Raw genomic sequence first — 72,089 nt, forward strand, 5'->3', positions numbered from 1 at the left:
ATGTGTGGAATGTTGTGTGCAATGATGTGTGGAATGCTGTGTGGAATGTTGTGTGGAATGCTGTGTGGAATGATGTGTGGAATGATGTATGGAATGACGTGCGGACTGATGCTTGGAATGATGTGTGGAATGAGATGTGGAATAATGCGTGGAATGATATGTGGAATGAGGTGTGGAAAGATATTTGGAATGCTGTGTGGAATGATGTGTGCAATGATGTGTGGAATGATGTGTGAAATGCGGTGTGGAATGATCTTTGGAATAATGTGTGCAATGCTGTGTGGAATGCTTGTGGAATGATGTGTGGAATGATTTTTGGAATGATATGTGGAATGATGTATTGAATGATGTGTGGAATGATGTGTGGAATGAGGTGAGGAATGGTGTGTGAAATGCAGTGTGGAATGATGTGTGGAATGATGTGTGGAATGTTATGTGGAATGAGGTGTGGAATGATATTTGGAATGAAGTTTGGAATGATGTGTGGAATGATGTGTGCAATGATGTGTGGAATAATGTGTGGAATGATGTGTGGAATGTTGAGGAATGTTGTGGAATGATGACTGGAATGAAGTGTGGAATGATGGGTGGAATGAGGTCTGGAATGATGTGAGGAATGATGTTTGGCATGATGTGTCGAATGATATGTGGAATGATGCGTGGAATGATATATGGATTGAGGTGTGGATTGAGGCGTGGAATGAGGTGTGGAATGATGTGTGGAATGATGTATGCAATGATGGATGCAATGATGTTTGGAATGATGTGTGGAATGATGCGTGGAATATGGTGTGGAATGATGTGGAATGTAATGTGGAATGATGTTTGGAATGATGTGTGGAATGATTTGTGGAATGAGGTGTGGAATGGGGTGTGGAATGATGTTTGGAATGATGTGTGGAATGATATTTGGAATGCTGTGTGGAATGATGTGTGGAATGAGATGTGGAATGATGCGTGGAATGATATGAGGAATGAGGATTGGATGATATTTGGAATGTTGTGTGGAATGATGTGTGGAATGCTGTGTGGAATGATGTGTGGAATGATGTGTGGAATGATATTTGGAATGCTGTGTGGAATGATGTGTGAAATGATGTGTGGAATGATGCGTGGAATGATATGAGGAATGAGGATTGGATGATATTTGGAATGTTGTGTGGAATGATGTGTGGAATGATGTATTGAATGATGTGTGGAATGATGTGTGGAATGAGGTGTGGAATGATGTGTGCAATGATGTGTGGAATGTTGTGTGGAATGATGTGTGGAATGTTGTGTGAAATGTTGTGGGATGATGTTTGGAATGGTATGTGGAATGATGTGTGCAATGATGTGTGGAATGATGTGTGAAATGCGGTGTGGATGATCTTTGGAATAATGTGTGCAATGCTGTGTGGAATGCTTGTGGAATGATGTGTGGAATGATTTGTGGAATGATATGTGGAATGATGTATTGAATGATGTGTGGAATGATGTGTGGAATGAGGTGAGGAATGGTGTGTGAAATGAAGTGTGGAATGATGTGTGGAATGATGTGTGGAATGTTATGTGGAATGAGGTGTGGAATGATATTTGGAATGAAGTTTGGAATGATGTGTGGAATGATGTGTGCAATGATGTGTGGAATAATGTGTGGAATGATGTGTGGAATGTTGAGGAATGTTGTGGAATGATGACTGGAATGAAGTGTGGAATGATGGGTGGAATGAGGTCTGGAATGATGTGAGGAATGATGTTTGGCATGATGTGTCGAATGATGTGTGGAATGATGCGTGGAATGATATATGGATTGAGGTGTGGATTGAGGCGTGGAATGAGGTGTGGAATGATGTGTGGAATGATGTATGGAATGATGGATGCAATGATGTTTGGAATGATGTGTGGAATGATGCGTGGAATATGGTGTGGAATGATGTGGAATGTAATGTGGAATGATGTTTGGAATGATGTGTGGAATGATTTGTGGAATGAGGTGTGGAATGGGGTGTGGAATGATGTTTGGAATGATGTGTGGAATGATATTTGGAATGCTGTGTGGAATGATGTGTGGAATGAGATGTGGAATGATGCGTGGAATGATATGAGGAATGAGGATTGGATGATATTTGGAATGTTGTGTGGAATGATGTGTGGAATGCTGTGTGGAATGATGTGTGGAATGATGTGTGGAATGATATTTGGAATGCTGTGTGGAATGATGTGTGGAATGATGTGTGGAATGATGCGTGGAATGATATGAGGAATGAGGATTGGATGATATTTGGAATGTTGTGTGGAATGATGTGTGGAATGATGTATTGAATGATGTGTGGAATGATGTGTGGAATGAGGTGTGGAATGATGTGTGCAATGATGTGTGGAATGTTGTGTGGAATGATGTGTGGAATGTTGTGTGAAATGTTGTGGGATGATGTTTGGAATGGTATGTGGAATGATGTATTGAATGATGTGTGGAATGATGTGTGGAATGATGTGTGGAATGTTATGTGGAATGATGTATTGAATGATGTGTGGAATGAGGTGAGGAATGATGTGTGGAATGAAGTGTGGAAAGATGTGTGGAATGATGTGTGGAATTAGATGTGGAATGATGCGTGGAATGCTATGTGGAATGAGGTGTGGAATGATATTTGGAATGCTGTGTGGAATGATGTTTGGAATGATGTGTCAATGATGGGTGGAATGATGTGTGTAATGATGTGTGGAATGTTATGGAATGATGTGTGGAATGAGGTGTGGAATGGTGTGTAAATGAAATGTGGAATGAGGTGTGGAATGATGTGTGGAATGTTGTGTGCAATGATGTGTGGAATGCTGTGTGGAATGATATGTGGAATGCTGTGTGGAATGATGTGTGGAATGAAGTATGGAATGACGTGCGGAATGATGTGTGGAATGATGTGTGGAATTAGATGTGGAATGATGCGTGGAATGCTATGTGGAATGAGGTGTGGAATGATATTTGGAATGCTGTGTGGAATGATGTGTGCAATGATGTGTGGAATGTGGCGTGGAATGTTATGTGGAATGATGTATTGAATGATGTGTGGAATGATGTGTGGAATGAGGTGAGGAATGATGTGTGAAATGAAGTGTGGAATGATGTGTGGAAAGATGTGTGGAATGTTATATGGAATGAAGTGTGGAATGATGTTTGGAATGACGTGTGGAATGATGTGTGGAATGATGTGTGGAATGAGGTGTGGATTGATGTGTGGAATGATGTGTGGAATGATGTGTGGAATGATGTGTAGAATGTTGAGGAATGTTGTGGAATGATGTATGGAATGATGTGTGGAATGATGGGTGGAATGAGGTGTGGAATGAGGTGTGGAATGATGTTTGGAATGATGTGTGGATTGATGTGTGGAATGATGCGTGGAATGATATGTGGATTGAGGTGTGGAATGAGGTGTGAAATGAGTTGTGGAATTATGTGTGGAATGATGTGTGGAATGATGGATGTAATGATGTTTGGAATAATGTGTGGAATGATGCGTGGAATGTTGTGGAATGTTGTGGAATGATGTGTGGAATGATGTGTGGAACGATGGGTGGAATGAGTTGTGGAATGAGGTGTGGAATGAGGTGTGGAATGAGGTGAGGAATGAGATGTGGAATGATATTTGGAATGCTGTGTGGAATGATGTATGGAATGATGTGTGGAATGACGTGTGGAATGAGGTGTGGAATGATGCGTGGAATGATGTGTGGAATGAGATGTGGAATGGTGCGTGGAATGATATGAGGAATGAGGATTGGATGATATTTGGAATGTTGTGTGGAATGATGTGTGGAATGCTGTGTGGAATGATGTGTGGAATGAGGTGTGGAATGAGGTGTGGAATGATGTGTGCAATGATGTGTGGAATGCTGTGTGGAATTATGTGTGGAATGATGTGTGGAATGATGTGTGGAATGATATGTGGAATGTTGTATTGAATGATGTGTGGAATGATGTGTGGAATGAGGTGTGGAATGATGTGTGGAATGATGTGTGGAATGATGTGTGGATTGATGTGTGGAATGAGGCGTGGAATGAGGTGTGGAATGATGTGTGGAATGATGTGTGGAATGATGGATGTAATGATGTTTGGAATGATGTGTGGAATGATGCGTGGAATATGGTGTGGAATGATGTGGAATGTAATGTGGAATGATGTTTGGAATGATGTGTGGAATGAGGTGTGGAATGATGTGTGGAATGATGTGTGGAATGATGCGTGGAATGAGGTGTGGAATGATATGTGGAATGAGGTGTGGAATGATGTGTGGACTGATGTGTGAAATGCTGTGTGGAATGAGATTTGGAATGATGCGTGGAATGATATGTGGAATGAGGAGTGGATGATATTTGGAATGTTGTGTGGAATGATGTGTTGAATGATGTGTGGAATGAGGTGTGGAATGATGTGTGCAATGATGTGTGGAATGTTGTGTGGAATGATGTGTGGAATGATGTGTGGAATGGTATGTGGAATGATGTATTGAATGATGTGTGGAATGAGGTGAGGAATGATGTGTGGAATGAAGTGTGGAAAGATGTGTGGAATGATATGTCGAATGACATTTGGAATGATATATGGAATGATGTGTGGAATGATGTTTGGAATGATGTGTGGAATGATGCGTGGAATGTTATGTGGAATGTGATGTAGAATGAAAATTGGAATGATATGTGGAATGATGTGTGGAATGATGTGTGAAATGATGTGTGGAATGAGGTGTGGAATGAGGTTTGGAATGATGTGTGGAATGATGTGTGGAATGATGTGTGGAATGAGTTGTTCAATGACGTGTGGAATGAGGGAAGGACTGATGTGTGGAATGAAGTGTGGCATGATGTGTGGCATGATGTGTGGAATGAGTTGTTCAATGATGTGTGGAATGAGGGATGGAATGATGTGTGGATTGATGTGTGGAATGAGGTGTGGAATTATGTGTGGAAAGAGATGTGGAATGATGTGTGGAATGAGGTGTGGAATGATGTGTGGAATGTTGTGTGCAATGATGTGTGGAATGCTGTGTGGAATGTTGTGTGGAATGCTGTGTGGAATGATGTGTGGAATGATGTATGGAATGACGTGCGGACTGATGCTTGGAATGATGTGTGGAATGAGATGTGGAATGATGCGTGGAATGATATGTGGAATGAGGTGTGGAAAGATATTTGGAATGCTGTGTGGAATGATGTGTGCAATGATGTGTGGAATGATGTGTGAAATGCAGTGTGGAATGATCTTTGGAATAATGTGTGCAATGCTGTGTGGAATGCTTGTGGAATGATGTGTGGAATGATTTGTGGAATGATATGTGGAATGATGTATTGAATGATGTGTGGAATGATGTGTGGAATGAGGTGAGGAATGGTGTGTGAAATGAAGTGTGGAATGATGTGTGGAATGATGTGTGGAATGTTATGTGGAATGAGGTGTGGAATGATATTTGGAATGAAGTTTGGAATGATGTGTGGAATGATGTGTGCAATGATGTGTGGAATAATGTGTGGAATGATGTGTGGAATGTTGAGGAATGTTGTGGAATGATGACTGGAATGAAGTGTGGAATGATGGGTGGAATGAGGTCTGGAATGATGTGAGGAATGATGTTTGGCATGATGTGTCGAATGATGTGTGGAATGATGCGTGGAATGATATATGGATTGAGGTGTGGATTGAGGCGTGGAATGAGGTGTGGAATGATGTGTGGAATGATGTATGGAATGATGGATGCAATGATGTTTGGAATGATGTGTGGAATGATGCGTGGAATATGGTGTGGAATGATGTGGAATGTAATGTGGAATGATGTTTGGAATGATGTGTGGAATGATTTGTGGAATGAGGTGTGGAATGGGGTGTGGAATGATGTTTGGAATGATGTGTGGAATGATATTTGGAATGCTGTGTGGAATGATGTGTGGAATGAGATGTGGAATGATGCGTGGAATGATATGAGGAATGAGGATTGGATGATATTTGGAATGTTGTGTGGAATGATGTGTGGAATGCTGTGTGGAATGATGTGTGGAATGATGTGTGGAATGATATTTGGAATGCTGTGTGGAATGATGTGTGGAATGATGTGTGGAATGATGCGTGGAATGATATGAGGAATGAGGATTGGATGATATTTGGAATGTTGTGTGGAATGATGTGTGGAATGATGTATTGAATGATGTGTGGAATGATGTGTGGAATGAGGTGTGGAATTATGTGTGGAATGATGTGTGGAATGATATGTGGATTGATGTGTGGAATGTTGTGTGAAATGTTGTGGGATGATTTGTGTAATGAGGTGCGAACTGATGTGTGGAATGATGTGCGGAATGATGTGTGGAATGATGTCTCAATGATGTGTGGAATGATGTGTGGAATGATATGTGGACTGATGTGTGGAATGATGTGTGAAATGTTGTGGGATGATTTGTGTAATGAGGTGTGAAATGATGTGTGGAATGATGTGCGGAATGATGTGTGGAATGATGTCTCAATGATGTGTGGAATAATGTGTGGAATGTTGAGTGGAATGTTATGGAATGATGTGTGGAATGAGGTATGCAATGATGTGTCAATGATGTGTGGAATGATGTGTTGAATGATGTATGGAATGATATGTGGAATAATGTGTGGAATGATGTGTGGTATGATGTGTGGAATGATGTTTGGAATGAGGTATGGAATGATGTGTCAATGATGTGTGGAATGATGTGTTGAATGATATGTGGAATGAGGTGTGGAATGATGTGTGCAATGATGTGTGGAATGTTGTGTGGAATGATGTGTGGAATGATGTTTGGAATGGTATGTGGAATGATGTAGTGAATGATGTGTGGAATGATGTGTGGAATGATGTGTGGAATGTTATGTGGAATGATGTATTGAATGATGTGTGGAATGAGGTGAGGAATGATGTGTGGAATGAAGTGTGGAAAGATGTGTGGAATGATGTGTCGAATGCCATTTGGAATGATATATGGAATGATGTCTGGAATGATGTTTGGAATGATGTGTCAATGATGTGTGGAATGATGTGTGTAATGATGTGTGGAATGTTATGGAATGATGTGTGGAATGAGGTGTGGAATGATGTGTAAATGAAATGTGGAATGAGGTGTGGAATGATGTGTGGAATGTTGTGTGCAATGATGTGTGGAATGCTGTGTGGAATGATATGTGGAATGCTGTGTGGAATGATGTGTGGAATGAAGTATGGAATGACGTGTGGAATGATGTGTGGAATGATGTGTGGAATTAGATGTGGAATGATGCGTTGAATGCTATGTGGAATGAGGTGTGGAATGATATTTGGAATGCTGTGTGGAATGATGTGTGCAATGATGTGTGGAATGTGGCGTGGAATGTTATGTGGAATGATGTATTGAATGATGTGTGGAATGATGTGTGGAATGAGGTGAGGAATAATGTGTGAAATGAAGTGTGGAATGATGTGTGGAAAGATGTGTGGAATGTTATGTGGAATGAAGTGTGGAATGATGTTTGGAATGACGTGTGGAATGATGTGTGGAATGATGTGTGGAATGAGGTGTGGATTGATGTGTGGAATGATGTGTGGAATGATGTGTGGAATGATGTGTAGAATGTTGAGGAATGTTGTGGAATGATGTATGGAATGATGTGTGGAATGATGGGTGGAATGAGGTGTGGAATGAGGTGTGGAATGATGTTTGGAATGATGTGTGGATTGATGTGTGGAATGATGCGTGGAATGATATGTGGATTGAGGTGTGGAATGAGGTGTGAAATGAGTTGTGGAATTATGTGTGGAATGATGTGTGCAATGATGGATGTAATGATGTTTGGAATAATGTGTGGAATGATGCGTGGAATGTTGTGGAATGTTGTGGAATGATGTGTGGAATGATGTGTGGAACGATGGGTGGAATGAGTTGTGGAATGAGGTGTGGAATGAGGTGTGGAATGAGGTGAGGAATGAGATGTGGAATGATATTTGGAATGCTGTGTGGAATGATGTATGGAATGATGTGTGGAATGACGTGTGGAATGAGGTGTGGAATGATGCATGGAATGATGTGTGGAATGAGATGTGGAATGGTGCGTGGAATGATATGAGGAATGAGGATTGGATGATATTTGGAATGTTGTGTGGAATGATGTGTGGAATGCTGTGTGGAATGATGTGTGGAATGAGGTGTGGAATGAGGTGTGGAATGATGTGTGCAATGATGTGTGGAATGCTGTGTGGAATTATGTGTGGAATGATGTGTGGAATGATGTGTGGAATGATATGTGGAATGTTGTATTGAATGATGTGTGGAATGATGTGTGGAATGAGGTGTGGAATGATGTGTGGAATGATGAATGATGTGTGGATTGATGTTTGGAATGATGTGTGGAATGATGCGTGAAATGTTATGTGGAATGTGATGTGGAATGATGATTGGAATGATGTGTGGACTGATGTGTGGAATGATGTGTGGAATGATGTGTGGAATGATGTGTTGAATGATGTGTGGAATGATGCGTGGAATGAGTTGTGGAATGAGGAGTGGCATGATGCGTGGAATGATGAGCGGAATGAGGTGTTTAAATGACGTGTGGAATGATTTGTGGAATGATGTGTGGAGTGATGTTTGGAATGAAGTGTGCAATGATGTGTGGAATGATGTGTGGAATGAGGTGAAGAATGAGGTGTGTAATGTGGTGTGAATTGATGTGAAGAATGATGTCTGTAATGCTGTGTGGAATGACGCGTGGAATTACGTGCGGAATGATGTGTGGAATGACGTGTGGAATGAGGTGTGGAATGAGGTGTGGAATGCTGTGCGGAATGATGTGTGGAATGATGTGTGGAATGATGTATGGAATAACGTGTGGAATGACAAGTGGAATGAGGTGTGTAATGAGGTGTGGAATGATGTGTGAAATGATGTGTGGAATGAGATGTTGAATGATGCGTGGAATGATATGAGGATTGGATGATATTTGGAATGTTGTGTGGAATGATATGTGGAATGCTGTGTGGAATGATGTGTGGAATGAGGTGTGGAATAAGGTGTGGAATGATGTTTGCAATGATGTGTGCAATGACGTGTGGAAAGCTGTGTGGAATTATGTGTGGAATGATGTGTGGAATGATAAGTGGAATGAGGTGAGGAATGATGTTTGGAATGAAGTTTGGAATGATGTGTGCAATGATGTGTCGAATAATTTCTGGAATGATGTGTGGAAGGATGTGTGACCTGATGTTTAGAATGATGTGTGGAATGATGTGTGGAATGATGTGTGGAATGATGCGTGGTATGATGTGTGGAATGTTGTGTGAACTAATGTGTGGAATGACGTGTGGATTGATGTGTGGAATGATGTGTGGAATGATGTGTGGAATGTTGTGGAATGATGTGTGGAATGAGGTGTGGAATGATGAGTGGAATGATGTGTGGAATGATGTGTCAATGATGTGTGGAATGATGTGTGGAATGATGAGTGGAATGTTATGGAATGATGAGTGGAATGAGGTATGGAATTATGTGTCAATGATGTGTGGAATGATGTGTGGAATGATGAGGGGAAAGTTATGGAATGATGTGTGAATGAGGTATGGAATGATGTGTCAATGATGTGTGGAATGATGTGTGGAATGATGTGGAATGTGATGTGGACTGATGTTTGGAATGATGTGTGGAATGATGTGTGGAATGAGATATGGACTGATGTGTCGAATGATGTGTGGAATGATGTGTGGAATGTTGTGGAATGTTGTGGAATGATGTTTGGAATGATGTGTGGAAAGATGGGTGGAATGATGTGTGGAATGATGTTTCGAATGATGCGTGGAATGATATGTGGATTGAGGTGTGGAATGAGGTGTGGAATGAGGTGTGGAATGATGTGTCGAATGATGTGTGAAATGCTGTGTGGAATGATGTGTGAAATGATGGATGTAATGTTGTTTGGAATGATGTGTGGAATAATGTGTGGAATGATGTGTGGAATAATGTTTGGAATGATGTGTGGAATGATGTGTGGAATGATGTGTGGAATGAAGTGTGGAATGTTACGTGCAATAATGTGTGGAATGCTGTGTGGAATGATGTGTGCAATGAGTTGTGGAATAATGTGTGGAATGATGTGTGGAATGATGTCTGGAATAATGCATGCAATGATGTTTGGAATTATGTGTGGAATGAGGTGTGGAATGTGGTGTGGAATGATGTGTGGAATGATGTATGGAATGATGTGTGGAATGATCTGTGGAATGACGTGTGGAATGAGTTGTGATATGAGGTGTGGAATGATGTGTGGAATGATGTACGGAATGAGGTGTGGAATGGTGTGTGGAATGAGTTGTGGAATGATGTGTGGAATGAGGTTTGGAATGACTTGTGGAATGATGTATGAAATGATGTGTGGAATGATATGTGGAATGATGTGTGGAATGATGTGTTGAATGATATGTGGAATGATGTGTGAAATGAAGTGGGGAATGATGCTTGGAATGATGTGTGGAATGATGTGTGGAATGAGTTGTGGAATGATGTGTGAAATGAGGTTTGTAATGATGTGTGGAATGATGTGTGGAATGAGGTGTGGAATGAGATTTAGAATGATGTGTGGAATGAGTTGTGGAATGATGTGTGGAATGATGTTTGGAATGATGTGTGGAATGATGTATGCAATGATGTTTGGAATTATGTGTGGAATGAGTTGTGGAATGTGGTGTGGAATGATATGTGGAATGATGCGTGGAATGATCTGTGGAATGATTTGTGGAATGCGTAGTGGAATGAGGTGTGGAATGATGTGTGGAATGGTGCATGGAATGAGGTGTGGAATGATGTGTGGAATGGTATGTGGAATGATGTGTGGAATGATGTGTTGAATAATATGTTCAATAATGTGTGAAATGATGTGTGGAATGATGCGTGGAATGATATGTGGAATCAGGTGTGGAATGATATGTGGAATGAGTTGTGGAATGATGTGTGGAATGATGTGTCAAATGCTTTTTTAGAATGTTGTGTGGAATGATGTGTGGAGTGATGTGTTGAATGATGTATGGAATGAGATGTGGAATGATGCGTGGAATGGTACGTGGAATGAGGAGTGGATGATATTTGGAATGTTATCTGGAATGATGTGTGGAATGATGTGTGTATTGATGTGTGGAATGACGTTTGGAATAATGTGTGAAATGATGTGTGGAATGAGGTGCGGAATGATGTGTGGAATGATGTGTGGAATGACGTGTGCAATGATGTGTGGAATGATGTTTGGAATGATGTGTGGAATGATGTGTGGAATGAGATGTAGAATGAGGTGTGGAATTATATTTGGAATGCTGTGTGGAATGATGTGTGGAATGATTTCTGGAATGAGGTGTGCTTTGATGTGTGGCATGATGTGTGCAATGATGTGTGGCATGCTGTGTTGAATGAGGTGTGGAATGATGTGTGGAATGATGTTTGGAATGATATGTGGAATGATGTATTAAATAATGTGTTGAATGAGGTGAGGAATGATGTGTGGAATGATGTGTGCAATGATGTGTCGAATGATATCTGGAATGATGTGTGGAATAATGTGTGGAATAACGTGTGGAATGACGTGTGGAATGCTGTGTCGAATGATATGTGGAATGAGGTGTGGAATGAGGTGTGAAATGAGGAGTGGAAAGATGTGAGGAATGATGTGTGGAATGATGTGTGGAATGATGTGTTGAATGATATGTGGAATGATGTGTGAAATGAAGTGGGGAATGATGCGTGGAATGATGTGTGGAATGATGTGTGGAATGAGTTGTGGAATGATGTGTGAAATGAGGTTTGTAATGATGTGTGGAATGATGTGTGGAATGAGGTGTGGAATGAGATTTAGAATGATGTGTGGAATGAGTTGTGGAATGATGTGTGGAATGATGTTTGGAATGATGTGTGGAATGATGTATGCAATGATGTTTGGAATTATGTGTGGAATGAGTTGTGGAATGTGGTGTGGAATGATATGTGGAATGATGCGTGGAATGATCTGTGGAATGATTTGTGGAATGCGTAGTGGAATGAGGTGTGGAATGATGTGTGGAATGGTGCATGGAATGAAGTGTGGAATGATGTGTGGAATGGTATGTGGAATGATGTGTGGAATGATGTGTTGAATAATATGTTCAATAATGTGTGAAATGATGTGTGGAATGATGCGTGGAATGATATGTGGAATCAGGTGTGGAATGATATGTGGAATGAGTTGTGGAATGATGTGTGGAATGATGTGTCAAATGCTTTTTTAGAATGTTGTGTGGAATGATGTGTGGAGTGATGTGTTGAATGATGTATGGAATGAGATGTGGAATGATGCGTGGAATGGTACGTGGAATGAGGAGTGGATGATATTTGGAATGTTATCTGGAATGATGTGTGGAATGATGTGTGTATTGATGTGTGGAATGACGTTTGGAATAATGTGTGAAATGATGTGTGGAATGAGGTGCGGAATGATGTGTGGAATGATGTGTGGAATGATGTTTGGAATGATGTGTGGAATGATGTGTGGAATGATGTGTGGAATGAGATGTAGAATGAGGTGTGGAATTATATTTGGAATGCTGTGTGGAATGATGTGTGGAATGATTTCTGGAATGAGGTGTGCTTTGATGTGTGGCATGATGTGTGCAATGATGTGTGGCATGCTGTGTTGAATGAGGTGTGGAATGATGTGTGGAATGATGTTTGGAATGATATGTGGAATGATGTATTAAATAATGTGTTGAATGAGGTGAGGAATGATGTGTGGAATGATGTTTGGAATGATATGTGGAATGATGTATTAAATAATGTGTTGAATGAGGTGAGGAATGATGTGTGGAATGATGTGTGCAATGATGTGTCGAATGATATCTGGAATGATGTGTGGAATAATGTGTGGAATAACGTGTGGAATGACGTGTGGAATGCTGTGTGGAATGATATGTGGAATGAGGTGTGGAATGAGGTGTGAAATGAGGAGTGGAAAGATGTGAGGAATGATGTGTGGAATGAAGTGTGGGATGATGTGTGGAATGAGGTGTGGAATCAGGTATGGACTGATGTGTGGAATGATGTGTGGATTGATGTGTGGAATGATGTGTGGAATGTTGTGGAATGATGTGTGGAATGAGGTGTGGAATGATGTGTGGAATGCTGTGTAGAATGATATGTGGAATCAGGTGTGAAATGATATGTGGAATGAGTTGTGGAATGATGTGTGGAATGATGTGTGGAATGTTGTGTGCAATGATGTGTGGAATGCTGTGTGGAATGATGTGTGAAATGCTGTGTGGAATGATGTGTGGAATGATGTGTGGAATGATGAGTGGAATGTTGTATGGAATGACGTGCGGAATCAGATGTGAAATGATGCGTGGAATGATATGTCGAATGAGGTGTGGAATGATATTTGGAATGCTGTGTGGATTGATGTGTGCAATGATGTGTGGAATGATGTGTGGAATGCGGTTTGGAATGAAGTGTGGAATGATGTGTGGAATGCTTATGGAATGATGTGTGGAATGTTATGTGGAATGTTATGTGGAATGAGGTGTGGAATGAGGTATGGACTGATGTGTGGAATGATGTGTGGAATGATGTGTGGAATGTTGAGGAATGTTGTGGAATGATGTGTGGAATGATATGTGGAATAATGGATGTAATGATGTTTGGAATGAGGTGTGAAATGATGCGTGGAATTATGTGTGGAATGATGTGTGGAATGATGTGTGGAATGATGTGGAATGTGATGTGGAATGATGTTTGGAATGATGTGTGGAATGATGTGTGGAATGAGATATGGACTGATGTTTCGAATGATGTGTGGAATGATGTGTGGAATGTTGTGGAATGTTGTGGAATGATGTTTGGAATGATGTGTGGAATGATGTATGCAATGATGTTTGGAATTATGTGTGGAATGAGTTGTGGAATGTGGTGTGGAATGATATGTGGAATGATGCGTGGAATGATCTGTGGAATGATTTGTGGAATGCGTAGTGGAATGAGGTGTGGAATGATGTGTGGAATGGTGCATGGAATGAGGTGTGGAATGATGTGTGGAATGGTATGTGGAATGATGTGTGGAATGATGTGTTGAATAATATGTTCAATAATGTGTGAAATGATGTGTGGAATGATGCGTGGAATGATATGTGGAATCAGGTGTGGAATGATATGTGGAATGAGTTGTGGAATGATGTGTGGAATGATGTGACAAATGCTTTTTTAGAATGTTGTGTGGAATGATGTGTGGAGTGATGTGTTGAATGATGTATGGAATGAGATGTGGAATGATGCGTGGAATGGTACGTGGAAGGAGGAGTGGATGATATTTGGAATGTTATCTGGAATGATGTGTGGAATGATGTGTGTATTGATGTGTGGAATGACGTTTGGAATAATGTGTGAAATGATGTGTGGAATGAGGTGCGGAATGATGTGTGGAATGATGTGTGGAATGACGTGTGCAATGATGTGTGGAATGATGTTTGGAATGATGTGTGGAATGATGTGTGGAATGATGTGTGGAATGAGATGTAGAATGAGGTGTGGAATTATATTTGGAATGCTGTGTGGAATGATGTGTGGAATGATTTCTGGAATGAGGTGTGCTTTGATGTGTGGCATGATGTGTGCAATGATGTGTGGCATGCTGTGTTGAATGAGGTGTGGAATGATGTGTGGAATGATGTTTGGAATGATATGTGGAATGATGTATTAAATAATGTGTTGAATGAGGTGAGGAATGATGTGTGGAATGATGTGTGCAATGATGTGTCGAATGATATCTGGAATGATGTGTGGAATAATGTGTGGAATAACGTGTGGAATGACGTGTGGAATGCTGTGTGGAATGATATGTGGAATGAGGTGTGGAATGAGGTGTGAAATGAGGAGTGGAAAGATGTGAGGAATGATGTGTGGAATGAAGTGTGGGATGATGTGTGGAATGAGGTGTGGAATCAGGTATGGACTGATGTGTGGAATGATGTGTGGATTGATGTGTGGAATGATGTGTGGAATGTTGTGGAATGATGTGTGGAATGAGGTGTGGAATGATGTGTGGAATGCTGTGTAGAATGATATGTGGAATCAGGTGTGGAATGATATGTGGAATGAGTTGTGGAATGATGTGTGGAATGATGTGTGGAATGTTGTGTGCAATGATGTGTGGAATGCTGTGTGGAATGATGTGTGGAATGCTGTGTGGAATGATGTGTGGAATGATGTGTGGAATGATGAGTGGAATGTTGTATGGAATGACGTGCGGAATCAGATGTGGAATGATGCGTGGAATGATATGTCGAATGAGGTGTGGAATGATATTTGGAATGCTGTGTGGATTGATGTGTGCAATGATGTGTGGAATGATGTGTGGAATGCGGTTTGGAATGATGTGTGGAATGATGTGTGGAATGCTTGTGGATTGATGTGTGGAATTTTATGTGGCATGTTATGTGGAATGTGGTGTGGAATGAGGTATGGACTGATGTGTGGAATGATGTGTGGAATGATGTGTGGAATGTTGAGGAATGTTGTGGAATGATGTGTGGAATGATATGTGGAATAATGGATGTAATGATGTTTGGAATGAGGTGTGAAATGATGCGTGGAATTATGATTGGAATGATGTGTGGAATGATGTGTGGAATGATGTGGAATGTGATGTGGAATGATGTTTGGAATGATGTGTGGAATGATGTGTGGAATGAGATATGGACTGATGTGTCGAATGATGTGTGGAATGATGTGTGGAATGTTGTGGAATGTTGTGGAATGATGTTTGAAATGATGTGTGGAAAGATGGGTGGAATGATGTGTGGAATGATGTTTCGAATGATGCGTGGAATGATATGTGGATTGAGGTGTGGAATGAGGTGTGGAATGAGGTGTGGAATGATGTGTCGAATGATGTGTGAAATGCTGTGTGGAATGATGTGTGAAATGATGGATGTAATGTTGTTTGGAATGATGTGTGGAATAATGTATGGAATGATGTGTGGAATAATGTTTGGAATGATGTGTGGAATGATGTGTGGAATGATGTGTCGAATGAAGTGTGGAATGTTGCGTGCAATGATGTGTGGAATGCTGTGTGGAATGATGTGTGCAATGTGGAATAATGTGTGGAATGATGTGTGGAATGATGTCTGGAATAATGCATGCAATGATGTTTGGAATTATGTGTGGAATGAGGTGTGGAATGTGGTGTGGAATGATATGTGGAATGATGAATGGAATGATGTGTGGAATGATCTGTGGAATGACGTGTGGAATGAGTTGTGATATGAGGTGTGGAATGATGTGTGGAATGATGTATGGAATGAGGTGTGGAATGATGTGTGGAATGAGTTGTGGAATGATGTGTGGAATGAGTTTTGGAATGACTTGTGGAATGATGTCTGGAATGATGTTTGGAATGATGTGTGGAATGATGTGTGGAATGAAATGTGGAATGATGTGTGGAATGAGGTGTGGAATGACATGTGGAATGAAGTGTAGAATGATGTGTGGAATGATGTATTGAATGATGTGTGGAATGATGTGTGGGATGAGTTGTGGAATGAGGTTTGGAATGATGTGTGGAATGAGTTGTGGAATGATGTGTGGAATGATGTTTCGAATGATGTGTGGAATGATGTATGCAATGATGTTTGGAATTATGTGTGGAATGAGGTGTGGAATGATGTGTGGAATGATGTACGGAATGAGGTGTGGAATGGTGTGTGGAATGAGTTGTGGAATGATGTGTGGAATGAGGTTTGGAAAGACTTGTGGAATGATGCATGAAATGATGTGTGGAATGATATGTGGAATGATGTGTGGAATGATGTGTTGAATGATATGTGGAATGATGTGTGAAATGAAGTGGGGAATGATGCGTGGAATGATGTGTGGAATGATGTGTGGAATGAGTTGTGGAATGATGTGTGAAATGAGGTTTGTAATGATGTGTGGAATGATGTGTAGAATGAGGTGTGGAATGAGATTTAGAATGATGTGTGGAATGAGTTGTGGAATGATGTGTGGAATGATGTTTGGAATGATGTGTGGAATGATGTATGCAATGATGTTTGGAATTATGTGTGGAATGAGTTGTGGAATGTGGTGTGGAATGATATGTGGAATGATCGTGGAATGATCTGTGGAATGATTTGTGGAATGCGTAGTGGAATGAGGTGTGGAATGATGTGTGGAATGGTGCATGGAATGAGGTGTGGAATGATGTGTGGAATGGTATGTGGAATGATGTGTGGAATGATGTGTTGAATAATATGTTGAATAATGTGTGAAATGATGTGTGGAATGATGCGTGGAATGATATGTGGAATCAGGTGTGGAATGATATGTGGAATGAGTTGTGGAATGATGTGTGGAATGATGTGTCAAATGCTTTTTTAGAATGTTGTGTGGAATGATGTGTGGAGTGATGTGTTGAATGATGTATGGAATGAGATGTGGAATGATGCGTGGAATGGTACCTGGAATGAGGAGTGGAAGATATTTGGAATGTTATCTGGAATGATGTGTGGAATGATGTGTGTATTGATGTGTGGAATGACGTTTGGAATAATGTGTGAAATGATGTGTGGAATGAGGTGCGGAATGATGTGTGGAATGATGTGTGGAATGACGTGTGCAATGATGTGTGGAATGATGTTTGGAATGATGTGTGGAATGATGTGTGGAATGATGTGTGGAATGAGATGTAGAATGAGGTGTGGAATTATATTTGGAATGCTGTGTGGAATGATGTGTGGAATGATTTCTGGAATGAGGTGTGGATTGAGGAGTGGAAAGATGTGAGGAATGATGTGTGGAATGAGGTGTGGAATGATATTTGGAATGCTGTGTGGAATGATGTGTGGATTGACGTGTGGAATGATGCATGAAATGTTGTGGAATGATATGTGGAATGATGTGTGGAATGATGTCTCTATGATGTGTGGAATAATGTGTGGAATGTTGAGTGGAATGTGATGGAATGATGTGTGGAATGAGGAATGCAATGATGTGTCAATGATGTGTGGAATGATGTGTTGAATGATGTATGGAATGATGTGTGGAATGATGTTTGGAATGAGGTATGGAATGATGTGTCAATGATGTGTGGAATGATGTGTGTAATGATGTGTGGAATGTTATGGAATGATGTCTGGAATGAGGTGTGGAATTATGTGTAAATGAAATGTGGAATGAGGTGTGGAATGATGTGTGGAATGTTGTGTGCAATGATGTGTGGAATGCTGTGTGGAATGATGTGTGGAATGCTGCGTGGAATGATGTGTGGAATGATGTATGGAATGACATGCGGAATGATGTGTGGAATGATGTGTGGAATTAGATGTGGATGATGCGTGGAATGATATGTGGAATGAGGTGTGGAATGAGGTATGCAATGATGTGTCAATGATGTGTGGAATGATGTGTTGAATGATGTATGGAATGAGGTGTGGAATAATGTGTGGAATGATGTGTGGAATGATGTGTGGAATGATGTTTGGAATGAGGTATGGAATGATGTGTCAATGATGTGTGGAATGATGTGTGTAATGATGTGTGGAATGTTATGGAATGTTGTGTGGAATGAGGTGTGGAATGATGTGTAAATGATATGTGGAATGATGTTTGGAATGATGTGTGGAATGATGTGTGGAATGAGGTGAATAATGAGGTATGGACTGATGTGTGGAATGAAGTGTGGAATGTTGTGGAATGATGTGTGGAATGATGTGTGGAATGAGGTGTGGAATGATGTGTGGAATGTGGTGTGGAATGTGGTGTGGAATGATGTGGAATGATGTGTGGAATGATGTGTGGAATGAGGTGTGGAATGAGGTGTGGAATGAGGTGTGGAATGAGGTGTGGAATGATGTGTGGAATGATGTGTGGAATGATGCGTGGAATGAGGTGTGGAATGATATGTGGAATATGGTGTGGAATTATGTGTGGACTGATGTGTGAAATGCTGTGTGGAATGAGATTTGGAATGATGCGTGGAATGATATGTGGAATGAGGAGTGGATGATATTTGGAATGTTGTATGGAATGATGTGTTGAATGATGTGTGGAATGATGTGTGAAATGATGTGGAATGTTGTGTGGAATGATGTGTGGAATGATGTGTGGAAAGGTATGTGGAATGTTGTATTGAATGATGTGTGGAATGAGGTGAGGAATGATGTGTGGGATGAAGTGTGGAAAGATGTGTGGAATGATGTGTCGAATGACATTTGGAATGATATATGGAATGATGTGTGGAATGATGTGTGGAATGTTGCGTGTAATGTTATGTGGAATGTGATGTAGAATGAAAATTGGAATGATGTGTGGAATGATGTGTGGAATGATGTGTGGAATGAGTTGTTCAATGACGTGTGGAATGAGGGATGGAATGATGTGTGGATTGATGTGTGGAATGATGTGTTGAATGTTGTGGAATGATTTGTAGAATGAGGTGTGGAATGGGGCGTGGAATCATGTGTGTGGAATGATGTGTTTAATGAGGTTTTGAAGGAGGTGTGGAATGAGGGATAGAATGAAGTTTGGATTGATGTGTGGAATTATGTGTTGAATGTTGTGGAGTGATACGTGGAATGATGTGTGGAATGGCGTGTGGAATGATGTGTGGAATGATATGTGCAATGATGTATGCAATGATGTGTGGAATGAGGTGTGGAATGAGGTCTGGATTGAGGTGTGGAATGATGTGTGGAATGATGTGTGGAATGATGTGTGGAATGATGTGTTGAATGAGTTGTGGAATGAGGTGTGGAACGATGCGTGGAATGATGAGTGGAATGAGGTGTGGAATGATGTTTGGAATAATGTGTGGAATGATGTGTGGAATGATGTGTGGAATGATGTGTGGAATGATGTGTTGAATGAGTTGTGGAATGAGGTGTGGAACGATGCGTGGAATGATGAGTGGAATGAGGTGTGGAATGATGTTTGGAATAATGTGTGGAATGATGTGTGGAATGATGTGTGGAATGATGTGTGGAATGATGTGTTGAATGAGTTGTGGAATGAGGTGTGGAATGATGCATGGAACGATGAGTGGAATGAGGTGTTTAAATGACGTGTGGAATGATTTGTGGAATGATGTATGGAATGATGTTTGGAATGATGTGTGCAATGAAGTGTGGAATGATGTGTGGAATGAGGTGTGGAATGAGGTGTGGAATGATATTTGGAATGCTGTGTGGAATGAGATGTGGAATGATGCGTGGAATGATATGAGGAATGATGATTGGATGATATTTGGAATGTTGTGTGGAATGATGTGTGGAATGATGTGTGGAATAAGGTGTGGAATGAGGTGTGGAATGATGTGTGCAATGATGTGTGGAATGCTGTGTGGAATGCTGTGTGGAATGATGTATGGAATGATGTTTGGAATGATATGTGGAATGATGTATTGAATGATGTGTGGAATGATGTGTGGAATGAGGTGTGGAATGATGTGTGGAATGATGTGTGGAATGATGTGTGGATTGATGTGTGGAATGATGTGTGAAATGTTGTGGAATGATTTGTGCAATGAGGTGTGAAATGATGTGTGGAATGATGTGTGGAATGATATGTGGAATGATGTCTCAATGATGTGTGGAATAACGTGTGGAATGTTGAGTGGAATGTTAAGGAATGTTGCGTGGAATGAGGTATGCAATGATGTGTCAATGATGTGTGGAATGATGTGTTGAATGATGTATGGAATGACGTGTGGAATGATGTGTGGAATGATGTGTGGAATGATGTGTGGAATGCTGTGTGTAATGATGTGTGGAATGTTATGGAATGATGTGTGGAATGAGGTGTGGAATGATGTGTAAATGAAATGTGGAATGAGGTGTGGAATGATGTGTGGAATGTTGTGTGCTATGATGTGTGGAATGCTGTGTGGAATGATGTGTGGAATGCTGTGTGGAATGATGTGTGGAATGATGTTTGGAATGACGTGTGGAATGAAGTGTGGAATGATGTGTGGAATTAGATGTGGAATGATGCGTGGAATGATATGTGGAATGAGGTATGGAATGAGGTATGCAATGATGTGTCAATGATGTGTGGAATTATGTGTTGAATGATGTATGAAATGAGGTGTGGAATAATGTGTGGAATGATGTGTGGAATGATGTGTGGAATGATGTTTGGAATGAGGTATGGAATGATGTGTCAATGATGTGTGGAATGACGTGTGTAATGATGTGTGGAATGTTATGGAATGATGTGTGGAATGAGGTGTGGAATGATGTGTAAATGATATGTGGAGGATGTTGGAATGATGTGTGGAATGATGTGTGGAATGAGGTGAAGAATGAGGTATGGACTGACGTGTGGAATGAAGTGTGGAATGTGGTGTGGAATGAGGTGTGGAATGAGCTGTGGAATGATGTGTGGAATGATGTGTGGAATGATGCGTGGAATGAGGTGTGGAATGATATGTGGAATGAGGTGTGGAATGATGTGTGGATTGATGTGTGAAATGCTGTGTGGAATGAGATTTGGAATGATGCGTGGAATGATATGTGGAATGAGGAGTGGATGATATTTGGATGTTGTGTGGAATGATGTGTTGAATGATGTGTGGAATGAGGTGTGGAATGATGTGTGCAATGATGTGTGGAATGTTGTGTGGAATTATGTGTGGAATGATGTGTGGAATGGTATGTGGAATGATGTATTGAATGATGTGTGGAATGAGGTGAGGAATGATGTGTGGAATGAAGTGTGGAAAGATGTGTGGAATGATCTGTCGACTGACATTTGGAATGATATATGGAATGATGTGTGGAATGATGTTTGGAATGATGTGTGGAATGATGCGTGGAATGTTATGTCGAATGTGATGTAGAATGAAAATTGGAATGATGTGTGGAATGATGTGTGGAATGAGGTTTGGAATGAGGTAGGACTGATGTGTGGAATGATGTGTGGAATGATCTGTGGAATGATGTGTGGAATGATGTGTGGAATGATGTGTGGAATGAGTTGTTCAATGACGTGTGGAATAAGGGACGGACTGATGTGTGGAATGATGTGTGGCATGAGGTGTGGCATGATGTGTGGAATGAGTTGTTCAATGACGTGTGGAATGAGGGATGGAATGAAGTGTGGATTGATGTGTGGAATGATGTGTTGAATGTTGTGGAATGATTTGTGGAATGAGGTGTGGAATGATGTGTGGAATGATGTGTGGAATGATGTGTGTAATGAGGTTTTCAAGGAGGTGTGGAATGAGGGATGGAATGAAGTTTGGATTGATGTGTGGAATTATGTGTTGAATGTTGTGGAATGATACGTGGAATGAGGTGTGGAATGGCGTGTGGAATGATGTGTGGAATGATATGTGCAATGATGTATGCAATGATGTGTGGAATGAGTGTGGAATGAGGTCTGGAATGAGCTGTGGAATGAGGGATGGACTGATGTGTGGAATGATATGTGGAATGATATGTGGAATGATGTGTGGAATGATGTGTGGAATGATGTGTGGAATGATGCCTGGAATGATGTGTGGAATGAGTTGTTCAATGACGTGTGGAATGAGGGATGGAATGATGTGTGGATTGATGTGTGGAATGATGTGTTGAATGTTATGGAATGATTTGTGGAATGAGGTGTGGAATGCGGTGTGGAATGATGTGTGTGGAATGATGTGTGTAATGAGGTTTTCAAGGAAGTGTGGAAAGAGGGATGGAATGAAGTTTGGATTATGTGTGGAATTATGTGTTGAATGTTGTGGAATGATACGTGGAATGATGTGTGGAATGGCGTGTGGAATGATGTGTGGAATGATATGTGCAATGATGTATGCAATGATGTGTGGAATGTGGTGTGGAATGACGTCTGGAATGAGGTGTGGAATGATGTGTGGAATGATGTGTGGAATGATGTGTGGAATGATGTGTTGAATGAGTTGTGGAATGAGGTGTGGAATGATGCGTGGAATGATGAGTGGAATGAGGTGTGGAATGTTGTTTGGAATAATGTGTGGAATGATGTGTGGAATGATGTGTGGAATGATGTCTGGAATGATGTGTTGAATGAGTTGTGGAATGAGGTGTGGAATGATGCGTGGAATGATGAGTGGAATGAGGTTTTTAAATGACGTGTGGAATGATTTGTGGAATGATGTATGGAATGCTGTTTGGAATGATGTGTGCAATGATGTGTGGAATGATGTGTGGAATGAGGTGTGGAATGAGGTGTGGAATGAGGTGTGAATTGATGTGAAGAATGATGTGTGTAATGCTGTGTGGAATGACGCGTGGAATTACTTGTGGAATGATGTGTGGAATGAGGTGTGGAATGAGGTGTGGAATGATATTTGGAATGCTGTGTGGAATGATGTGTGGAATGATGTGTGGAATGACGTGTGGAATGAGGTGTGGAATGATGTGTTGAATGATGTCTGGAATGAGATGTGGAATGATGCGTGGAATGATATGAGGAATGATGATTGGATGCTATTTTGAATGTTGTGTGGAATGATGTGTGGAATGCTGTGTGGAATGATGTGTGGAATGAGGTGTGGAATGAGGTGTGGAATGATGTGTGCAATGATGTGTTGAATGCTGTGTGGAATGCTGTGTGGAATGATGTGTGGAATGATGTGTGGAATGAGATGTGGAATGATGCGTGGAATGATATGAGGAATGAGGATTGGATGATATTTTGAATGTTGTGTGGAATGATGTGTGGAATGCTGTGTGGAATGATGTGTGGAATGAGGTGTGGAATGAGGTGTGGAATGATGTGTGCAATGATGTGTGGAATGCTGTGTGGAATTATGTGTGGATTGATGTGTGGAATTATGTGTGGAATGATATGTGGAATGATGTATTGAATGATGTGTGGAATGATGTGTGGAATGAGGTGTGGAATGATGTGTGGAAAGATGTGTGGAATGATGTGTGGATTGATGTGTGGAATGATGTATGAAATGTTGTGGAATGATGTGTGGAATGATGTGTGGAATGATGTCTCTATGATGTGTGGAATAATGTGTGGAATGTTGAGTGGAATGTGATGGAATGATGTGTGGAATGAGGTCAGCAATGATGTGTCAATGATGTGTGGAATGATGTGTTGAATGATGTGTGGAATGATGTGTGGAATGATGTTTGGAATGAGGTATGGAATGATGTGTCAATGATGTGTGGAATGAAGTGTGTAATGATGTGTGGAATGTTATGGAATGATGTGTGGAATGATGTGTGGAATGTTGTGTGCAATGATGTGTGGAATGCTGTGTGGAATGATGTGTGGAATGCTCTGTGGAATGATGTGTGTAATTAGATGTGGAATGATGCGTGCAATGATAAGTGGAATGAGGTGTGGAATGAGGTATGCAATGATGTGTCAATGATGTGTGGAATGATGTGTTGAATGATGTATGGAATGAGGTGTGGAATAATGTGTGGAATGATGTGTGGAATGAAGTGTGGAATGACGTGAAGAATGAGGTATGGACTGATGTGTGGAATGAAATGTGGAATGTTGTGGAATGATGTGTGGAATGATGTGTGGAATGAGGTGTGGAATGAGGTGTGGAATGAGGTGCGGAATGAGGTGTGGAATGAGGTGTGGAATGTTGTGTGGAATGATGTGTGGAATGATGTGTGGAATGGTATGTGGAATGATGTATTGAATGATGTGTGGAATGAGGTGAGGAATGATGTGTGGAATGAAGTGTGGAAAGATGTGTGGAATAATGTGTCGAATGACATTTGGAATGATATATGGAATGATGTCTGGAATGTTGCGTGGAATGTTACGTGGAATGTGATGTAGAATGAAAATTGGAATGGTGTGTGGAATGATGTGTGGAATGATGTGTGGATTGATGTGTGGAATGATGTGTTGAATGTTGTGGAATGATTTGTGGAATGAGGTGTGGAATGGGGTGTGGAATGATGTGTGTGGAATGATGTGTGTAATGAGGTTTTCAAGGAATGAGGGATGGAATGAAGTTTGGATTGATGTGTGGAATTATGTGTTGAATGTTGTGGAATGATAGGTGGAATGATGTGTGGAATGGCGTGTGGAATGATGTGTGGAATGATATGTGCAATGATGTATGCAATGATGTGTGGAATGTGGTGTGGACTGAGGTCTGGAATGAGGTGTAGAATGAAGTGTGGAATGATGTGTGGAATGATGTGTGGAATGATGTGTTGAATGAGTTGTGGAATGAGGTGTGGAATGATGCGTGGAATGATGAGTGGACTGATGTGTGGAATGATGTTTGGAATAATGCGTGGTATGATGTGTGGAATGATGTGTGGAATGATTTGTGGAATGATGTGTTGAATGAGTTGTGGAATGAGGTGTGGAATGATGCGTGGAATGATGAGTGGAATGAGGTGTTTAAATGACGTGTGGAATGATTTGTGGAATGATGTATGGAATGATGTTTGGAATGATGTGTGCAATGATGTGTGGAATGATGTGTGGAATGAGGTGTGGAATGAGGTGTGGAATGAGGTGTGAATTGATGTAAAGAATGATGTGTGTAATGCTGTGTGGAATGACGCGTGGAATTACGTGTGAAATGATGTGTGGAATGAGGTGTGGAATGAGGTGTGGAATGATATTTGGAATGCTGTGTGGAATGATGTGTGGAATGCTGTGTGGAATGACGTGTGGAATGAGGTGTGGAATGATGTGTGGAATGATGTCTGGAATGAGATGAGGAATGATGCGTGGAATGATATGAGGAATGATGATTGGATGATATTTGGAATGTTGTGTGGAATGATGTGTGGAATACTGTGTGGAATGATGTGTGGAATGAGGTGTGGAATGAGGTGTGGAATGTTGTGTGCAATGATGTGTTGAATGCTGTGTGGAATGCTGTGTGGAATGAGGTGTGGAATGATGTGTGGAATGATGTGTGGAATGATGTGTGGATTGATGTGTGGAATGATGTGTGAAATGCTGTGGAATGATGTGTGCAATGAGGTGTGAAATAATGTGTGGAATGATGTGTGGAATGATGTGTGGAATGATGTCTCAATGATGTGTGGAATAATGTTTGGAATGTTGAGTGGAATGTTAAGGAATGATGTGTGGAATGAGGTATGCAATGATGTGTCAATGATGTGTGGAATGATGTGTTGAATGATGTATGGAATGACGTGTGGAATGATGTGTGGAATGATGTGTGGAATGATGTGTGGAATGCTGTGTGTAATGATGTGTGGAATGTTATGGAATGATGTGTGGAATGAGGTGTGGAATGATGTGTAAATGAAATGTGGAATGAGGTGTGGAATGATGTGTGGAATGTTGTGTGCTATGATGTGTGGAATGCTGTGTGGAATGATGTGTGGAATGCTGTGTGGAATGATGTGTGGAATGATGTTTGGAATGACGTGTGGAATGAAGTGTGGAATGATGTGTGGAATTAGATGTGGAATGATGCGTGGAATGATATGTGGAATGAGGTATGGAATGAGGTATGCAATGATGTGTCAATGATGTGTGGAATTATGTGTTGAATGATGTATGAAATGAGGTGTGGAATAATGTATGGAATGATGTGTGGAATGATGTGTGGAATGATGTTTGGAATGAGGTATGGAATGATGTGTCAATGATGTGTGGAATGTTATGGAATGATGTGTGGAATGAGGTGTGGAATGATGTGTAAATGTTATGTGGAAGATGTTGGAATGATGTGTGGAATGATGTGTGGAATGAGGTGAAGAATGAGGTATGGACTGACGTGTGGAATGAAGTGTGGAATGTGGTGTGGAATGAGGTGTGGAATGAGGTGTGGAATGATGTGTGGAATGATGTGTGGAATGATGCGTGGAATGAGGTGTGGAATGATATGTGGAATGAGGTGTGGAATGATGTGTGGATTGATGTGTGAAATGCTGTGTGGAATGAGATTTGGAATGATGCGTGGAATGATATGTGGAATGAGGAGTGGATGATATTTGGATGTTGTGTGGAATGATGTGTTGAATGATGTGTGGAATGAGGTGTGGAATGATGTGTGCAATGATGTGTGGAATGTTGTGTGGAATTATGTGTGGAATGATGTGTGGAATGGTATGTGGAATGATGTATTGAATGATGTGTGGAATGAGGTGAGGAATGATGTGTGGAATGAAGTGTGGAAAGATGTGTGGAATGATCTGTCGACTGACATTTGGAATGATATATGGAATGATGTGTGGAATGATGTTTGGAATGATGTGTGGAATGATGTGTGGAATGTTATGTCGAATGTGATGTAGAATGAAAATTGGAATGATGTGTGGAATGATGTGTGGAATGAGGTTTGGAATGAGGTAGGACTGATGTGTGGAATGATGTGTGGAATGATCTGTGGAATGATGTGTGGAATGATGTGTGGAATGATGTGTGGAATGAGTTGTTCAATGACGTGAGGAATAAGGGATGGACTGATGTGTGGAATGATGTGTGGCATGATGTGTGGCATGATGTGTGGAATGAGTTGTTCAATGACGTGTGGAATGAGGGATGGAATGAAGTGTGGATTGATGTGTGGAATGATGTGTTGAATGTTGTGGAATGATTTGTGGAATGAGGTGTGGAATGATGTGTGGAATGATGTGTGGAATGATGTGTGTAATGAGGTTTTCAAGGAGGTGTGGAATGAGGGATGGAATGAAGTTTGGATTGATGTGTGGAATTATGTGTTGAATGTTGTGGAATGATACGTGGAATGAGGTGTGGAATGGCGTGTGGAATGATGTGTGGAATGATATGTGCAATGATGTATGCAATGATGTGTGGAATGAGTGTGGAATGAGGTCTGGAATGAGCTGTGCAATGAGGGATGGACTGATGTGTGGAATGATATGTGGAATGATATGTGGAATGATGTGTGGAATGATGTGTGGAATGGTGCGGAATGATGCGTGGAATGATGTGTGGAATGAGTTGTTCAATGACGTGTGGAATGAGGGATGGAATGATGTGTGGATTGATGTGTGGAATGATGTGTTGAATGTTATGGAATGATTTGTGGAATGAGGTGTGGAATGCGGTGTGGAATGATGTGTGTGGAATGATGTGTGTAATGAGGTTTTCAAGGAAGTGTGGAAAGAGGGATGGAATGAAGTTTGGATTATGTGTGGAATTATGTGTTGAATGTTGTGGAATGATACGTGGAATGATGTGTGGAATGGCGTGTGGAATGATGTGTGGAATGATATGTGCAATGATGTATGCAATGATGTGTGGAATGTGGTGTGGAATGAGGTCTGGAATGAGGTGTGGAATGATGTGTGGAATGATGTGTGGAATGATGTGTGGAATGATGTGTTGAATGAGTTGTGGAATGAGGTGTGGAATGATGCGTGGAATAATGAGTGGAATGAGGTGTGGAATGTTGTTTGGAATAATGTGTGGAATGATGTGTGGAATGATGTGTGGAATGATGTCTGGAATGATGTGTTGAATGAGTTGTGGAATGAGGTGTGGAATGATGCGTGGAATGATGAGTGGAATGAGGTTTTTAAATGACGTGTGGAATGATTTGTGGAATGATGTATGGAATGCTGTTTGGAATGATGTGTGCAATGATGTGTGGAATGATGTGTGGAATGAGGTGTGGAATGAGGTGTGGAATGAGGTGTGAATTGATGTGAAGAATGATGTGTGTAATGCTGTGTGGAATGACGCGTGGAATTACTTGTGGAATGATGTGTGGAATGAGGTGTGGAATGAGGTGTGGAATGATATTTGGAATGCTGTGTGGAATGATGTGTGGAATGATGTGTGGAATGACGTGTGGAATGAGGTGTGGAATGATGTGTTGAATGATGTCTGGAATGAGATGTGGAATGATGCGTGGAATGATATGAGGAATGATGATTGGATGCTATTTTGAATGTTGTGTGGAATGATGTGTGGAATGCTGTGTGGAATGATGTGTGGAATGAGGTGTGGAATGATGTGTGGAATGATGTGTGCAATGATGTGTTGAATGCTGTGTGGAATGCTGTGTGGAATGATGTGTGGAATGATGTGTGGAATGAGATGTGGAATGATGCATGGAATGATATGAGGAATGAGGATTGGATGATATTTTGAATGTTGTGTGGAATGATGTGTGGAATGCTGTGTGGAATGATGTGTGGAATGAGGTGTGGAATGAGGTGTGGAATGATGTGTGCAATGATGTGTGGAATGCTGTGTGGAATTATGTGTGGATTGATGTGTGGAATTATGTGTGGAATGATATGTGGAATGATGTATTGAATGATGTGTGGAATGATGTGTGGAATGAGGTGTGGAATGATGTGTGGAAAGATGTGTGGAATGATGTGTGGATTGATGTGTGGAATGATGTATGAAATGTTGTGGAATGATGTGTGGATTGATGTGTGGAATGATGTCTCTATGATGTGTGGAATAATGTGTGGAATGTTGAGTGGAATGTGATGGAATGATGTGTGGAATGAGGTCAGCAATGATGTGTCAATGATGTGTGGAATGTTGTGTTGAATGATGTGTGGAATGATGTGTGGAATGATGTTTGGAATGAGGTATGGAATGATGTGTCAATGATGTGTGGAATGAAGTGTGTAATGATGTGTGGAATGTTATGGAATGATGTGTGGAATGATGTGTGGAATGTTGTGTGCAATGATGTGTGGAATGCTGTGTGGAATGATGTGTGGAATGCTCTGTGGAATGATATGTGGAATTAGATGTGGAATGATGCGTGCAATGATAAGTGGAATGAGGTGTGGAATGAGGTATGCAATGATGTGTCAATGATGTGTGGAATGATGTGTTGAATGATGTATGGAATGAGGTGTGGAATAATGTGTGGAATGATGTGTGGAATGATGTGTGGAATGACGTGAAGAATGAGGTATGGACTGATGTGTGGAATGAAGTGTGGAATGTTGTGGAATGATGTGTGGAATGATGTGTGGAATGAGGTGTGGAATGAGGTGTGGAATGAGGTGCGGAATGAGGTGTGGAATGAGGTGTGGAATGATGTGTGGAATGATGTGTGGAATGATGCGTATAATGATGTGTGGAATGATATGTGGAATGAGGTGTGGAATGTTGTGTGGAATGATGTGTGGAATGATGTGTGGAATGGTATGTGGAATGATGTATTGAATGATGTGTGGAATGAGGTGAGGAATGATGTGTGGAATGAAGTGTGGAAAGATGTGTGGAATAATGTGTCGAATGACATTTGGAATGATATATGGAATGATGTCTGGAATGTTGCGTGGAATGTTACGTGGAATGTGATGTAGAATGAAAATTGGAATGGTGTGTGGAATGATGTGTGGAATGATGTGTGGATTGATGTGTGGAATGATGTGTTGAATGTTGTGGAATGATTTGTGGAATGAGGTGTGGAATGGGGTGTGGAATGATGTGTGTGGAATGATGTGTGTAATGAGGTTTTCAAGGAATGAGGGATGGAATGAAGTTTGGATTGATGTGTGGAATTATGTGTTGAATGTTGTGGAATGATAGGTGGAATGATGTGTGGAATGGCGTGTGGAATGATGTGTGGAATGATATGTGCAATGATGTATGCAATGATGTGTGGAATGTGGTGTGGACTGAGGTCTGGAATGAGGTGTAGAATGAAGTGTGGAATGATGTGTGGAATGATGTGTGGAATGATGTGTTGAATGAGTTGTGGAATGAGGTGTGGAATGATGCGTGGAATGATGAGTGGACTGATGTGTGGAATGATGTTTGGAATAATGCGTGGTATGATGTGTGGAATGATGTGTGGAATGATTTGTGGAATGATGTGTTGAATGAGTTGTGGAATGAGGTGTGGAATGATGCGTGGAATGATGAGTGGAATGAGGTGTTTAAATGACGTGTGGAATGATTTGTGGAATGATGTATGGAATGATGTTTGGAATGATGTGTGCAATGATGTGTGGAATGATGTGTGGAATGAGGTGTGGAATGAGGTGTGGAATGAGGTGTGAATTGATGTAAAGAATGATGTGTGTAATGCTGTGTGGAATGACGCGTGGAATTACGTGTGGAATGATGTGTGGAATGAGGTGTGGAATGAGGTGTGGAATGATATTTGGAATGCTGTGTGGAATGATGTGTGGAATGCTGTGTGGAATGACGTGTGGAATGAGGTGTGGAATGATGTGTGGAATGATGTCTGGAATGAGATGTGGAATGATGCGTGGAATGATATGAGGAATGATGATTGGATGATATTTGGAATGTTGTGTGGAATGATGTGTGGAATACTGTGTGGAATGATGTGTGGAATGAGGTGTGGAATGAGGTGTGGAATGTTGTGTGCAATGATGTGTTGAATGCTGTGTGGAATGCTGTGTGGAATGAGGTGTGGAATGATGTGTGGAATGATGTGTGGAATGATGTGTGGATTGATGTGTGGAATGATGTGTGGAATTTTGTGGAATGATGTGTGCAATGAGGTGTGAAATAATGTGTGGAATGATGTGTGGAATGATGTGTGGAATGATGTCTCAATGATGTGTGGAATAATGTTTGGAATGTTGAGTGGAATGTTAAGGAATGATGTGTGGAATGAGGTATGCAATGATGTGTCAATGATGTGTGGAATGATGTGTTGAATGATGTATGGAATGACGTGTGGAATAATGTGTGGAATGATGTGTGGAATGATGTGTGGAATGATGTTTGGAATGAGGTATGGAATGATGTGTCAATGATGTGTGGAATGCTGTGTGTAATGATGTGTGGAATGTTATGGAATGATGTGTGGAATGAGGTGTGGAATGATGTGTAAATGAAATGTGGAATGAGGTGTGGAATGATGTGTGGAATGTTGTGTGCAATGATGTGTGGAATGCTGTGTGGAATGATGTGTGGAATGCTGTGTGGAATGATGTGTGGAATGTTGTTTGGAATGACGTGCGGAATGAAGTGTGGAATGATGTGTGGAATTAGATGTGGAATGATGCGTGGAATGATATGTGGAATGATGTATGGAATGAGGTATGCAATGATGTGTCAATGATGTGTGGAATTATGTGTTGAATGATGTATGAAATGAGGTGTGGAATAATGTGTGGAATGATGTGTGGAATGATGTGTGGAATGATGTTTGGAATGAGGTATGGAATGATGTGTCAATGATGTGTGGAATGATGTGTGTAATGATGTGTGGAATGTTATGGAATGATGTGTGGAATGAGGTGTGGAATGATGTGTAAATGATATGTGGATGATGTTGGAATGATGTGTGGAATGATGTGTGGAATGAGGTGAAGAATGAGGTATGGACTGATGTGTGGAATGAAGTGTGGAATGTTGTGGAATGATGTGTAGAATGATGTGTGGAATGAGGTGTGGAATGAGGTGTGGAATGAGGTGTGGAATGAGGTGTGGAATGAGGTGTGGAATGATGTGTGGAATGATGTGTGGAATGATACGTGTTATGAGGTGTGGAATGATATGTGGAATGAGGTGTGGAATGATGTGTGGATTGATGTGTGAAATGCTGTGTGGAATGAGATTTGGAATGATGCGTGGAATGATATGTGGAATGAGGAGTGGATGATATTTCGAATGTTGTGTGGAATGATGTGTGGAATGCTGTGTGGAATGATGTGTGGAATGATGTGTGGAATGAGGTGTGGAATGATGTGTGCAATGATGTGTGGAATGCTGTGTGGAATGAGGTGTGGAATGAGGTGTGGAATGAGGTGTGAATTGATGTAAAGAATGATGTGTGTAATGCTGTGTGGAATGACGCGTGGAATTACGTGTGGAATGATGTGTGGAATGAGGTGTGGAATGAGGTGTGGAATGATATTTGGAATGCTGTGTGGAATGATGTGTGGAATGATGTGTGGAATGACGTGTGGAATGAGGTGTGGAATGATGTGTGGAATGATGTCTGGAATGAGATGTGGAATGATGCGTGGAATGATATGAGGAATGAGGATTGGATGATATTTGGAATGTCAAAAGCCCAGCGGGAGATCGAGAGCCAGCGGCAGTTGGTGAGAGGGGAGCGACCTGTCAAAAGCCCAGCGGGAGATCGAGAGCCAGCGGCAGTTGGTGAGAGGGGAGCGACCTGTCAAAAGCCCAGCGGGAGATCGAGAGCCAGCGGCAGTTGGTGAGAGGGGAGCGACCTGTCAAAAGCCCAGCGGGAGATCGAGAGCCAGCGGCAGTTGGTGAGAGGGGAGCGACCTGTCAAAAGCCCAGCGGGAGACAGAGAGCCAGCGGCAGTTGGTGAGAGGGGAGCGACCTGTCAAAAGCATACTGGTGCAGCTACAGCGGGAGAGAAAGCAAAATAGAAGTAGAAAGTAATCAAAAAGTGACGTCACAGCCAATGGGGTAAGTGATTGGCTGGTGATTGGTGAGTAGCTTTTCTTTTATTTTTTATATCAGTAAGTGAACTATAACATTGTTATTACCAATTTAAGGGTATCTAAGGTTAAGACATGCCAGGAGAGCTCGGTCATGTGATATGCTCCTCCTGTACCATGTGGGAACTCGGGGACACTTCCGGTGTCCCTGACGACTACGTGTGTGGGAAGTGTATCCGCCTCGAGCTCTTGACGGTCCGCGTTGCGGAATTGGAGCTGAAGGTGGATTCACTCTGGAGCATCCACGATGCTGAGAATGACGTGAGTATCACGTGTAGTGAGTTGGTCTTACCGCAGGAGAAGGGTCCACAGCCAGATAGGGAATGGAAGACCAACAGGAAGAGCAGTGCAAGAAAGATAGTGCAGGAGTCCCCTGTGGTCATCCCCCTGCAAAACAGATACACTGCTTTGAGTACTGTTGGGGAGGATGACTCATCAGGGGAGGGCAGCAGCAGCCAAGTTCATGGCACCGTAGGTGGCTCTGCTGCAAAGGAGGGCAGGAAAAAGAGTGGGAGCGCGATAGTGATAGGGGATTCGATGGTGAGGGGAATAGATAGGCGTTTCTGCGGACGCAACCGAGACTCCAGGATGGTATGTTGCCTCCCTGGTGCAAGGGTCAAGGATGTCTCGGAGCGGGTGCAGGACATTCTGAAATGGGAGGGAGAACAGCCAGTTGTCGTGGTGCACATTGGTACCAACGACATAGGTAAAAAAAGGGATGAGGTCCTACGAAAAGAATTTAAGGAGCTAGGAGCTAAATTAAAAAGTAGGACCTCAAAAGTAGTAATCTCGGGATTGCTACCAGTGCCACGTGCTAGTCAGAGTAGGAATCGCAGGATAGCGCAGATGAATACATGGCTTGAGCAGTGGTGCAGCAGGGAGGGATTCAAATTCTTGGGGCATTGGAACCGGTTCTGGGGGAGGTGGGACCAGTACAAACCGGACGGTCTGCACCTGGGCAGGTCCGGAACCAATGTCCTAGGGGGAGTGTTTGCTAGTGCTGTTGGGGAGGAGTTAAACTAATATTGCAGGGGGATGGGAACCTATACAGGGAGACAGAGGGAGACAAAAAGGAGGCAAAAGCAAAAGACAGAAAGGAGATGAGGAAAAGTGGAGGGCAGAGAAACCCAAGGCAAAGAACAAAAAGGGCCACTGTACAGCAAAATTCTAAAAGGACAAAGGGTGTTAAAAAAGCAAGCCTGAAGTCTTTGTGTCTTAATGCAAGGAGTATCCGCAATAAGGTGGATGAATTAATTGTGCAAATAGATGTTAACAAATATGATGTGATTGGGATTACGGAGACGTGGCTCCAGGATGATCAGGGCTGGGAACTCAACATCCAGGGGTATTCAACATTCAGGAAGGATAGAATAAAAGGAAAAGGAGGTGGGGTAGCATTGCTGGTTAAAGAGGAGATTAATGCAATAGTTAGGAAAGACATTAGCTTGGATGATGTGGAATCTATATGGGTAGAGCTGCAGAACACTAAAGGGCAAAAATCGTTAGTGGGAGTTGTGTACAGACCTCCAAACAGTAGTAGTGATGTTGGGGAGGGCATCAAACAGGAAATTAGGAGTGCATGCAATAAAGGTGCAGCAGTTATAATGGGTGACTTTAATATGCACATAGATTGGGCTAGCCAAACTGGAAGCAATACGGTGGAGGAGGATTTCCTGGAATGCATAAGGGATGGTTTTCTAGACCAATATGTCGAGGAACCAACTAGGGGGGAGGCCATCTTAGACTGGGTGTTGTGTAATGAGAGAGGATTAATTAGCAATCTCATTGTGCGAGGCCCCTTGGGGAAGAGTGACCATAATATGGTGGAATTCTGCATTAGGATGGAGAATGAAACAGTTAATTCAGAGACCATGGTCCAGAACTTAAAGAAGGGTAACTTTGAAGGTATGAGGCATGAATTGGCTAAGATAGATTGGCTAATGATACTTAAGGGGTTGACTGTGGATGGGCAATGGCAGACATTTAGAGAACGCATGGATGAATTACAACAATTGTACATTCCTGTCTGGCGTAAAAATAAAAAAGGGAAGGTGGCTCAACCGTGGCTATCTAGGGAAATCAGGGATAGTATTAAAGCCAAGGAAGTGGCATACAAATTGGCCAGAAATAGCAGCGAACCTGGGGACTGGGAGAAATTTAGAACTCAGCAGAGGAGGACAAAGGGTTTGATTAGGGTAGGGAAAATGGAGTACGAGAAGAAGCTTGCAGGGAACATTAAGGCGGATTGCAAAAGTTTATATAGGTATGTAAAGAGAAAGAGGTTAGTAAAGACAAACGTAGGTCCCCTGCAGTCAGAATCAGGGGAAGTCATAACGGGGAACAAAGAAATGGCAGACCAATTGAACAAGTACTTTGGTTCAGTATTCACTAAGGAGGACACAAACAACCTTCCGGATATAAAAGTGGTCAGAGGGTCTATTAAGGAGGAGGAACTGAGGGAAATCTTTATTAGTCGGGAAATTGTGTTGGGGAAATTGATGGGATTGAAGACCGATAAATCCCCAGGGCCTGATGGACTGCATCCCAGAGTACTTAAGGAGGTGGCCTTGGAAATAGCGGATGCATTGACAGTCATTTTCCAACATTCCGTTGACTCTGGATCAGTTCCTATCGAGTGGAGGGTAGCCAATGTAACCCCACTTTTTAAAAAAGGAGGGAGAGAGAAAGCAGGGAATTATAGACCGGTCAGCCTGACCTCAGTAGTGGGTAAAATGATGGAATCAATTATTAAGGATGTCATAGCAGCGCATTTGGAAAATGGTGACATGATAGGTCCAAGTCAGCATGGATTTGTAAAAGGGAGACCATGCTTGACAAATCATTGGAATTTTTTGAGGATGTTTCCAATAAAGTGGACAAAGGAGTACCAGTTGATGTGGTATATTTGGACTTTCAGAAGGCTTTCGACAAGGTCCCACACAGGAGATTAATGTGCAAAGTTAAAGCACATGGGATTGGGGGTAGTGTGCTGACGTGGATTGAGAACTGGTTGTCAGACAGGAAGCAAAGAGTAGGAGTAAATGGGTACTTTTCGGAATGGCAGGCAGTGACTAGTGGGGTACCGCAGAGTTCTGTGCTTGGGCCCCAGCTGTTTACATTGTACATTAATGATTTAGACGAGGGGATTAAATGTAGTATCTCCAAATTTGCGGATGACACTAAGTTGGGTGGCAGTGTGAGCTGCGAGGAGGATGCTATGAGGCTACAGAGTGACTTGGATAGGTTAGGTGAGTGGGCAAATGCGTGGCAGATGAAGTATAATGTGGATAAATGTGAGGTTATCCACTTTGGTGGTAAAAACAGAGAGACAGACTATTATCTGAATGGTGACAGATTAGGAAAAGGGAAGGTGCAACGAGACCTGGGTGTCATGGTACATCAGTCATTGAAGGTTGGCATGCAGGTACAGCAGGCGGTTAAGAAAGCAAATGGCATGTTGGCCTTCATAGCGAGGGGATTTGAGTACAGGGGCAGGGAGGTGTTGCTACAGTTGTACAGGGCCTTGGTGAGGCCACACCTGGAGTATTGTATACAGTTTTGGTCTCCTAACTTGAGGAAGGACATACTTGCTGTTGAGGGAGTGCAGCGAAGATTCACCAGACTGATTCCCGGGATGGTGGGACTGACCTATCAAGAAAGACTGAATCAACTGGGCTTGTATTCACTGGAGTTCAGAAGAGTGAGTGGGGACCTCATAGAAACGTTTAAAATTCTGACGGGTTTGGACAGGTTGGATGCAGGAAGAATGTTCCCAATGTTGGGGAAGTCCAGAACCAGGGGTCACAGTCTAAGGATAAGGGGTAAGCCATTTAGGACCGAGATAATGAGAAACTTCTTCACCCAGAGAGTGGTGAACCTGTGGAATTCTCTAACACAGGAAGTAGTTGAGGCCAATTCACTAAATATATTCAAAAGGGAGTTAGATGAAGTCCTTACTACTCGGGGGATCAAGGGGTATGGCGTGAAAGCAGGAAGTGGGTACTGAAGTTTCATGTTCAGCCATGAACTCGTTGAATGGCGGTGCAGGCTAGAAGGGCTGAATGGCCTGCTCCTGCACCTATTTTCTATGTTTCTATGTTTCTATGTTGTGTGGAATGATGTGTGGAATGCTGTGTGGAATGATGTGTGGAATATGAGGTGTGGAATGAGGTGTGGAATGTTGTGTGCAATGATGTGTTGAATGCTGTGTGGAATGCTGTGTGGAATGAAGTGTGGAATGATATGTGGAATGATGCATTGAATGATGTGTGGAATGATGTGTGGAATGAGGTGTGCAATGAGGTGTGAAATGATTTGTGGAATGATGTGTGGAATGATGTGTGGAATGATGTCTCAATGATGTGTGGAATAATGTGTGGAATGTTGAGTGGAATGTTAAGGAATGACGTGTGGAATAATGTGTGGAATGATGTGTGGAATGATGTGTGGAATGATGTTTGGAATGAGGTATGGAATGATGTGTCAATGATGTGTGGAATGCTGTGTGTAATGATGTGTGGAATGTTATGGAATGATGTGTGGAATGAAGTGTGGAATGATGTGTAAATGAAATGTGGAATGAGGTGTGGAATGATGTGTGGAATGTTGTGTGCAATGATGTGTGGAATGCTGTGTGGAATGATGTGTGGAATGCTGTGTGGAATGATGTGTGGAATGATGTTTGGAATGACGTGCGGAATGAAGTGTGGAATGATGTGTGGAATTAGATGTGGAATGATGCGTGGAATGATATATGGAATGAGGTATGGAATGAGGTATGCAATGATGTGTCAATGATGTGTGGAATTATGTGTTGAATGATGTATGAAATGAGGTGTGGAATAATGTGTGGAATGATGTGTGAAATGATGTGTGGAATGATGTTTGGAATGATGTGTGGAATGTTATGGAATGATGTGTGGAATGATGTGTGTAATGATATGTGGAATGTTATGGAATGATGTGTGGAATGAGGTGTGGAATGATGTGTAAATGATATGTGGATGATGTTGGAATGATGTGTGGAATGATGTGTGGAATGAGGTGAAGAATGAGGTATGGATTGATGTGTGGAATGAAGTGTGGAATGTTGTGGAATGATGTGTAGAATGATGTGTGGAATGAGGTGTGGAATGAGGTGTGGAATGAGGTGTGGAATGATGTGTGCAATGATGTCTGGAATGCTGTGTGGAATTATGTGTGGAATGATGTGTGGAATGATGTGTGGAATGATATGTGGCATGATGTATTGAATGATGTGTGGAATGATGTGTGGAATGAAGTTTGGATTGATGTGTGGAATTATGTGTTGAATGAGTTGTGGAATGAGGTGTGGAATGATGTTTGGAATAATGTGTGGAATGATGTGTGGAATGATGTGTGGAATGATGTGTGGAATGATGTGTTGAATGAGTTGTGGAATGAGGTGTGGAATGATGCGTGGAATGATGAGTGGAATGAGGTGTTTAAATGACATGTGGCATGATTTGTGGCATGATGTATGGAATGATGTTTGGAATGATGTGTGCAATGATGTGAGGAATGATGTGTGGAATGAGGTTTGGAATGACGTGTGGAATGAGGTGTGAATTGATGTGTCGACTGACATTTGGAATGATATATGGAATGATGTGTGGAATGATGTTAGGAATGATGTGTGGAATGATGCGTGGAATATTATGTGGAATGTGACGTAGAATGAAAATTGGAATGATGTTTGGAATGATGTGTGGAATGATGTGTGGAATGAGGTGTGGAATGAGGTGTGGAATGAGGTGTGGAATGAGGTGTGGAATGAGGTGTGGAATGATGTGTGGAATGATGTGTGGAATGATGCGTGGAATGAGGTGTGGAATGATATGTGGAATGAGGTGTGGAATGAGGTGTGGAATGAGGTGTGGAATGATGTGTGGAATGATGTTAGGAATGATGTGTGGAATGATGCGTGGAATATTATGTGGAATGTGATGTAGAATGAAAATTGGAATGATGTGTGGAATGATGTGTGGAATGATGTGTGGAATGATGTGTGGAATGAGGTGTGGAATGAGGTGTGGAATGAGGTGTGGAATGAGGTGTGGAATGAGGTGTGGAATGATGTGTGGAATGATGTGTGGAATGATGCGTGGAATGAGGTGTGGAATGATATGTGGAATGAGGTGTGGAATGAGGTGTGGAATGAGGTGTGGAATGAGGTGTGGAATGATGTGTGGAATGATGTGTGGAATGATGCGTGGAATGAGGTGTGGAATGATATGTGGAATGAGGTGTGGAATTATGTGTGGACTGATGTGTGAAATGCTGTGTGGAACGAGATTTGGAATGATGCATGGAATGATATGTGGAATGAGGAGTGGATGATATTTGGAATGTTGTATGGAATGATGTGTTGAATGATGTGCGTAATGAGGTGTGGAATGAGGTGTGGAATGAGGTGTGGAATGAGGTGTGGAATGAGGTGTGGAATGATGTGTGGAATGATGTGTGGAATGATGCGTGGAATGAGGTGTGGAATGATATGTGGAATGAGGTGTGGAATGAGGTGTGGAATGATGTGTGGAATGAGGTGTGGAATGAGGTGTGGAATGATATTTGGAATGCTGTGTGGAATGAGGTGTGGAATGAGGTGTGGAATGAGGTGTGGAATGATGTGTGGAATGATGTGTGGAATAGTATGTGGAATGATGTATTGAATGATGTGCGGAATGAGGTGAGGAATGATGTGTGGAATGAAGTGTGGAAAGATGTGTGGAATGATGTGTCGAATGACATTTGGAATGATATATGGAATGATGTGTGGAATGATGTGTGGAATGTTGCGTGGAATGAGTTGTTCAATGACGTGTGGAATGAGGGATGGAATGATGTGTGGATTGAGGTGTGGAATTATGTGTTGAATGTTGTGGAATGATTTGTGGAATGAGGTGTGGAATGGGGAATGGAATGATGTGTGTGGAATGATGTGTTTAATGAGGTTTTCAAGGAGTTGTGGTATGAGGGATGGAATGAAGTTTGGATTGATGTGTGGAATTAAGTGTTGAATGAGTTTTGGAATGAGGTGTGGAATGATGCGTGGAATGATGAGTGGAATGAGGTGTGGAATGAGGTCTGGAATGAGGTGAGGAATGATGTGTGGAATGATGTGTGGAATGATGTGTGGAATGATGTGTTGAATGAGTTGTGGAATGAGGTGTGGAATGATGCGTGGAATGATGAGTGGAATGAGGTGTGGAATGATGTTTGGAATAATGTGTGGAATGATGTGTGGAATGATGTGTGGAATGATGTGTGGAATGATGTGTTGAATGAGTTGTGGAATGAGGTGTGGAATGATGCTTGGAATGATGAGTGGCATGAGGTGTTTAAATGACGTGTGGCATGATTTGTGGCATGATGTATGGAATGATGTTTGGAATGATGTGTGCAATGATGTGAGGAATGATGTGTGGAATGAGGTGTGGAATGAGGTGTGGAATGAGGTGTGAATTGATGTGAAGAATGATGTGTGTAATGCTGTGTGGAATGACACGTGGAATTACGTGTGGAATGATGTGTGGAATGAGGTGTGGAATGAGGTGTGGAATGATATTTGGAATGCTGTGTGGAATGATATGTGGAATGATGTGTGGAATGACGTGTGGAATGAGGTGTGGAATGATGTGTGGAATGATGTCTGGAATGAGATGTGGAATGATGCGTGGAATGATATGAGGAATGATGATTGGATGATATTTGGAATGTTGTGTGGAATGAGGTGTGGAATGCTGTGTGGAATGATGTGTGGAATGAGGTGTGGAATGAGGTGTGGAATGATGTGTGGAATGGTATGTGGAATGATATATTGAATGATGTGTGGAATGAGGTGAGGAATGATGTGTGGAATGAAGTGTGGAAAGATGTGTGGAATGATGTGTCGACTGACATTTGGAATGATATATGGAATGATGTGTGGAATGATGTTTGGAATGATGTTTGGAATGATGCGTGGAATATTATGTGGAATGTGATGTAGAATGAAAATTGGAATGGTGTGTGGAATGATGTGTGGAATGATGTGTGGAATGATGTGTGGAATGAGGTGTGGAATGAGGTGTGGAATGAGGTTTGGAATGAGGTATGGACTGATGTGTGGAATGATGTGTGGAATGATGTGTGGAATGATGTGTGGAATGATGTGTGGAATGAGTTGTTCAATGACGTGTGGAATAAGGGATGGACTGATGTGTGGAATGATGTGTGGCATGATGTGTGGCATGATGTGTGGAATGAATTGTTCAATGACGTGTGGAATGAGGGATGGAATGACGTGTGGATTGATGTGTGGAATGATGTGTTGAATGTTGTGGAATGATACGTGGAATGAGGTATGGAATGGCGTGTGGAATGATGTGTGGAATGATATGTGCAATGTTGTATGCAATGATGTGTGTTATGAGGTGTGGAATGAGGTCTGGAATGAGCTGTGGAATGAGGGATGGACTGATGTGTGGAATGATATGTGGAATGATATTTGGAATGATGTGTGGAATAATGTGTGGAATGATGTGTGGAATGATGCGTGGAATGATATGTGGAATGAGGTGTGGAATGATGTTTGGAATAATGTGTGGAATGATGTATGGAATGATGTGTGGAATGATGCGTGGAATGATGTGTTGAATGAGCTGTGGAATGAGGTGTGGAACGATGCGTAGAATGATGAGTGGAATGAGGTGTTTAAATGACGTGTGGAATGATTTGTGGAATGATGTATGGAATGATGTTTGGAATGATGTGTGCAATGATGTGTGGAATGATGTGTGGAATGAGGTGTGGAATGAGGTGTGGAATGAGGTGTGAATTGATGTGAAGTATGATGTGTGTAATGCTGTGTGGAATGACGCGTGGAATTACGTGTGGAATGATGTGTGGAATGATGTGTGGAATGAGGTGTGGAATGAGGTGTGGAATGATATTTGGAATGCTGTGTGGAATGATGTGTGGAATGATGTGTGGAATGACGTGTGGAATGACGTTAGGAATAATGTGTGGAATGATGTGTGGAATGAGATGTGGAATTATGCGTGGAATGATATGAGGAATGAGGATTGGATGATATTTCGAATGTTGTGTTGAATGATGTATGGAATGCTGTGTGGAATGATGTGTGGAATGATGTGTGGAATGATGTGTGGAATGATGTTTGGAATGAGGTATGGAATGATGTGTCAATGATGTGTGGAATGATGTGTGTAATGATGTGTGGAATGTTATGGAATGATGTGTGGAATGAGGTGTGGAATGATGTTTAAATGAAATGTGGAATGAGGTGTGGAATGTTATCTGGAATGTTGTGTGGAATGATTTGTGGAATGCTGTGTGGAATGATGTGTGGAATGATGTATGGAATGACGTGCGGAATGATGTGTGGAATGATGTGTGGAATTAGATGTGGAATGATGCGTGGAATGATATGTGGAATGAGGTGTGGAATGAGGTATGCAATGATGTGTCAATGATGTGTGGAATGATGTGTTGAATGATGTATGGAATGAGGTGTGGAATAATGTGTGGAATGATGTGCGGAATGATGTGTGGAATGATGTTTGGAATGAGCTATGGAATGATGTGTCAATGGTGTGTGGAATGATGTGTGTAATGATGTGTGGAATGTTATGGAATGATGTGTGGAATGAGGTGTGGAATGATGTGTAAATGATGTGTGGAATGATGTTTGGAATGATGTGTGGAATGATGTGTGGAATGAGGTGAAGAATGAGGTATGGACTGATGTGTGGAATGAATTGTGGAATGCTGCGAAATGATGTGTGGAATGATGTGTGGAATGAGGTGTGGAATGAGGTGTGGAATGAGGTGTGGAATGAGGTGTGGAATGAGGTGTGGAATGATGTGTGGAATGATGTGTGGAATGATGCGTGGAATGAGGTGTGGAATGATATGTGGAATGAGGTGTGGAATTATGTGTGGACTGATGTGTGAAATGCTGTGTGGAATGAGATTTGGAATGATGCGTGGAATGATATGTGGAATGTGGAGTGGATGATATTTGGAATGTTGGGTGGAATGATGTGTTGAATGATGTGTGGAATGAGGTGTAGAATGATGTGTGCAATGATGTGTGGAATGTTGTGTGGAATGATGTGTGGAATGATATGTGGAATGGTATGTGAAATGATGTATTGAATGATGTGTGGAATGAAGTGTGGAAAGATGTGTGGAATGATGTGTCGAATGACATTTGGAATGATATATGGAATGATGTGTGGAATGATGTGTGGAATGTTGCGTGGAATGTTATGTGGAATGTGATGTAGAATGAAAATTTAAATTATGTGTGGAATGATGTGTGGAATGATGTGTGGAATGAGTTGTTCAATGACGTGTGGAATGAGGGATGGAATGATGTGTGGATTGATGTGTGGAATGATGTGTTGAATGTTGTGAAATGATTTGTGGAATGATGTGTGGAATGATGTGTGTAATGAGGTTTTCAAGGAGGTGTGGAATGAGGGATGGAATGAAGTTTGGATTGATGTGTGGAATTATGTGTTGAATGTTGTGGAATGATACGTGGAATGATGTGTGGAATGGCGTGTGGAATGATGTGTGGAATGATATGTGCAATGATGTATGCAATGATGTGTGGAATGAGGTGTGGAATGAGGACTGAAATGAGGTGTGCAATGATGTGTGGAATGATGTGTGGAATGATGTGTGGAATGATGTGTTGAATGAGTTGTGGAATGAGGTGTGGAATGATGCGTGGAATGATGAGTGGAATGAGGTGTGGAATGATGTTTGGAATAATGTGTGGAATGATGTGTGGAGTGACGTGTGGAATGATGTGTGGAATGATGTGTTGAATGAGTTGTGGAATGAGGTGTGGAATGATGCGTGGAATGATGAGTGGAATGAGGTGTTTAAATGACGTGTGGAATGATTTGTGGAATGATGTATGGAATGATGTTTGGAATGATGTGTGCAATGATGTGTGGAATGATGTGTGGAATGAGGTGTGGAATGAGGTGTGGAATGAGGTGTGAATTGATGTGAAGAATGATGTGTGTAATGCTGTGTGGAATGACGCGTGGAATTACGTGAGGAATGATATGCGGAATGAGTTGTGGAATGAGGTGTGGAATGATATTTGGAATGCCGTGTGGAATGATGTGTGGAATGATGTGTGGAATGAGGTGTGGAATGCCGTGTGGAATGATGTATGGAATGATGTGTGGAATGAGGTGTGGAATGAGGTGTAGAATGAGGTGTGGAATGATGCGTGGAATGAGGTGTGGAATGATATGTGGAATGAGGTGTGGAATTATGTGTGGACTGATGTGTGAAATGCTGTGTGGAATGAGATTTGGAATGATGCGTGGAATGATATGTGGAATGAGGTGTGGAATGATGTTTGGAATAATGTGTGGAATGATGTGTGGAGTGACGTGTGGAATGATGTGTGGAATGATGTGTTGAATGAGTTGTGGAATGAGGTGTGGAATGATGCGTGGAATGATGAGTGGAATGAGGTGTTTAAATGACGTGTGGAATGATTTGTGGAATGATGTATGGAATGATGTTTGGAATGATGTGTGCAATGATGTTTGGAATGATGTGTGGAATGAGGTGTGGAATGAGGTGTGGAATGAGGTGTGAATTGATGTGAAGAATGATGTGTGTAATGCTGTGTGGAATGACGCGTGGAATTACATGAGGAATGATGTGTGGAATGACGTGTGGAATGAGGTGTGGAATGAGGTGTGGAATGAGGTGTGGAATGAGGTGTGGAATGATGTGTGGATTGATGTGTGGAATGAAGTGTGAAATGTTGTGGAATGATGTGTGCAATGAGGTGTGAAATGATGTGTAGAAAGATGTGTGTAATGATGTGTGGAATGATGTCTCAATGATGTGTGGAATAATGTGTGGAATGTTGAGTGGAATGTTAAGGAATGATGTATGGAATGAGGTATGCAATGATGTGTCAATGATGTGTGGAATGATGTGTTGAATGATGTAAGGAATGACGTGTGGAATAATGTGTGGAATGATGTGTGGAATGAAGTGTGGAATGATGTTTGGAATGAGGTATGGAATGATGTGTCAATGATGTGTGGAATGATGTGTGTAATGATGTGTGGAATGTTATGGAATGATGTGTGGAATGAGGTGTGGAATGATGTGTAAATGAAATGTGGAATGAGGTGTGGAATGATTTGTAAATGAAAAGTGGAATGAGGTGTGGAATGATGTGTCAATGATGTGTGGAATGATGTGTTGAATGATGTATGGAATGATGTGTGGAATAATGTGTGGAATGATGTGTGGAATGATGTGTGGAATGATGTTTGGAATGAGGTATGGAATGATGTGTCAATGATGTGTGGAATGATGTGTGTAATGATGTGTAAATGAAATGTGGATTGAGGCGTGGAATGATGTCTGGAATGTTGTGTGGAATGATTTGTGGAATTCTGTGTGGAATGATGTGTGGAATGATGTATGGAATGATGTGTGGAATTAGATGTGGAATGATGCGTGGAATGATATGTGGAATGAGGTGTGGAATGAGGTATGCAATGATGTGTCAATGATGTGTGGAATGATGTGTTGAATGATGTATGGAATGAGGTGTGGAATAATGTGTGGAATGATGTGTGGAATGATGTGTGGAATGCTGTTTGGAATGAGCTCTGGAATGATGTGTCAATGGTGTGTGGAAAGATGTGTGTAATGATGTGTGGAATGTTATGGAATGATGTGTGGAATGAGGTGTGGAATGGTGTGTAAATGATGTGTGGAATGATGTTTGGAATGATGTGTGGAATGATGTGTGGAATGAGGTGAAGAATGAGGTATGGACTGATGTGTGGAATGAAGTGTGGAATGCTGCGGAATGATATGTGGAATGTTGTGTGGAATGAGGTGTGGAATGAGGTGTGGAATGAGGTGTGGAATGAGGTGTGGAATGAGGTGTGGAATGAAGTGTGGAATGATATGTGGAATGATGCGTGGAATGAGGTGTGGAATGATATGTGGAATGAGGTGTGGAATTATGTGTGGACTGATGTGTGAAATGCTGTGTGAAATGAGATTTGGAATGATGCGTGGAATGATATGTGGAATGTGGAGTGGATGATATTTGGAATGATGTGTGGAATGATGTGTTGAATGATGTGTGGAATGAGGTGTAGAATGATGTGTGCAATGATGTGTGGAATGTTGTGTGGAATGATGTGTGGAATGATATGTGGAATGGTATGTGGAATGATGTATTGAATGATGTGTGGAATGATGTGTGGAATGTTGTGTGGAATGATGTATTGAATGATGTGTGGAATGATGTGTGGAATGTTGTGTGGAATGGCATGTGGAATGATGTATTGAATGATGTGTGGAATGAGGTGAGGAATGATGTGTGGAATGAAGTGTGGAAAGATGTGTGGAATGATGTGTCGAATGACATTTGGAATGATATATGGAATGATGTGTGGAATGATGTGTGGATTGTTGCGTGGAATGTTATGTGGAATGTGATGTAGAATGAAAATTTAAATGATGTGTGGAATGATGTGTGGAATGAGTTGTTCAATGAGGTGTGGAATGAGGGATGGAATGATGTGTGGATTGATGTGTGGAATGATGTGTTGAATGTTGTGGAATGATTTGTGGAATGATGTGTGTAATGAGGTTTTCAAGGAGGTGTAGAATGAGGGATGGAATGAAGTTTGGATTGATGTGTGGAATTATGTGTTGAATGTTGTGGAATGATACGTGGAATGATGTGTGGAATGGCGTGTGGAATGATGTGTGGAATGATATGTGCAATGATGTATGCAATGATGTGTGGAATGAGGTGTGGAATGAGGTCTGAAATGAGGGGTGGAATGATGTGTGGAATGATGTGTGGAATGATGTGTGGAATGATGTGTTGAATGAGTTGTGGAATGAGGTGTGGAATGATGCGTGGAATGATGAGTGGAATGAGGTGTGGAATGATGTTTGGAATAATGTGTGGAATGATGTGTGGAGTGACGTGTGGAATGATGTGTGGAATGATGTGTTGAATGAGTTGTGGAATGAGGTGTGGAATGATGCGCGGAATGATGAGTGGAATGAGGTGTTTAAATGACGTGTGGAATGAGTTGTGGAATGATGTATGGAATGATGTTTGGAATGATGTGTGCAATGATGTGTGGAATGATGTGTGGAATGAGGTGTGGAATGAGGTGTGGAATGAGGTGTGAATTGATGTGAAGAATGATGTGTGTAATGCTGTGTGGAATGACGCGTGGAATTACGTGAGGAATGATGTGTGGAATGAGGTGTGGAATGAGGTGTGGAATGATATTTGGAATGCCGTGTGGAATGATGTGTGGAATGATGTGTGGAATGACGTGTGGAGTGCTGTGTGGAATGATGTGTGGAATGAGGTGTGGAATGAGGTGTGGAATGATATGTGCAATGATGTGTGGAATGCTGTGTAGAATGCTGTGTGGAATGATGTGTGGAATGATGTGTGGAATGATATGTGGAATGATGTATTGAATGATGTGTGGAATGATGTGTGGAATGAGGTGTGGAATGATGTGTGGAATGATGTGTGGAATGATGTGTGGATTGATGTGTGGAATGAAGTGTGAAATGTTGTGGAATGATGTGTGCAATGAGGTGTGAAATGATGAGTGGAATGATGTGTGCAATGATGTGTGGAATGATGTCTCAATGATGTGTGGAATAATGTGTGGAATGTTGAGTGGAATGTTAAGGAATGATGTATGGAATGAGGTATGCAATGATGTGTCAATGATGTGTGGAATGATGTGTTGAATGATGTGTGGAATGAAGTGTGGAATGATGTTTGGAATGAGGTATGGAATGATGTGTCAATGATGTGTGGAATGATGTGTGTAATGATGTGTGGAATGTTATGGAATGATGTTTGGAATGAGGTGTGGAATGATGTGTAAATGAAATGTGGAATGAGGTGTGGAATGATGTGAGGCATGTTGTGTGCAATGATGTGTGGAATGCTGTGTGGAATGATGTGTGGAATGCTGTGTGGAATGATGTGTGGAATGATGTATGGAATGACGTGCGGAATGAAGTGTGGAATGATGTGTGGAATTAGATGTGGAATGATGCGTGGAATGAGATGTGGAATGAGGTATGGAATGAGGTATGCAATGATGTCTCAATGATGTGTGGAATGATGTGTTGAATGATGTATGAAATGAGGTGTGGAATAATGTGTGGAATGATGTGTGGAATGATGTGTGGAATGATGTTTGGAATCTGGTATGGAATGATGTGTCAATGATGTGTGGATTGATGTGTGTAATGATGTGTGGAATGTTATGGAATGATGTGTGGAATGAGGTGTGGAATGTGGTGAAGAATGAGGTATGGACTGATGTGTGGAATGAAGTGTGGAATGTTGTGGAATGATGTGTGGAACGATGTGTGGAATGAGGTGTGGAATGAGGTGTGGAATGAGGTTTGGTATGATGTGTGGAATGATGCGTGGAATGAGGTGTGGAATGATATGCGGAATGAGGTGTGGAATGATGTGTGGATTGATGTGTGAAATGCTGTGTGGAATGAGATTTGGAATGATGCGTGGAATGATATGTGGAATGAGGAGTGGATGATATTTGGAATGTTGTGTGGAATGATGTGTTGAATGATGTGTGGAATGAGGTGTGGAATGATGTGTGCAATGATGTGTGGAATGTTGTGTGGAATGATGTGTGGAATAATGTGTGGAATCGTATGTGGAATGATGTATTGAATGATGTGTGGAATGAGGTGAGGAATGATGTGTGGAATGAAGTGTGGAAAGACGTGTGGAATGATGTGTCGAATGACATTTGGAATGATATATGGAATGATGTGTGGAATGATGTGTGGAATGTTGCGTGGAATGTTATGTGGAATGTGATGTAGAATGAAAATTGGAATGATGTTTGGAATGATGTGTGGAATGATGTGTGGAATGAGTTGTTCAATGACGTGTGGAATGAGGGATGGAATGATGTGTGGATTGATGTGTGGAATGATGTGTTGAATGTTGTGGAATGATTTGTGGAATGAGGTGTGGAATGGGGTGTGGAATGATGTATGGAATGATGTGTGTAATGAGGTTTTCAAGGAGGTGTGGAATGAGGGATGGAATGAAGTTTGGATTGATGTGTGGAATTATGTGTTGAATGTTGTGGAATGATACGTGGAATGATGTGTGGAATGGCGTGTGGAATGATGTGTGGAATGATATGTGCAATGATGTGTGCAATGATGTGTGGAATGAGGTGTGGAATGAGGTCTGGAATGAGGTGTGGAATGATGTGTGGAATGATGTGTGGAATGATATGTGGAATGATGTGTTGAATGAGTTGTGGAATGAGGTGTGGAATGATGCGTGGAATGATGAGTGGAATGAGGTGTGGAATGATGTTTGGAATAATGTGTGGAATGATGTGTGGAGTGACGTGTGGAATGATGTGTGGAATGATGTGTTGAATGAGTTGTGGAATGAGGTCTGGAATGATGCGTGGAATGATGAGTGGAATGAGGTGTTTAAATGACGTGTGGAATGATTTGTGGAATGATGTATGGAATGATGTTTGGAATGATGTGTGCAATGATGTGTGGAATGATGTGTGGAATGAGGTGTGGAATGAGGTGTGGAATGAGGTGTGTATTGATGTGAAGAATGATGTGTGTAATGCTGTGTGGAATGACGCGTGGAATTACGTGAGGAATGATGTGTGGAATGAGGTGTGGAATGAGGTGTGGAATGATATTTGGAATGCCGTGTGGAATGATGTGTGGAATGATGTGTGGACTGATGTCTGGAATGAGATGTGGAATGATGCGTGGAATGATATGAGGAATGATGATTGGATGATATTTGGAATGTTGTATGGAATGATGTGTGGAATGCTGTGTGGAATGATGTGTGGAATGAGGTGTGGAATGAGGTGTGGAATGATGTGTTCAATGATGTGTGGAATGCTGTGTAGAATGCTGTGTGGAATGATGTGTGGAATGATGTGTGGAATGATATGTGGAATGATGTATTGAATGATGTGTGGAATGATGTGTGGAATGAGGTGTGGAATGATGTGTGGAATGATGTGTTGAATGATGTGTGGATTGATGTGTGGAATGATGTGTGAAATGTTGTGGAATGATGTGTGCAATGAGGTGTGAAATGATGTGTGGAATGATGTGTGTAATGATGTGTGGAATGATGTCTCAATGATGTGTGGAATAACGTGTGGAATGTTGAGTGGAATGTTAAGGAATGATGTGTGGAATGAGGTATGCAATGATGTATCAATGATGTGTGGAATGATGTTTTGAATGATGTATGGAATGACGTGTGGAATAATGTGTGGAATGATGTGTGGAATGACGTGTGGAATGATGTTTGGAATGATGTATGGAATGATGTGTCAATGATGTGTGGAATGATGTGTGCAATGATGTGTGGAATGTTATGGAATGATGTGTGGAATGAGGTGTGGAATGATGTGTAAATGAAATGTGGAATGAGGTGTGGAATGATGTGTGGAATGTTCTGTGCAATGATGTGTGGAATGCTGTGTGGAATGATGTGTGGAATGCTGTGTGGAATGATGTGTGGAATGATGTATGGAATGACGTGCGGAATGAAGTGTGGAATGATGTGTGGAATTAGATGTGGAATTATGCGTGGAATGAGATGTGGAATGATGTGTGGAATGTTGTGTGCAATGATGTGTGGAATGCTGTGTGGAATGATGTTTGGAATGATGTGTGGAATGATGCGTGGAATGATATGTCGAATGACATTTGGAATGATATATGGAATGATGTGTGGATTGATGTGTGAAATGCTGTGTGGAATGAGATTTGGAATGATGCGTGGAATGATATGTGGAATGAAAATTGGAATGATGTGTGGAATGATGTGTGGAATGATGTGTCGACTGACATTTGGAATGATATATGGAATGATGTGTGGAATGATGATTGGAATGATGTGTGGAATGATGCGTGGAATGTTATGTGGAATGTGATGTGGAATGAAAATTGGAATGATGTGTGGAATGATGTGTGGAATGATGTGTGGAATGAGGTGTGGAATGAGGTGTGGAATGAGGTTTGGAATGAGGTATGGACTGATGTGTGGAATGATGTGTGGAATGATGTGTGGAATGATGTGTGGAATGATGTGTGGAATGAGTTGTTCAATGACGTGTGGAATGAGGGATGGAATGACGTGTGGATTGATGTGTGGAATGATGTGTTGAATGTTGTGGAATGATTTGTGGTATGAGGTGTGGAATTGGGTGTGGAATGATGTGTGGAATGATGTGTGTAATGAGGTTTTCAAGGAGGTGTGGAATGAGGGATGGAATGAAGTTTGGATTGATGTGTGGAATTATGTGTTGACTGTTGTGGAATGATCCGTGGAATGAGGTGTGGAATGGCGTGTGGAATGATGTGTGGAATGATATGTGCAATGATGTATGCAATGATGTGTGGAATGAGGTGTGGAATGAGGTCTGGAATGAGGTGTGGAATGAGGGATGGACTGATGTGTGGAATGATATGTGGAATGATATGTGGAATGATGTGTGGAATGATGTGTGGAATGATGTGTGGAATGATGCGTGGAATGATATGTGGAATGAGGTGTGGAATGATGTTTGGAATAATGTGTGGAATGATGTGTGGAATGATGTGTGGAATGATGTGTGGAATGATATTTGGAATGATGTGTGGAATGATGTGTGGAATGATGTGTGGAATGACGTGTGGAATGAGGTGTGGAATGATGTGTGGAATGATGTGTGGTATGAGATGTGGAATGATGCGTGAAATGATATGAGGAATGAGGATTGGATGATATTTGGAATGTTGTATGGAATGATGTGTGGAATGCTGTGTGGAATGATGTGTGGAATGAGGTGTGGAATGAGGTGTGGAATGATGTTTGCAATGATGTGCGGAATGCTGTGTGGAATTATGTGTGGAATGATGTGTGGAATGATGTGTGGAATGATATGTGGAATGATGTATTGAATGACGTGTGGAATGATGTGTGGAATGAGGTGTGGAATGATGTGTGGAATGATGTGTGGAATGATGTGTGGAATGAGTTGTTCAATGACGTGTGGAATGGGGTGTGGAATGATGTGTGGAATGATGTGTGCAATGAGGTTTTCAAGGAGGTGTGGAATGAGGGATGGAATGAAGTTTGGATTGATGTGTGGAATTATGTGTTGAATGTTGTGGAATGATACGTGGAATGAGGTGTGGAATGGCGTGTGGAATGATGTCTGGAATGATATGTGCAATGATGTATGCAATGATGTGTGGAATGAGGTGTGGAATGAGGTCTGGAATGAGCTGTGGAATTAGGGATGGACTGATGTGTGGAATGATATGTGGAATGATATGTGGAATGATGTGTGGAATGATGTGTGGAATGATGTGTGGAATGATATGTGGAATGAGGTGTGGAATTATGTGTGGACTGATGTGTGAAATGCTGTGTGGAATGAGATTTGGAATGATGCGTGGAATGATATGTGGAATGAGGAGTGGATGATATTTGGAATGTTGTGTGGAATGATGTGTTGAATGATGTGTGGAATGAGGTGTGGAATGATGTGTGCAATGATGTGTGGAATGTTGTGTGGAATGATGTGTGGAATGATGTGTGGAATGGTATGTGGAATGATGTATTGAATGATGTGTGGAATGAGGTGAGGAATGATGTGTGGAATGATGTGTGGAACGATGTGTGGAATGATGTGTCGAATGACATTTGGAATGATATATGGAATGATGTGTGGAAAGATGTGTGAATGTTGCGTGGAATGTTATGTGGAATGTGATGTAGAATGAAAATTGGAATGATGTTTGGAATGATGTGTGGAATGATGTGTGGAATGAGTTGTTCAATGACGTGTGGAATGAGGGATGGAATGATGTGTGGATTGATGTGTGGAATGATGTGTTGAATGTTGTGGAATGATATGTGGAATGATCTGTTGAATGAGTTGTGGAATGAAGTGTGGAATGATGCGTGGAATGATGAGTGGAATGAGGTGTGGAATGATGTTTGGAATAATGTGTGGAATGATGTGTGGAGTGACGTGTGGAATGATGTGTGGAATGATGTGTTGAATGAGTTGTGGAATGAGGTCTGGAATGATGCGTGGAATGATGAGTGGAATGAGGTGTTTAAATGACGTGTGGAATGATTTGTGGAATCATGTATGGAATGATGTTTGGAATGATGTGTGCAATGATGTGTGGAATGATGTGTGGAATGAGGTGTGGAATGAGGTGTGGAATGAGGTGTGTATTGATGTGAAGAATGATGTGTGTAATGCTGTGTGGAATGACGCGTGGAATTACGTGAGGAATGATGTGTGGAATGAGGTGTGGAATGAGGTGTGGAATGATATTTGTAATGCCGTGTGGAATGATGTGTGGAATGATGTGTGGAATGACGTGTGGAATGAGGTGTGGAATGATGTGTGGACTGATGTCTGGAATGAGATGTGGAATGATGCGTGGAATGATATGAGGAATGATGATTGGATGATATTTGGAATGTTGTATGGAATGATGTGTGGAATGAGGTGTGGAATGAGGTGTGGAATGATGTGTTCAATGATGTGTGGAATGCTGTGTAGAATGCTGTGTGGAATGATGTGTGGAATGATGTGTGGAATGATATGTGGAATGATGTATTGAATGATGTGTGGAATGATGTGTGGAATGAGGTGTGGAATGATGTGTGGAATGATGTGTGGAATGATGTGTGGATTGATGTGTGGAATGATGTGTGAAATGTTGTGGAATGATGTGTGCAATGAGGTGTGAAATGATGTGTGGAATGATGTGTGTAATGATGTGTGGAATGATGTCTCAATGATGTGTGGAATAACTTGTGGAATGTTGAGTGGAATGTTAAGGAATGATGAGTGGAATGAGGTATGCAATGATGTATCAATGATGTGTGGAATGATGTTTTGAATGATGTATGGAATGACGTGTGGAATAATGTGTGGAATGATGTGTGGAATGATGTGTGGAATGATGTTTGGAATGAGGTATGGAATGATGTGTCAATGATGTGTGGAATGATGTGTGGAATGAGGTGTGGAATGATGTGTAAATGAAATGTGGAATGAGGTGTGGAATGATGTGTGGAATGTTGTGTGCAATGATGTGTGGAATGCTCTGTGGAATGATGTTTGGAATGCTGTGTGGAATGATGTGTGGAATGATGAATGGAATGACGTGCGGAATGAAGTGTGGAATGATGTGTGGAATTAGATGTGGAATGATGCGTGGAATGAGATGTGGAATGAGGTATGGAATGAGGTATGCAATGATGTATCAATGATGTGTGGAATGATGTGTTGAATGATGTATGAAATGAGGTGTGGAATAATGTGTGGAATGATGTGGGGAATGATGTGTGGAATGATGTTTGGAAAGAGGTATGGAATGATGTGTCAATGATGTGTGGAATGATGTGCGTAATGATGTGTGGAATGTTACGGAATGATGTGTGGAATGAGGTGTGGAATGAGGTGAAGAATGAGTATGGACTGATGTGTGGAATGAAGTGTGGAATGTTGTGGAATGATGTGTGGAATGATGTGTGGAATGAGGTGTGGAATGAGGTGTGGAATGAGGTGTGGAATGAGGTGTGGAATGAGGTGTGGAATGATTTTTGGAATGATGTGTGGAATGATGCGTGGAATGATGTGTCGAATGACATTTGGAATGATATATGGAATGATGTGTGGATTGATGTGTGAAATGCTGTGTGGAATGAGATTTGGAATGATGCGCGGAATGATATGTGGAATGAAAATTGGAATGATGTGTGGAATGATGTGTGGAATGATGTGTGGAATGAGGTGTGGAATGAGGTGTGGAATGAGGTTTGGAATGAGGTATGGACTGATGTGTGGAATGATGTGTGGAATGATGTGTGGAATGAAGTGTGGAAAGATGTGTGGAATGATGTGTCGACTGACATTTGGAATGGTATATGGAATGATGTGTGGAATGATGATTGGAATGATGTGTGGAATGATGCGTGGAATGTTATGTGGAATGTGATGTGGAATGAAAATTGGAATGATGTGTGGAATGATGTGTGGAATGATGTGTGGAATGAGGTGTGGAATGAGGTTTGGAATGAGGTATGGACTGATGTGTGGAATGATGTGTGGAATGATGTGTGGAATGATGTGTGGAATGATGTTTGGAATGAGTTGTTCAATGACGTGTGGAATAAGGGATGGACTGATGTGTGGAATGATGTGTGGCATGATGTGTGGAATGAGTTGTTCAATGACGTGTGGAATGAGGGATGGAATGACGTGTGGATTGATGTGTGGAATGATGTGTTGAATGTTGTGGAATGATTTGTGGTATGAGGTGTGGAATTGGGTGTGGAATGATGTGTGGAATGATGTGTGTAATGAGGTTTTCAAGGAGGTGTGGAATGAGGGATGGAATGAAGTTTGGATTGATGTGTGGAATTATGTGTTGAATGTTGTGGAATGATACGTGGAATGAGGTGTGGAATGGCGTGTGGAATGATGTGTGGAATGATATGTGCAATGATGTATGCAATGATGTGTGGAATGAGGTGTGGAATGAGGTCTGGAATGAGGTGTGGAATGAGGGATGGACTGATGTGTGGAATGATATGTGGAATGATATGTGGAATGATGTGTGGAATGATGTGTGGAATGATGTGTGGAATGATGCGTGGAATGATATGTGGAATGAGGTGTGGAATGATGTTTGGAATAATGTGTGGAATGATGTGTGGAATGATGTGTGGAATGATGTGTGGAATGATATTTGGAATGATGTGTGGAATGATGTGTGGAATGATGTGTGGAATGACGTGTGGAATGACGTGTGGAATGATGTGTGGAATGATGTGTGGTATGAGATGTGGAATGATGCGTGAAATGATATGAGGAATGAGGATTGGATGATATTTGGAATGTTGTATGGAATGATGTGTGGAATGCTGTGTGGAATGATGTGTGGAATGAGGTGTGGAATGAGGTGTGGCATGATGTTTGCAATCATGTGCGGAATGCTGTGTGGAATTATGTGTGGAATGATGTGTGGAATGATGTGTGGAATGATATGTGGACTGATGTATTGAATGACGTGTGGAATGATGTGTGGAATGAGGTGTGGAATGATGTGTGGAATGATGTGTGGAATGATGTGTGGAATGAGTTGTTCAATGACGTGTGGAATGGGGTGTGGAATGATGTGTGGAATGATGTGTGCAATGAGGTTTTCAAGGAGGTGTGGAATGAGGGATGGAATGAAGTTTGGATTGATGTGTGGAATTATGTTTTGAATGTTGTGGAATGATACGTGGAATGAGGTGTGGAATGGCGTGTGGAATGATGTGTGGAATGATATGTGCAATGATGTATGCAATGATGTGTGGAATGAGGTGTGGAATGAGGTCTGGAATGAGCTGTGGAATGAGGGATGGACTGATGTGTGGAATGATATGTGGAATGATATGTGGATTGATGTGTGGAATGATGTGTGGAATGATGTGTGGAATGATATGTGGAATGAGGTGTGGAATTATGTGTGGACTGATGTGTGAAATGCTGTGTGGAATGAGATTTGGAATGATGCGTGGAATGATATGTGGAATGAGGAGTGGATGATATTTGGAATGTTGTGTGGAATGATGTGTTGAATGATGTGTGGAATGAGGTGTGGAATGATGTGTGCAATGATGTGTGGAATGTTGTGTGGAATGATGTGTGGAATGATGTGTGGAATGGTATGTGGAATGATGTATTGAATGATGTGTGGAATGAGGTGAGGAATGATGTGTGGAATGATGTGTGGAAAGATGTGTGGAATGATGTGTCGAATGACATTTGGAATGATATATGGAATGATGTGTGGAAAGATGTGTGGAATGTTGCGTGGAATGTTATGTGGAATGTGATGTAGAATGAAAATTGGAATGATGTTTGGAATGATGTGTGGAATGATGTGTGGAATGAGTTGTTCAATGACGTGTGGAATGAGGGATGGAATGATGTGTGGATTGATGTGTGGAATGATGTGTTGAATGTTGTGGAATGATTTGTGGAATGAGGTGTGGAATGCGGTGTGGAATGATGTATGGAATGATGTGTGTAATGAGGTTTTCAAGGAGGTGTGGAATGAGGGATGGAATGAAGTTTGGATTGATGTGTGGAATTATGTGTTGAATGTTGTGGAATGATACGTGGAATGATGTGTGGAATGGCGTGTGGAATGATGTGTGGAATGATATGTGCAATGATGTGTGCAATGATGTGTGGAATGAGGTGTGGAATGAGGTCTGGAATGAGGTGTGGAATGATGTGTGGAATGATGTGTGGAATGATATGTGGAATGATCTGTTGAATGAGTTGTGGAATGAGGTGTGGAATGATGCGTGGAATGATGAGTGGAATGAGGTGTGGAATGATGTTTGGAATAATGTGTGGAATGATGTGTGGAGTGACGTGTGGAATGATGTGTGGAATGATGTGTTGAATGAGTTGTGGAATGAGGTCTGGAATGATGCGTGGAATGATGAGTGGAATGAGGTGTTTAAATGACGTGTGGAATGATTTGTGGAATGATGTATGGAATGATGTTTGGAATGATGTGTGCAATGATGTGTGGAATGATGTGTGGAATGAGGTGTGGAATGAGGTGTGGAATGAGGTGTGTATTGATGTGAAGAATGATGTGTGTAATGCTGTGTGGAATGACGCGTGGAATTACGTGAGGAATGATGTGTGGAATGAGGTGTGGAATGAGGTGTGGAATGATATTTGGAATGCCGTGTGGAATGATGTGTGGAATGATGTGTGGAATGACGTGTGGAATGAGGTGTGGAATGATGTGTGGACTGATGTCTGGAATGAGATGTGGAATGATGCGTGGAATGATATGAGGAATGAAGATTGGATGATATTTGGAATGTTGTATGGAATGATGTGTGGAATGCTGTGTGGAATGATGTGTGGAATGAGGTGTGGAATGAGGTGTGGAATGATGTGTTCAATGATGTGTGGAATGCTGTGTAGAATGCTGTGTGGAATGATGTGTGGAATGATGTGTGGAATGATATGTGGAATGATGTATTGAATGATGTGTGGAATGATGTGTGGAATGAGGTGTGGAATGATGTGTGGAATGATGTGTGGAATGATGTGTGGATTGATGTGTGGAATGATGTGTGAAATGTTGTGGAATGATGTGTGCAATGAGGTGTGAAATGATGTGTGGAATGATGTGTGTAATGATGTGTGGAATGATGTCTCAATGATGTGTGGAATAACGTGTGGAATGTTGCGTGGAATGTTAAGGAATGATGTGTGGAATGAGGTATGCAATGATGTATCAATGATGTGTGGAATGATGTTTTGAATGATGTATGGAATGACGTGTGGAATAATGTGTGGAATGATGTGTGGAATGATGTGTGGAATGATGTTTGGAATGAGGTATGGAATGATGTGTCAATGATGTGTGGAATGATGTGTGGAATGAGGTGTGGAATGATGTGTAAATGAAATGTGGAATGAGGTGTGGAATGATGTGTGGAATGTTGTGTGCAATGATGTGTGGAATGCTGTGTGGAATGATGTGTGGAATGAGGTGTGGAATGAGGTGTGGAATGAGGTGTGGAATGAGGTGTGGAATGAGGTGTGGAATGATGTTTGGAATGATGTGTGGAATGATGCGTGGAATGATGTGTCGAAAGACATTTGGAATGATATATGGAATGATGTGTGGATTGATGTGTGAAATGCTGTGTGGAATGAGATTTGGAATGATGCGTGGAATGATATGTGGAATGAAAATTGGAATGATGTGTGGAATGATGTGTGGAATGATGTGTGGAATGAGGTGTGGAATGAGGTGTGGAATGAGGTTTGGAATGAGGTATGGACTGATGTGTGGAATGATGTGTGGAATGATGTGTGGAATGAAGTGTGGAAAGATGTGTGGAATGATGTGTCGACTGACATTTGGAATGATATATGGAATAATGTGTGGAATGATGATTGGAATGATGTGTGGAATGATGCGTGGAATGTTATGTGGAATGTGATGTGGAATGAAAATTGGAATGATGTGTGGAATGATGTGTGGAATGATGTGTGGAATGAGGTGTGGAATGAGGTGTGGAATGAGGTTTGGAATGAGGTATGGACTGATGTGTGGAATGATGTGTGGAATGATGTGTGGAATGATGTGTGGAATGATGTGTGGAATGATGTGTGGAATGAGTTGTTCAATGACGTGTGGAATAAGGGATGGACTGATGTGTGGAATGATGTGTGGCATGATGTGTGGAATGAGTTGTTCAATGACGTGTGGAATGAGGGATGGAATGACGTGTGGATTGATGTGTGGAATGATGTGTTGAATGTTGTGGAATGATTTGTGGTATGGGGGGTGGAATTGGGTGTGGAATGATGTGTGGAATGATGTGTGTAATGAGGTTTTCAAGGAGGTGTGGAATGAGGGATGGAATGAAGTTTGGATTGATGTGTGGAATTATGTGTTGAATGTTGTGGAATGATACGTGGAATGAGGTGTGGAATGGCGTGTGGAATGATGTGTGAAATGATATGTGCAATGATGTATGCAATGATGTGTGGAATGAGGTGTGGAATGAGGTCTGGAATGAGGTGTGGAATGAGGGATGGACTGATGTGTGGAATGAAATGTGGAATGATATGTGGAATGATGTGTGGAATTATGTGTGGAATGATGTGTGGAATGATGCGTGGAATGATATGTGGAATGAGGTGTGGAATGATGTTTGGAATAATGTGTGGAATGATGTGTGGAATGATGTGTGGAATGATGTGTGGAATGATATTTGGAATGATGTGTGGAATGATGTGTGGAATGATGTGTGGAATGACGTGTGGAATGAGGTGTGGAATGATGTGTGGAATGATGTGTGGTATGAGATGTGGAATGATGCGTGAAATGATATGAGGAATGAGGATTGGATGATATTTGGAATGTTGTATGGACTGATGTGTGGAATGCTGTGTGGAATGATGTGTGGAATGAGGTGTGGAATGAGGTGTGGAATGATGTGTGCAATGATGTGCGGAATGCTGTGTGGAATTATGTGTGGAATGATGTGTGGAATGATGTGTGGAATGATATGTGGAATGATGTATTGAATGACGTGTGGAATGATGTGTGGAATGAGGTGCGGAATGATGTGTGGAATGATGTGTGGAATGATGTGTGGAATGAGTTGTTCAATGACGTGTGGAATGGGGTGTGGAATGATGTGTGGAATGATGTGTGCAATGAGGTTTTCAAGGAGGTGTGGAATGAGGGATGGAATGAAGTTTGGATTGATGTGTGGAATTATGTGTTAAATGTTGTGTAATGATACGTGGAATGAGGTGTGGAATGGCGTGTGGAATGATGTGTGGAATGATATGTGCAATGATGTATCCAATGATGTTTGGAATGAGGTGTGGAATGAGGTCTGGAATGAGCTGTGGAATGAGGGATGGACTGATGTGTGGAATGATATGTGGAATGATATGTGGAATGATGTGTGGAATGATGTGTGGAATGATGTGTGGAATGATGCGTGGAATGATATGTGGAATGAGGTGTGGAATGATGTTTGGAATAATGTGTGGAATGATGTGTGGAATGATGTGTGGAATGATGTGTGGAATGATGTGTTGAATGAGTTGTGGAATGAGGTGTGGAATGATGCGTGGAATGATGAGTGGAATGAGGTGTTTAAATGACTTGTGGAATGATTTGTGGAATGATGTATGGAATGATGTTTGGAATGATGTGTGCAATGATGTGTGGAATGATGTGTGGAATGAGGTGTGGAATGAGGTGTGGAATGAGGTGTGAATTGATGTGAAGAATGATGTGTGTAATGCTGTGTAGAATGACGCGTGGAATTACGTGTGGAATGATGTGTGGAATGTTATGGAATGATGCGTGGAATGAGGTGTGGAATGATGTGTAAATGAAATGTGGAATGAGGTGTGGAATGATGTGTGGAATGTTGTGTGCAATGATGTGTGGAATGCTGTGTGGAATGATGTGTGGAATGCTGTGTGGAATGATGTGTGGAATGATGTATGGAATGACGTGCGGAATGATGTGTGGAATGATGTTTGGAATTAGATGTGGAATGATGCGTGGAATGATATGTGGAATGAGGTGTGGAATGAGGTATGCAATGATGTGTCAATGATGTGTGGAATGATGTGTTGAATGATGTATGGAATGAGGTGTGGAATGATGTGTGGAATGATGTTTGGAATGATGTGTGGAATGATGTGTCAATGATGTGTGGAATGATGTGTGTAATGATGTGTGGAATGTTATGGAATGATGTGTGGAATGAGGTGTGGAATGATGTGTAAATGATATGTGGAATTATGTTGAAATGATGTGTGGAATGATGTGTGGAATGAGATGAAGAATGAAGTATGGACTGACGTGTGGAATGAAGTGTGGAATATTGTGGAATGATGTGTGGTATGAGATGTGGAATGATGCGTGAAATGATATGAGGAATGAGGATTGGATGATATTTGGAATGTTGTATGGAATGATGTGTGGAATGCTGTGTGGAATGATGTGTGGAATGAGGTGTGGAATGAGGTGTGGCATGATGTTTGCAATGATGTGCGGAATGCTGTGTGGAATTATGTGTGGAATGATGTGTGGAATGATGTGTGGAATGATATGTGGAATGATGTATTGAATGACGTGTGGAATGATGTGTGGAATGAGGTGTGGAATGATGTGTGGAATGATGTGTGGAATGATGTGTGGAATGAGTTGTTCAATGACGTGTGGAATGGGGTGTGGAATGATGTGTGGAATGATGTGTGCAATGAGGTTTTCAAGGAGGTGTGGAATGAGGGATGGAATGAAGTTTGGATTGATGTGTGGAATTATGTTTTGAATGTTGTGGAATGATACGTGGAATGAGGTGTGGAATGGCGTGTGGAATGATGTGTGGAATGATATGTGCAATGATGTATGCAATGATGTGTGGAATGAGGTGTGGAATGAGGTCTGGAATGAGCTGTGGAATGAGGGATGGACTGATGTGTGGAATGATATGTGGAATGATATGTGGAATGATGTGTGGAATGATGTGTGGAATGATGTGTGGAATGATATGTGGAATGAGGTGTGGAATTATGTGTGGACTGATGTGTGAAATGCTGTGTGGAATGAGATTTGGAATGATGCGTGGAATGATATGTGGAATGAGGAGTGGATGATATTTGGAATGTTGTGTGGAATGATGTGTTGAATGATGTGTGGAATGAGGTGTGGAATGATGTGTGCAATGATGTGTGGAATGTTGTGTGGAATGATGTGTGGAATGATGTGTGGAATGGTATGTGGAATGATGTATTGAATGATGTGTGGAATGAGGTGAGGAATGATGTGTGGAATGATGTGTGGAAAGATGTGTGGAATGATGTGTGGAATGACATTTGGAATGATATATGGAATGATGTGTGGAAAGATGTGTGGAATGTTGCGTGGAATGTTATGTGGAATGTGATGTAGAATGAAAATTGGAATGATGTTTGGAATGATGTGTGGAATGATGTGTGGAATGAGTTGTTCAATGACGTGTGGAATGAGGGATGGAATGATGTGTGGATTGATGTGTGGAATGATGTGTTGAATGTTGTGGAATGATTTGTGGAATGAGGTGTGGAATGCGGTGTGGAATGATGTATGGAATGATGTGTGTAATGAGGTTTTCAAGGAGGTGTGGAATGAGGGATGGAATGAAGTTTGGATTGATGTGTGGAATTATGTGTTGAATGTTGTGGAATGATACGTGGAATGATGTGTGGAATGGCGTGTGGAATGATGTGTGGAATGATATGTGCAATGATGTGTGCAATGATGTGTGGAATGAGGTGTGGAATGAGGTCTGGAATGAGGTGTGGAATGATGTGTGGAATGATGTGTGGAATGATATGTGGAATGATCTGTTGAATGAGTTGTGGAATGAGGTGTGGAATGATGCGTGGAATGATGAGTGGAATGAGGTGTGGAATGATGTTTGGAATAATGTGTGGAATGATGTGTGGAGTGACGTGTGGAATGATGTGTGGAATGATGTGTTGAATGAGTTGTGGAATGAGGTCTGGAATGATGCGTGGAATGATGAGTGGAATGAGGTGTTTAAATGACGTGTGGAATGATTTGTGGAATGATGTGTGGAATGACGTGTGGAATGAGGTGTGGAATGATGTGTGGACTCATGTCTGGAATGAGATGTGGAATGATGCGTGGAATGATATGAGGAATGAAGATTGGATGATATTTGGAATGTTGTATGGAATGATGTGTGGAATGCTGTGTGGAATGATGTGTGGAATGAGGTGTGGAATGAGGTGTGGAATGATGTGTTCAATGATGTGTGGAATGCTGTGTAGAATGCTGTGTGGAATGATGTGTGGAATGATGTATGGAATGATATGTGGAATGATGTATTGAATGATGTGTGGAATGATGTGTGGAATGAGGTGTGGAATGATGTGTGGAATGATGTGTGGAATGATGTGTGGATTGATGTGTGGAATGATGTGTGAAATGTTGTGGAATGATGTGTGCAATGAGGTGTGAAATGATGTGTGGAATGATGTGTGTAATGATGTGTGGAATGATGTCTCAATGATGTGTGGAATAACGTGTGGAATGTTGCGTGGAATGTTAAGGAATGATGTGTGGAATGAGGTATGCAATGATGTATCAATGATGTGTGGAATGATGTTTTGAATGATGTATGGAATGACGTGTGGAATAATGTGTGGAATGATGTGTGGAATGATGTGTGGAATGATGTTTGGAATGAGGTATGGAATGATGTGTCAATGATGTGTGGAATGATGTGTGGAATGAGGTGTGGAATGATGTGTAAATGAAATGTGGAATGAGGTGTGGAATGATGTGTGGAATGTTGTGTGCAATGATGTGTGGAATGCTGTGTGGAATGATGTGTGGAATGAGGTGTGGAATGAGGTGTGGAATGAGGTGTGGAATGAGGTGTGGAATGAGGTGTGGAATGATGTTTGGAATGATGTGTGGAATGATGCGTGGAATGATGTGTCGAAAGACATTTGGAATGATATATGGAATGATGTGTGGATTGATGTGTGAAATGCTGTGTGGAATGAGATTTGGAATGATGCGTGGAATGATATGTGGAATGAAAATTGGAATGATGTGTGGAATGATGTGTGGAATGATGTGTGGAATGAGGTGTGGAATGAGGTGTGGAATGAGGTTTGGAATGAGGTATGGACTGATGTGTGGAATGATGTGTGGAATGATGTGTGGAATGAAGTGTGGAAAGATGTGTGGAATGATGTGTCGACTGACATTTGGAATGATATATGGAATGATGTGTGGAATGATGATTGGAATGATGTGTGGAATGATGCGTGGAATGTTATGTGGAATGTGATGTGGAATGAAAATTGGAATGATGTGTGGAATGATGTGTGGAATGATGTGTGGAATGAGGTGTGGAATGAGGTGTGGAATGAGGTTTGGAATGAGGTATGGACTGATGTGTGGAATGATGTGTGGAATGATGTGTGGAATGATGTGTGGAATGATGTGTGGAATGATGTGTGGAATGAGTTGTTCAATGACGTGTGGAATAAGGGATGGACTGATGTGTGGAATGATGTGTGGCATGATGTGTGGAATGAGTTGTTCAATGACGTGTGGAATGAGGGATGGAATGACGTGTGGATTGATGTGTGGAATGATGTGTTGAATGTTGTGGAATGATTTGTGGTATGGGGGGTGGAATTGGGTGTGGAATGATGTGTGGAATGATGTGTGTAATGAGGTTTTCAAGGAGGTGTGGAATGAGAGATGGAATGAAGTTTGGATTGATGTGTGGAATTATGTGTTGAATGTTGTGGAATGATACGTGGAATGAGGTGTGGAATGGCGTGTGGAATGATGTGTGAAATGATATGTGCAATGATGTATGCAATGATGTGTGGAATGAGGTGTGGAATGAGGTCTGGAATGAGGTGTGGAATGAGGGATGGACTGATGTGTGGAATGAAATGTGGAATGATATGTGGAATGATGTGTGGAATTATGTGTGGAATGATGTGTGGAATGATGCGTGGAATGATATGTGGAATGAGGTGTTAAATGATGTTTGGAATAATGTGTGGAATGATGTGTGGAATGATGTGTGGAATGATGTGTGGAATGATATTTGGAATGATGTGTGGAATGATGTGTGGAATGATGTGTGGAATGACGTGTGGAATGAGGTGTGGAATGATGTGTGGAATGATGTGTGGTATGAGATGTGGAATGATGCGTGAAATGATATGAGGAATGAGGATTGGATGATATTTGGAATGTTGTATGGACTGATGTGTGGAATGCTGTGTGGAATGATGTGTGGAATGAGGTGTGGAATGAGGTGTGGAATGATGTGTGCAATGATGTGCGGAATGCTGTGTGGAATTATGTGTGGAATGATGTGTGGAATGATGTGTGGAATGATATGTGGAATGATGTATTGAATGACGTGTGGAATGATGTGTGGAATGAGGTGTGGAATGATGTGTGGAATGATGTGTGGAATGATGTGTGGAATGAGTTGTTCAATGACGTGTGGAATGGGGTGTGGAATGATGTGTGGAATGATGTGTGCAATGAGGTTTTCAAGGAGGTGTGGAATGAGGGATGGAATGAAGTTTGGATTGATGTGTGGAATTATGTGTTAAATGTTGTGGAATGATACGTGGAATGAGGTGTGGAATGGCGTGTGGAATGATGTGTGGAATGATATGTGCAATGATGTATCCAATGATGTGTGGAATGAGGTGTGGAATGAGGTCTGGAATGAGCTGTGGAATGAGGGATGACTGATGTGTGGAATGATATGTGGAATGATATGTGGAATGATGTGTGGAATGATGTGTGGAATGATGTGTGGAATGATGCGTGGAATGATATGTGGAATGAGGTGTGGAATGATGTTTGGAATAATGTGTGGAATGATATGTGGAATGATGTGTGGAATGATGTGTGGAATGATGTGTTGAATGAGTTGTGGAATGAGGTGTGGAATGATGTGTGGAATGATGAGTGGAATGAGGTGTTTAAATGACTTGTGGAATGATTTGTGGAATGATGTATGGAATGATGTTTGGAATGATGTGTGCAATGATGTGTGGAATAATGTGTGGAATGAGGTGTGGAATGAGGTGTGGAATGAGGTGTGAATTGATGTGAAGAATGATGTGTGTAATGCTGTGTAGAATGACGCGTGGAATTACGTGTGGAATGATGTGTGGAATGTTATGGAATGATGCGTGGAATGAGGTGTGGAATGATGTGTAAATGAAATGTGGAATGAGGTGTGGAATGATGTGTGGAATGTTGTGTGCAATGATGTGTGGAATGCTGTGTGGAATGATGTGTGGAATGCTGTGTGGAATGATGTGTGGAATGATGTATGGAATGACGTGCGGAATGATGTGTGGAATGATGTTTGGAATTAGATGTGGAATGATGCGTGGAATGATATGTGGAATGAGGTGTGGAATGAGGTATGCAATGATGTGTCAATGATGTGTGGAATGATGTGTTGAATGATGTATGGAATGAGGTGTGGAATGATGTGTGGAATGATGTTTGGAATGATGTGTGGAATGATGTGTCAATGATGTGTGGAATGATGTGTGTAATGATGTGTGGAATGTTATGGAATGATGTGTGGAATGAGGTGTGGAATGATGTGTAAATGATATGTGGAATTATGTTGAAATGATGTGTGGAATGATGTGTGGAATGAGATGAAGAATGAAGTATGGACTGACGTGTGGAATGAAGTGTGGAATGTTGTGGAATGATGTGTGGAATGATGTGTGGAATGAGGTGTGGAAAGAGGTGTGGAATGAGGTGTGGAATGAGGTGTGGAATGAGGTGCGGAATGTTGTGTGGAATGATATGTGGAATGAGGTGTGGAATGATATTTGGACTGATGTGTGAAATGCTGTGTGGAATGAGATTTGGAATGATGCATGGAATGATATGTGGAATGAGGAGTGGATGATATTTGTAATGTTGTTTGGAATGATGTGTTGAATGATGTGTGGAATGTGGTGTGGAATGATGTCTGCAATGATGTGTGGAATGTTGTGTGGAATGATGTGTGGAATGATGTGTGGAATGGTATGTGGAATGATGTATTGAATGATGTGTGGAATGAGGTGAGGAATGATGTGTGGAATGAAGTGTGGAAAGATGTGATGGAATGATGTGTCGAATGACATTTGGAATGATATGTTGAATGAATATTGGAATGATGTGTGGAATGATGTGTGGAATGATGTGTGGAATGATGTGTGGAATGAGGTATGGAATGAGGTTTCCAATGAGGTTTGGAATGAGGTATGGACTGATGTGTGGAATGATGTGTGGAATGATGTGTGGAATGATGTGTGGAATGATGTGTGGAATGAGTTGTTCAATGACGTGTGGAATAAGGGATGGACTGATGTGTGGAATGATGTGTAGCATGATGTGTGGCATGATCTGTGGAATGAGTTGCTCAATGACGTGTGGAATTAGGCATGGAATGACGTGTGGATTGATGTGTGGAATGATGTGTTGAATGTTGTGGAATGATTTGTGGAATGAGGTGTGGAATGGGGTGTGGAATGATGTGTGGAATGATGTGTGTAATGAGGTTTTCAAGGAGGTGTGGAATCAGGGATGGAATGAACTTTGGATTGATGTGTGGAATTATGTGTTGAATGTTGTGGAATGATACGTGGAATGAGGTGTGGAATGGCGTGTGGAATGATGTGTGGAATGATATGTGCAATGATGTATGCAATGATGTGTGGAATGAGGTGTGGAAAGATGTGTGGAATGAGGTGTGGAATGACATGTGGAATGAGGTGTGAATTGATATGAAGAATGATGTGTGTAATGCTGTGTGGAATGACGCGTGGAATTACGTGTCGAATGATGTGTGGAATGAGGTGTGGAATGAGGTGTGGAATGATATTTGGAATGCTGTGTGGAATGATGTGTGGAATGATGTGTGGAATGACGTGTGGAATGACGTGTGGAATGATGTGTGGAATGATGTGTGGAATGAGATGTGGAATGATGCGTGGAATGATATGAGGAATGAGGATTGGATGATATTTGGAATGTTGTGTGGAATGATGTGTGGAATGCTGTGTGGAATGATGTGTGGAATGAGGTGTGGAATGAGGTGTGGAATGATGTGTGCAATGATGTGTGGAATGCTGTGTGGAATTATGTGTGGAATGATGTGTGGAATGATGTGTGGAATGATATGTGGAATGATGTATTGATTGATGTGTGGAATGATGCGTGGAATGATGTGTGGAATGATGTGTGGATTGATGTGTGGAATGATGTGTGAAATGTTGTGGAATGATGTGTGGTATGAGGTGTGAAATGATGTGTTTAATGATGTGTGGAATGTTATGGAATGATGTGTGGAATGAAGTGTGGAATGATGTGTAAATGAAATGTGAAATGAGGTGTGGAATGGTGTGTGGAATGTTGTGTGCAATGATGTGTGGAATGTTGTGTGGAATGATGTGTGGAATGCTGTGTGGAATGATGTGTGGAATGATGTATGGAATGACGTGCGGAATGATGTGTGGAATGACGTGTGGAATTAGATGTGGAATGATGCGTGGAATGATATTTGGAATGAGGTGCGGAATGACGTATGCAATGATGTGTCAATGATGTGTGGAATGATGTGTTGAATGATGTATGGAATAGGGTGTGGAATAATTTGTGGAATGATGAGTGGAATGATGTGTGGAATGATGTTTGGAATGAGGTATGGAATGATGTGTCAATGATGTGTGGAATGATGTGTGTAATGATGTGTGGAATGTTATGGAATGATGTGTGGAATGATGTGTGTAATGATGTGTAAATGATATGTGGAATGAAGTTGTGGAATGATGTGTGGAATGAGGTGTGGAATGAGGTGTGGAATGAGGTGCGGAATGAGTTGTGGAATGAGGTGTGGAATGAGGAGTGGATTATATTTGGAATGTTGCGTGGAATGGTGTGGAATGATATGTGGAATGATATGTGGAATGAGGTGTGGAATGATGTGTGGACTGATGTGTGAAATGCTGTGTGGAATGAGATTTGGAATGATGCGTGGAATGGTATGTGGAATGATGTATTGAATGATGTGTGGAATGAGGTGAGGAATGATGTTTGGAATGAAGTGTGGAAAGATGTGTGGAATGATGTGTCGAATGATATTTGGAATGATATATGGAATGATGTGTGGAATGATGTTTGGAATGATGTGTGGAATGATGCGTGGAATGTTATGTGGAATGTGATGTAGAATGAAAATTGGAATGATGTGTGGAATGATGTGTGGAATGATGTGTGGAATCATGTGTGGAATGAGGTGTGGAATGAGGTGTGGAATGTGGTTTGGAATGAGGTATGGACTGATGTGCGGAATGATGTGTGGAATGATGTGTGGAATGACGTGTGGAATGATGTGTGGAATGATGTGTGGAATGAGTTGTTCAATGACGTGTGGAATAAGTGAGGGACTGATGTGTGGAGTGGTGTGTGGCATGATGTGTGGCATGATGTGTGGAATGAGTTGTTCAATGACATGTGGAATGAGGGATGGAATGATGTGTGGATTGATGTGTGGAATGATGTGTTGAATGTTGTGGAAAGATTTGTGTAATGAGGTGTGGAATGGGGTGTGGAATGATGCGTGGAATGATGTGTGTAATGAGGTTTTCAAGGAGGTGTGAAATGAGGGATGGAATGAAGTTTGGATTGATGTGTGGAATTATGTGTTGAATGTTGTGGAATGATACGTGGAATGATGTGTGGAATGGCGTGTGGAATGATGTGTGGAATGATATGTGCAATGATGTATGCAATGATGTGTGGAAAGAGGTGTGGAATGAGGTCTGGAATGAGCTGTGGAATGAGGGATGGACTGATGTGTGGAATGATATGTGGAATGATATGTGGAATGATGTGTGGAATGATGTGTGGAATGATGTGTGGAATGATGCGTGGAATGATATGTGGAATGAGGTGTGGAATGATGTTTGGAATAATGTGTGGAATGATGTGTGGAATGATGTGTGGAATGAAGTGTGGAATGATGTGTTGAATGAGTTGTGGAATGAGGTGTGGAATGATGCGTGGAATGATGACTGGAATGAGGTGTTTAAATGACGTGTGGAATGATTTGTGGAATGATGTATGGAATGATGTTTGGAATGATGTGTGCAATGATGTGTGGAATGATGTGTGGAATGAGGTGTGGAATGAGGTGTAGAATGAGGTGTGAATTGATGTGAAGAATGATGTGTGTAATGCTGTGTGGAATGACGCGTGGAATTACGTGTGGAATGATGTGTGGAATGATGTGTGGAATGAGGTGTGGAATGATATTTGGAATGCTGTGTGGAATGATGTGTGGAATGATGTGTGGAATGACGTGTGGAATGAGGTGTGGAATGATGTGTGGAATGATGTGTGGAATGAGATGTGGATAGATGCGTGGAATGATATGATGAATGAGGATTGGATGATATTTGGAATGTTGTGTGGAATGATGTGTGGAATGCTGTGTGGAATGAGGTGTGGAATGAGGTGTGGAATGAGGTGTGGAATGATGTGTGGAATGATGTGTGGAATGATGCGTGCAATGAGGTGTGGAATGATATGTGGAATGAGGTGTGGAATGATATTTGGACTGATGTGTGAAATGCTGTGTGGAATGAGATTTGGAATGATGCGTGGAATGATATGTGGATTGAGGAGTGGATGATATTTGGAATGTTGTGTGGAATGATGTGTTGAATGATGTGTGGAATGAGGTGTGGAATGATGTGTGCAATGATGTGTGGAATGTTGTGTGGAATGATGTGTGGAATGATGTGTGGAATGGTATGTGGAATGATGTATTGAATGATGTGTGGAATGAGGTGAGGAATGATGTGTGGAATGAAGTGTGGAAAGATGTGTGGAATGATGTGTCGAATGACATTTGGAATGATATATGGAATGATGTGTCGAATGATGTTTGGAATGATGTGTGGAATGATGCGTGGAATGTTATGTGGAATGTGATGTAGAATGAAAATTGGAATGATGTGTGGAATGATGTGTGGAATGATGTGTGGAATGATATGTGGAATGAGGTGTGGAATGAGGTTTGCAATGAGGTTTGGAATGAGGTATGGACTGATGTGTGGAATGATGTGTGGAATGATGTGTGGAATGATGTGTGGAATGAGTTGTTCAATGACGTGTGGAATAAGGGATGGACTGATGTGTGGAATGATGTGTGGCATGATATGTGGCATGATCTGTGGAATGTGGTGTTCAATGACGTGTGGAATGAGGGATGGAATGACGTGTGGATTGATGTGTGGAATGATGTGTTGAATGTTGTGGAATGATTTGTGGAATGAGGTGTGGAATGGGGTGTGGAATGATGTGTGGAATGATGTGTGTAATGAGGTTTTCAAGGAGGTGTGGAATGAGGGATGGAATGAAGTGTGGAT

The sequence above is a fragment of the Pristiophorus japonicus genome, chromosome 29 (assembly GCF_044704955.1).
Source record: "Pristiophorus japonicus isolate sPriJap1 chromosome 29, sPriJap1.hap1, whole genome shotgun sequence".
Taxonomy (NCBI): Eukaryota; Metazoa; Chordata; class Chondrichthyes; family Pristiophoridae; genus Pristiophorus; species Pristiophorus japonicus.